General features: G+C 32.7%; 3 protein-coding genes across 3 annotated transcripts; 1 reads left to right on the top strand and 2 right to left on the bottom strand.

Moving 5' to 3' along the window:
• Nucleotides 1-28,878: 28,878 nt before the first annotated feature.
• Nucleotides 28,879-30,581, top strand: LOC133797138 (leucine-rich repeat extensin-like protein 4). Its single transcript, XM_062234947.1, has one exon. The coding sequence runs from the start codon at nucleotides 28,950-28,952 to the stop codon at nucleotides 30,279-30,281; it is 1,332 nt and encodes a 443-aa protein (XP_062090931.1). The 5' UTR covers nucleotides 28,879-28,949; the 3' UTR covers nucleotides 30,282-30,581.
• Nucleotides 30,582-30,866: 285 nt separating this feature from the next.
• On the bottom strand, nucleotides 30,867-32,919 carry LOC133797139 (acid phosphatase 1-like). The gene is made up of 3 exons (XM_062234948.1): nucleotides 32,384-32,919; nucleotides 31,327-31,536; nucleotides 30,867-31,206 (listed from the first exon to the last, which is right to left on the bottom strand). The coding sequence occupies exons 1-3, from the start codon at nucleotides 32,770-32,772 to the stop codon at nucleotides 31,029-31,031; spliced, it is 777 nt and encodes a 258-aa protein (XP_062090932.1). The 5' UTR covers nucleotides 32,773-32,919; the 3' UTR covers nucleotides 30,867-31,028.
• Nucleotides 32,920-51,418: 18,499 nt separating this feature from the next.
• On the bottom strand, nucleotides 51,419-54,415 carry LOC133797137 (uncharacterized). The gene is made up of 2 exons (XM_062234946.1): nucleotides 53,611-54,415; nucleotides 51,419-52,677 (listed from the first exon to the last, which is right to left on the bottom strand). The coding sequence occupies exons 1-2, from the start codon at nucleotides 54,222-54,224 to the stop codon at nucleotides 52,002-52,004; spliced, it is 1,290 nt and encodes a 429-aa protein (XP_062090930.1). The 5' UTR covers nucleotides 54,225-54,415; the 3' UTR covers nucleotides 51,419-52,001.
• Nucleotides 54,416-72,089: the final 17,674 nt, after the last annotated feature.

Genomic DNA, 72,089 nt, shown 5'->3' with positions numbered 1-72,089 from the left:
TTTCTTAACATTCCCCTGATATTTAGGGATCCGTGTGTTAGAAATGTCGGGTCACTACTTTCCTCTGTAAAGCGGTTTAGTGCAAAACTGCCTAAGGAATCGTAACCCTTAAGCTACCTGGTATTTAACCTAGAGATGTTACGATTTCTATGCCCCAAACATGTATTCTCTAAACCTAGTTGTCATTAGAACTATCCCAAATTAACCCAGAAATTTACCTAGTTTTATGGATACATTTTTTTTTTTATAAAAACATATTCAGTTTCACTTATGGAGCCTAAAGCCTAAAGCCGAAACCTATTCCCTATTGGCATTCATAAAAAGTCTAACAATACCGAATGATGAACATTGCTAAAAAGAAGTTTCTTTGGGTCATGAAGAATAAAGAAATTCGTTCAAAGCGAAGGATGAGATACTTACAGGAAATGTGTTCGATGATCAGAGAATGTAGATTCGGATCACGAAAAGCTCTTGGAAAGCTTCTGAATGACTGGGAATGATGAACAATTTTGGGGATTTTGAGGAAGAAGAAGGGAAGCTTGAAAGTTTAGAAATGGAAAATTTTCAAATGCAAAGGTGGTGAGGTTTGAAATCTAATCACCTTATTTATATGTAAACTACGGAAATTAATCTGGGCCATCCAATTAGGGTATCTCGAGATCCAAGGGCCAAGATTAAATAGACTAGATGGCGGCAAAAAGTTGACAAGACAATAATGGCAGTCCTCGAAACCCGAACATACGCCAATTACAGTAGACCACGTGTCCAGTACTCGAGTAGTAGGCAGGCATGGTTTTATGTAGCAGAATTCTAAAGGCCCCTACTATATAGGTTAGAAAATGACGACATCATAAACGAGCAGGAGCTTGGGGGGCAAATGTTGTATCCTATTTTTAGCATGAGTTCATTTACTCGGGTCGGGTACAACTGGCAGATAAATACATGGTAAAATAACCAAGTAGAATATGTGCTTATGATCCAAGTGGACAGCTTGGGATTCATAAATATCAAACATGGTGTTAGGCGTCCTGAGTTTATCGCGAACTAAGAACACGATGGTTGTTAAGCACGAGCTCGGAATCAGATAACTGTCGAAGCACAAGTTTGGAGGAGATATCCAGCTCGTGACAATTCAACTATAATGCATATTCTGGGATCTCCAGAGACTTAGGATATGTTTATACGTTTATTTATGACCAGACTGTCATATTTATTATCCGAGATAGCAAGAATATATTTATTTTGATTATCAAATCATATCCCTATATAAGTGGGAATTATTTGTATTGAATATAGACATTATGTAAATGCGTGATTGACTTACGCAGTTACCCAAACATGTCCATGGAATTCCCTATAAATACTGGGAATGTTGGATAGGAAAGGGGGAATTATCCTGTAATACCGAAACTCTACAAAAATAATGGGAGAAACAATAACAATAGTGACTCGTGGACTAGGTGGATCTTAACCATTGAACCACGTAAAAGTTCTATGTTCTTGAGTGAATTCTTGATAATTTCATTACGGTTTACCATTAAGCACTAATTTGCCCTTATTATTTCTTAATAAACTGTTGGCGAAAAACCGCATCAACAGGAATAATACAAACATTTATAAAATTCTGAACTTATAAATAATTACAATTATAGTGACTAGGTCACAGTGGATTATAATTTTAATTATATGCTCAAAAGAACAAGTCCTTAGATTAAGTGAGTGCATTGGATTTTCACTGATTTGGTAATCTACGATATGGTCTACTTACACATTCGGGGTGTGATGTCTAATCCAAGGCATTGACCAAGTAGATAAGATCAGATATATTTTGTTACAGTGAACGGGACCGATATTGATTATTGATAAGATAAGTAAGTATCGTTATTATCTAATCTAATCATATCACAACGTTGACCATGGGTTAATTCAATCTTAATTCTGAGTGATTAATATTCTGCTAATTGTATTATTCAAATCTTTTGATTTGTTCGTTACCATATTTTTAATGCCCTGCTAATTAGGGTCTGTTACCACGTGTGTTTAAAATTAGTGTTGGACTCGCTAAACGAATCCTTTGGACTAAAACATGTGATTAAGCCACTAAGGGTTCATGTATTAAAAATCTTAGTCAACGAATAAACATTTCCATTAAAAGAAAACCTCAGTCTTTACATGGATCCCAAAATAAAAGTTTAAGAATTTGTTAACAACTCAGGGATTACAAAATAAGCCGACCTAAGCGGCAAAACAGGGTCCAACCCTAGTTCCCCTGAGATACATCGGTCGTGGCGGTCGAGCAAACAACATATGTACACATCTCCCCTAGCGCTCTTCAACTCATGGATGACCAAGTTTCTCCTTACCCATACTTGTACCACAAAGCACCCGTAAGCCAAAAGGATCAGCAAGAAAACATATTAATATTCTCAGATAGTCAACAAAATATTACAGCATGCTTAACAGTAATAACTGAAACCAAGTATACGCACTATACAAGTAAGTGACCATAGGGTCACACAAGTGCGTGTCGCACGCCCACTTGTTCAAGTGGCATCCAAGTCAGTCAAGTGCATGATGCACTCCAAGAGTAGCATAGCCATAACGGTCTGCGCTTAGTGCACACAATGTCAATCACAACTGATAAGACAAGCCTTGCAAACCCTCAACTCATAAGTCGAGCCATGTGTACCCTTGACTTATAAGCCGGCCTGGTACATCCTCGACTTATAAGTCAGGCTTGTAAATCCTCGACTTATAAGCCGGGCCTTGTAATCCCTCAACCTATAAGTCGAGCCCTTTTGTCCCTCGACTTATAAGTCAAGCCCTTTTAATTCATCGACTTATAAGCCGAGCCCCTCTTTGTCCCCCAGCTTATAAGTCGAGCCCCTCTTTAATCAAGTATACCCTCGACTAGCTGGCTGAGATTTTGGTTAGGTGCAATAGACAGAATTCCAACTTATAAGCCGAGCCTCCCAGTCGGGGACAGACATACATATAATGCATTCATCATACTCCCGACTTGTAAGCTGAGCCTCCCAGTAAGGACCAAACATACATATAATACATTCATCATACTCCTGACTTATAAGTCGAGACTCACAGTTGGGAATAGACATACATATAATACATTCATCATCCACAGATACAACGCATTACAATGTACTTACATAGGTATACGCATACATAATTATAATCATGTTCATTAGCTGGGCCTGAGCCCTAATCATATCTACATTTAATAGTTGGGTCGAGCCCCAATCATATTACATTTAATAGTTGGGCTGAGCCCCAATCGTATTACATTTAACAGTCGGGTCGAGCCCTAATCATATTACCTTTATCAGTTAGGGCCGAGCCCTAATCATAATACATTCAACTACGGGGCCAAACCCTAATCACGTATCTCTGTAGTGTCCCAGAATAGTTACTTAGCTAGCTAGATAGTAGTAGTAGTTAGTATTAGTTTGTAGTATGTTAGATTCCGTGGATTTTGGTTCAAGCCGGGACTTAGTTGGACACTCATAGCAACAGTTATGAATTTTATAAGTTTAACCTATAGTTTAAAAATATTAATTATAACATAAGGTTTGATTAATATAGCTGATTATAGAGATGTCATTTATTATAACCTAAAGTTTAGATAGAACTAATAAGATGGTGACACTTGTCATATGCATGTTTATTAAGGATTTAAGTATTTTGATGAATAGTTTAATTAAAAGAAAGATCTAGAAGCTCTAGAACCTTCAAGCAGCTGTTAGGGTCCTATTATGACTCAGAAAAAGCTGTTTACTCAATTCAAAATATGCTGAAAAAGTGCAAATACGTGTTTGATATATTAACGTATGACTTAGACAAAGCTCTTACTCAATTCAAAATATGTTGAAAAAGTGCAAATACTAGAACTCACATTTCTTGAATTTTGCAAACAGTCTGTGCTCCCTCAGTCTCTGTAGAACCAACCTTAGATGCTGCTCATGCTCTGACCCAGACTCAGAATAAACCAGGATATCATCAATGAAGACAATCACAAACTGGTTCAGATAATCCTTGAACACTTTGTTCATCATATCCATAAAAGCAGCAAGGCATTAGTCAATCCAAAAGACATGACTAAGAACTCATAATTCCCATACCTGGTATGAAAAGCAATCTTCGGTATATCTCCCTCCTTGACCCTCAACTGATGATAACCAGAACGAAGGTCGATCTTTGAGAATACCAGGTATAAGGTCCTTAGGAATAAGACGATACCTTTGGTTAAGGTATTGTGGAGGAACAGCAAGGGCGAGGAAGCGACCTGGTAGCTGGAGTCAGATATGCAGAGACAGTATCCCGAGCTATTCAGGTAAATTTCGAGGACGAAATTTCTGTAAGGAGGGGATAGTTGTAATGCCCCGAAATCTCTAATGCGGTTTAATGGCTGGATTAGAAGGCCGGGAGGGCCATAATTGTTTAATTGTGTCATTAAATGATAATATACATGTTTATGAGAATTATATTATAATATGATGATAAATGCATGCATGTGGGTCCACATTTCATTACAGGGGTGTTTTGGTAATTTGGCCCGTTGAGGGCGTAATTGTATATTTGTATGCGTGTCGGTGACTTATTGTTGAGACCACATTATAATGTGGATTTGTTCGAGCTATTCGGCATGAAGCGATCTTTGAATATTAATTAGCGGTCTAGTCATAACAGGTATAAGTTCGAGGCTCGGGGTGAGTCTCGGGGTGATTTTAATGATTAGAGTGTTGCCGGGAACTAAAGGGTCACAGGATATGAATTATTGGTGTTTGATATTATCGAGAATAGCGGGAATTGGAGAGCGTTAATTATGATTAACGAGATAAATGAGAAATACAAATTTTTCCCTTGGGAGCCTTTAGAAACCCTTATTAGACCTACGAGTATTTTGGTCTTTTCACCCCTAGGATAGATATAAGCCATTGAAGGCTGTAGAAAGAAGAGAAAACTGAGTATAGACTGAATCTTCTCCCGTACCTTTTCTCCTTCTGTTTTCTTTGTGATTTTTGAGCCATTCTTGAGGATTCAAGCTTGGGAAGTAAGCCTTGGGAGTTTGGGATTGTGTTCCACCATTGAAGAGCATCATAATGTGAGCTTGAGGTAAGTTTCTAGCCATTAAATTCCCTGATTTTCCCTGTTTTAGTTATGGTTTTCAGTTGGGATTTCTAGGTTGGATGATTGGTTTTGTTGGGAGTTTTGGCTAAGGTTGGGATGCTTAGGGTATGTGAGGATGGTTTATGGGTTCATTTGGCATCAAAAATGAGGTTTGGAAGCATTGGAATTGAGTTATAATTGAAGGAGTCGAAGAAGAAGGTTTCAGGGGAGAGCTGTTCTGGGGGTAGCGCTACAGCGCCCATCAGAGGGAGCTATAGCGCTACACATGACTTTTGTTGGGCAGTTGGGGGTTCTGAGTATAGCGCTGGGGCACTATTGAGCAGCGCTGTAGCACTACTCTGTTCCTCCATAACCCCGTTTTGAGTGTTTTTAAGGATTTTTGGCTCGGGGTTTCAATCCTTAAAGCCCGGGATCGAATCTACTCACCGTGTGGGCATGTTTCGAGGTCCTGAGAGTGGGGTTTAGGTTAAGACCCTTTCATTGTTGATTTTCATTAATGGAGGTTATAATTGGTTGTGATTAGGTAACCGCTAAGGAATCAAAAGGTTGATCATTCTCAAGAGTCGTTCTTATTATATTTATCGCTCGAACCTGAGGTAAGAAAACTCCACCCTGTGTTTATGACATGCGTGATTGTTATTTTGGCATGTTGGTTGATAAATGTGGACATTGATTGCATATTAAATGCTAGTGAATGTTGTTTACTTGTGTATGACACTGATTAGTCAGGGACGACACTGGTCGCATATTACGTACCTGAGAGTCAGAAACAGCATGAGCTTCCTGAACGCAGGGCCGATTAAATATTAGATCTAATCGATATCAGCGTTGAATGACTCTAAGGCATTAACGCTGGACCGACCCTAAGGTCGATGAAACTTATAAGCGCTTGACTAGTCTAAGCTAGTTACTCAGAGCCAGGGCCTAAGGCCTAGGTGACTGCTTGTCACATGGCTAGGGAACAGTATTCCATGGTTATGACTCTATAGTCATGGGGAAGGTTATGTTTGTGAATAGTCATCATGCACCTATCTTGTTTAAGCTAGTGAAAGGTTTACTTATTTGTTAAGCCCCGGTGACCCTATCGTCACATGACTGATGGGAACGAAACCCACTTTAGTGACTTTTCCAATTGTCACTCCTCTATTTGGACTGAAAGTCCTGAATGATTATTATTATCATTGTTGATATTATATTCATGCTATATTGTGTTTTCTTGCTAGGCCTTTGGTCATGGGTGCTATGTGGTGCAGTAAAGGGAAAGAAAAGCTCACCCAGCCTTGAGTGGAGAGCTTAGGTGGTGATGTGTACATATGCGGCCGCTTGACCACCACGGCCAAGGAGTTCTCAGAGGAACTAGGGGGTTTACCCTATTTTTGCCGCTTAGGTCGGCGGGTTTGTAAATTTGAAACAGTAATGACCATTTTTAGTTGTAAATAACTTGTAAATGTTTTTGATGGGCCCATAAACAGTTTTATGTATTTAATAAAATATATCATTTCCTTTTGATTGGTTTTCCACCTTAGCCTCTTAATAACACTTAAATGCACATTTTTAACCAAAGGACTAGGGTAGCGAGTCAAATTTCTGGTTCACCGTAACTGTTCTGGAGTAACCAGGGCGTTACAACTTGGTATCAGAGCATGCCAAGGTTAGGGTTCCTGTAGACTGGCTGGGCATGTACACACATCACTGAAGTCAAGCTCAACTCATGGTTTGGTAACTATTTATGTAGTTATATGTATAATTGCTTAAATATAGTATATATGCTTTACCTGTATGCATGAGACACCATGTTAAACCTGTGCCCTGAAATATTGCATTCTCAGTAATTGTGTGCCGTAAGTGGGGTTTCCTTTGTGACTCTACTCATGTGGGCCCAGCCAATTGCTCTCAATTATATGAATTTTTTGCCAATTTCTCATATCAAGATGCCGAACAGAACAATTTTATCAGGGGTAAACTGGTGCCTACAACCTCTTATGCATTTAACCAATTACTGGGTCTTCCCTCATTGTCTGCACAAGAGGATGAACATTGGCAATTGGCCCACTTTGAGGAGCCAGACTATGATGATGTGGCTGCCGTTTTGAGTATGGAAGGGGCACGTTTCAATTATCATAATGGGAGGCCCAAAGAGTTGTACAGGTGGCAGCTAAACCCAATTGTGAAGGCGTGGGTTTATTTTGTCAGTGCACGTTTACTGCCGACTTCTCATTTGTCTTCTATTGATAGAGAGCGTTGTTTGTTGGTGTATGCTATCATGACTCAAATGAAAGTTGATGTGGGTCGCATTATTCGCTATAGCATACGCAACATCAGCAGGTTCAATACCACAGCTGGTGTCGCCCATGGTACCTTCCTTTCGACCCTCTGTAACACTTATGAGGTACCAGTCTTCAACAGCGATCTAGTCCGAAGGCCAATGGGGGCAATTAATCAGACTTTGTTTACGGCATTTCCTTCAGCCTCTCTTACGCCGCCTGCCCCTACCCAACAAATTAAGGGCAGTCGGGCTGATGACACAGTGGACATCGATCAAGCTGAGGAGGAGGAAGCAGATGAACCAGGCCCCAGTAACCCACATTCGCATTTGGCAATTGGTGGCCCGATTGATGACCACACGCAGCGTACGCATGAAAGGTTGGATTACCTTATTCAGCAGAATCAATATTTAATCCAATCAAGTCATGCGCAGAATCAGCACTACAATGATTTTATGGTGCAACAAAATGAGTATGGGCGAGTACACATTGAGGAGTTGAATGTGTCAAAAAAAACAAAAAAAACAAAAAACAAAACAAAATAAGCTCTCCCCCAAACTTAAAATGCACATTTTCCCCAATGTGAGAAAAAAAAAAAAAACAAGGAAAGAGAACTTACCTGATGCCACATCAGTATGGCGGAGGAGTTGAATGCGTTAGTGACGAGGTGGACTATGAGCTCCGCTGATGAGAATTATTTCACTCCTCCGCCCCAGTACACTCCATACCAGTGGCCACCCCCACCACCTCCTCCGCCATACTGATGTGGCATCAGGTAAGTTCTCTTTCCTTGTTTTTTTTTCTTTCTCACATTGGGGACAATGTGCATTTTAAGTTTGGGGGAGAGCTTATTTTGTTTTGTTTTGTTTTGTGCGTTGTTTAGTTTAGTGTTTAGTTTGTTGTGTTATTTTTAGTGTAGATGGTAATGATGGTTTAGCTTGTTAGTTTGTGTTTGTTTCTTTTTGTTAGTTTAACTTGGTCTTTACTCGAGGGCGAGTAAAGGTTAAGTTTGGGGGAGTTTGTTGAGTCTAGTTTTTATTATGTTTTGGTGATGTTTTTAGTAGTCTTTTATTTCGTTTTTCCTTCATTTAGCGCGGGTTTATGCTTTGTTTGTTTGTCTATTGTGAATGTCAGGAAGAATTGAGCATGTGGAAGAAAATGCCAAAGAAAGGGAAGAAATAACTGAGTTTTCCATCATATTTTGATCAAGAATGGTTCTCAACACAATTTGGAAGTGTTGGTAAAATTTTGGGATGAAAACTTGAAGAATTGAGAATTCCCTTAAGAGCCACGGCATGAGCAAAGTGGAGCCGCGGCTAGGTGGGAAACAGAAGCATTGTTTTTCAGGAAGTCTTCGGGCCGCGGCATGGCTAGATAGAGCTGCGGCATAGATGGGCACTCTGCCCAGAAAGCGACGATGCGGGCCGCGGCATGGCTTCAGAGGGCCGCGGCATTGAGAGGATATTCTGCCCAGAAATTGTGATACGGGCCGCGGCATAGTGTATGTAGAGCCGCGGCCCGCCTCTTTAAAAATCTGAAATCCTAGGTTTTAAATGACGAAAAGGAGAAGAAAAACGTATGTACGGACGAGGGAGAAGTTCTGGTTTTGGAGGCTGAAGCTTAGAGTATTTTTACATATTTTTCTTCTCTTCCTGATGTTATCTTTAATTTTTGTTGTGATTAGCATTATGACTATGAACTAATTTTCTGTTTAGGATGTTCAATTGAATCACTCGAATCTTTGTTATGACCTAATGCAATTTTAATTTTCTTCTTCTTCAATCTTCTTCAATTCCATATAATATGTTCTTTTAAATTGATTATTGATTGGCCATCTTTAGTCATTTACATATGTTTTTAAGTCAAAATCTGAGAAGTGAGATTTAATTATGCTGTGGTTATATTGGACATAATTCTAATTTTGAACGAAAGTATCTGAATTAATTGTGTAACTGTTATTAAGTTGATTGAGATTAATGCTACCTGCATGGTTCAATTTACCATAGAAATATAGGAAATTGTCATCTAGGTTGAGTTTATAATTCATAGTATGATTATAGGCTGCTTTATCAACTTGTTAATTGAATTAGGTCAAAAGAAGAAGAATTCACACTTTGCATTAGGGAATAATAGGGAGGATAGTTGATGAGATTGAATATCCTAATTGTTTCTCAGTGATTAAATTAAGAGTTTTTCCATTAGTTGTTATTTTATTTAATTTTCAATTATTATTTCTGCAATTTGTAGTTTCTTTTGCTGTATTTATAAAAAAATCAAAAATTTCAATTCATCAAATAGAACACGAAATTAATTGACTGGTAATTGGTAAATCAGTCCTTGAGGACGATACTTGGTTTTACCATTTTATTACGAGTTTGCGACTGTGTGCACTTGCATAGCTATAAATCTCGCAACAGTGGGTTCCATTCCTTATAGCCATATGACGATAGGGTCACCTGGGCTTTACAAATAAGTGATCATTTCACTAGCTTATCAAGATAGGTGCTCGATGAACAAGTCACTAATATAACCTACCACATGACCATAGAGTCACAACCATGGGATTCCATTCCCTAGTCATGTGACAAGCAGTCACCTAGGCCTTTGGCCCTAGCTCTGAGTAACTAGTCCTAGACAAGTCAAGCGCTTATAATTTTCATTGACCTTAGGGTCGGTCTGGCATTAATGCTCCTAGAGTCATTCAACACTGATATCGATTAGATCTAATCTTTTATCGACCCTGCGTTCAGGACGCTTATGTCGTTCCTGACTCATAGGTCAACGATACGCGACCAATGCCGATTCTGAATAGTCACTACCATACACAAGTAAACAACCTCTGCTAGCATTTAATATGCAATCCATGTCCACATTTATCAACCAACATGCCTCTATAACAATCACGCATGTCATATACACAGGGTGCAGTTTTCTTACCTCTGGTTTGAGCTAGAATGAATAAAGGAACGACCCTTGAGAACGATCTGACTTTAAGCCCTTTAGTGGTCACCTAATCATAACCAATTATAACCTTCATTAATGAAAATCAACATAAAAGGTTCTTGACCTAAACCCCACTCTCGGGACCTCGAAACGTACCCACACGGTGAGTAGATTCGACCCCGGGCCTTAAGGATTGAAACCCCGAGCCAAAAACCCTTAAAAACACTTAAAACGGGATTCTGAAGGAACAGAGTAGCGCTACAGCGCTACTCACTAGCGCCCCAACACTATTCTCAGAACCCCAAACTGCCCAAGCCTCCCCTGGGTAGCGCTATAGCGCCCCCTTGTGGGCGCTGGAGCGCTACACCCAGCCAGATCCACCCCTGAAACCTCTTCCTTCGACTCCTTCAATTCCAACTCAATTCCAATGCATCCAAACCTCATTTTTGGTGCCAAGTGAACCCAAAAACCATCCCCACAAGCCCTAAGCATCACAACCACAAGAACCCTAGCCAAAAACTCCCTACAAAACCAATCATCCAACCTAGAAATCTCAACTGAAAACCAAAGCTAAAACAGAGTAAACCAGGAATTTCAATGGCTAGAAACTCACCTCAAGTTCAAATTATGATGCTCTTCAATGGTGGAACACACTCCCAAGCTCTCAAGACTTATTTCCCAAGCTTGAATCCTCAAATTAGGCTCAAAAATCCAAAGAGAAAATGAGAGAAAACAGGTACGGGAGAAGGCTTTTCAATGCTCTATTTCCTTCAGGTTTCTACAGCCTTCAATGGCTTAAATCTATCCTAGGGGTGAAAAGACCAAAATACCCCTAGGTCAAATAAGGATTCCTAAAGGCTCCCAAGGGCAAAATTGACACGTTCCACCTATTTCGTTAATCATAATTAATGCTCTCCAATTCCCGTTATTCTCGATATTCTCAAACACCAATAATTCATATCCTGTTACCCTTCAATTCCTGGCAACACTCTAATCATTAAAATCACCCCAAGACTCACCCCGAGTCCCGAGCTTAAACCTGTTATGACTAAACTGCTAATTTATATTCAATGATCGTCTCATGCCGAATAGCTCGAACAAATCCACATTATAATGTGGTCTCAACAATAGGTCACCGACATGCATACAAATATACATTTACGCCCTCAACAAGCCAAATTACCAAAACACCCCTGTAATGAAATGTGGACCCACATGCATGCATTTAACATTATATCATAATATAATTCACGTAAACATGCATATAATCATTTAATGCCATAATTAAACAATTATGGCCCTCCCGGCCTTCTAATCCAGCCATTAAACCGCATTAGGGATTTTGGGGCATTACACTCACCATTCTTACTGTTGGTTTTTAGGAGTGTTCTAACCCCGTTCTTGTTCTCAAATATCCCAGTTTTTTGTAAGGAAAATAGGATAGGTTATATGTGCTTATATGTTTATGTTATGATATGCTTTATGCTATGATATGTATATGTATAAATATGTTTTGTAGTAAATTGGGGCTTATAGTTGCTTAAATAACAAACCCCAATATTTTTTATGTCGCTTGGGGCTTATAGTTTCTTAGATAGCAAACCCCAAGAATTTTATCATTTTCATGGTTTAGAGTTATGATTTACCCTACCTCGATTAGTAGACAGAGGACCTAGATGGGTTATCATATACTACCATGTGATCTAACCTAACTCGATTAGTAGACAGAGGACCTAGATGGTTTTATCATATGCCATGTTAATGAGTTAATGGCCATTAATATCGTAGTCCTATATGATATATATTTTTATAGTCATATATTTTATAGTATATGTTTATAATAAAGTCTTATGTTTATGATTTATGTGTTAGTAGAGTTTCCTTGTTGGGCATTAGGCTCATTCCTTTATTTTTAGCTTGATGTAGAAAAATGATTATGGAAGGCAGAAAGATTCATGGCAGCTTGGCTTGTGTGTTAAGGATGAATAGATTGAATGGAATGTGTGTCGATCGAGGATGACGTTATATTTAGTCTTTTAAATTATGTTTTGATGTAATTTCGCAATTAGTATTTCAAACAATTAAAGTTTATGTTTTATAACAATGGGTACCCAACCGTATTTTATATTTCATATGTTACTTTGTATTTTGCACAATATTTATTTTGGGGTTTTAAATAAAGTTATGTTATTCCTTATGTATGTTTCCCAAAATAGAAGCTATGTCTAGTAGTTTTAATGATCTAAGGTCTTAAAAATAGTTGGGTCATTACAATCTCACGCACCGGGTATAGTTTTTTTACCTCTATCCTCGTGCGAATAATGAAATGACCCTGAGCGCTAAACCTGACTCGAGCCTGGCGGAAACCCTAATCACAACACGAATATATGTTCATCAGGACTTAACCCTAGAACCCGAGTTCCAAACTGAACTCTAACTCTTAAAACCATGGTTTCTAGTTAACGAGGCGCTAAAATGTCCCTCGATCCCCCAAGCGAGCTCCCAAGTCAGATTCCCAGACCCCCGGACCTAGCCCTGAAAATTAGCATTTCATCATTTCGAAGCCCCTGGCGTGGTCGCGCCCACAGAAAATTTGGGGCTTTCAGCCCACTGGCGCGGCTGTGCCTACCCTGGGTGCGATCGCACACCACAACTTAAGTCCCCAAAGCAAACTCAATTTATCCCTTTCTGTGACACTAGCGCGGTCACCCAACTACCTAATGCGGTTGCGCTAGGTCACTAGAAACTCGAAAATGGCCCAGAACACAAGTGTTCTTCCCCAAATCTGCACCCTTGCGATTCCCAGCAATTTCAGACCTTGAATTCAACCCAACCAAGCTTTTCTAACAGAATTTCAGCCACAAAAACTATATACTAAGTCTAGGCAATAAAACCCACCATTAAAACCATCACAACACCCTTTAGAACCTTCAACTAAGAATAAAAAATCATAAAAAAACTCAAAACACCATTGAATGCCAAAACAGGGGAAGCCTCACCTCTGATTTCAAATTTCTTGAGGTATATGATGGCCCTAGCAATCCTTAAACCCAGTCTTCAATTGCTACTCCACAAAGCTTGGCTCCAATATTCACCAAGACTTGGCTTCCACACTTGGTCTCTAAGCTCACTCTTCTCAAGCTTCCAAAAGCTCCCAAAACTCAGTAGCAAGTCTTGAACGTGAATGAGCTAAACTCAGCTGTAGGCTTAGTCAATTGACTCATGTGGTCAAATGACCACAATGCCCCTTGCCCAATTTTACCTCAATAGTTACTCTAAGGGTAAAGTTGTCATTTATCATAATTCCCGCTAACCTCAAATCATCTCATATAATCTATCAAACCAATATTTCACCAATTAATTCCCGATACTCTATAATTCCCGGTAATTTACCAAAATACCCCTAAGCTCACACGCCGGGTATTTCACCCCGTTGTGACTTTTCCACTAACTAGCTCCCTAAGATCGCCTCGTGCCGAGTAATTTAAATATATCCACATAATAATGTGGTCCCAGTCATATATCACACATATTTACAATTACACCCTCAACAGGTAAAAATTACAAAAATACATTTCTAATAAGAAACGGGCCCACATGCATATTTAATGCACTTAAACATGCAAGCATAATCATATCATAATAAAATTCACATAATAACATGCTCATAACACATAAGCATCTAATTAATTCAATTATTTCCTCCCGGTCCCCTAATCCAAGCACTAAGTCATATTAGGGAAATTGAGATGTTACAATCTTACCCTACGGACTAGCTCATCCTTACATATTGGAGATTTTGTAGTATAATTGAGTGGGAGTATTTATCATAGACATGAAATCTATAGCTTATGTTTAATAAGTGAAACAATGATTTCCTTATAGCTTGGTTCGAGTTTTAAATGATTGTTGACGCCGTTTTTCGTCAACTTAGATATGAAGAGCACTAAACACAGATACAGAAAAAATAGAAGGATTCAAAGGCTTTTTACCTGGTTCAGCAGTTAAAATATGCCTAGTCCACGAGTCACTATTATTACTTACACTACTCTCTCAAAGCTTTTTCAGAAAGCAATTTGGCAGAGTATTCTCTAGTACAATTTGTGCATGTCTACAAATGAATCAGGCCAGGCTATTTATAGACCTTGTCATGAGAATATCTTCCTCTAATTCATAGAAGTTACAATCAATCTTATTAATTTGAAATAAATATAACAAATACATTGATTATATAATATCCCACAACAATAAGGATTTAAAATCTGATAATAACAAATCCCTACGAAATAGGGATTTCCTAACAACATTCCCACATGCAAAACGCATCACTGAGCTCGATCGTATTGCTAACGCGCTTTCGAGACTGGTCTAGGCTTCAAGCTCATCGTTCCAGTTATAAGCTCCTCCTCATCTAGCGATTTCGTCGAGTACGTTCCTTAGAGAAGGTTGGTGCCTTCGAGCCTGCAACTCAGGCTCAAACGATGCAACTCATGCTCAAGTGCTGGTAATAGATCTGTAGGTAGACTAGAGTGCTGATAGCAGATTTGGAACCAGTTAATAATTCCCACAAGTGTTTGCTAATATCCGTATACACGAGCTTAACTATTTTAAGCTAACATTTCGAGGCTATTCCTTTTATTCTCGAAACTTGGGTGTAACAATGATAGAGTACTCATTTATGTAATTAAGTTTACGGAAGTATTATTTACAAGGAATTTAGTGGGAGTTAAGGATAAAATACCAATGAGGGGTAAAACAGTAATTTGCACCCGTCTCATTAGTAGATCAACTATAGAGGATTGAATGACGACTACGGTTATAACAATGGATAACATATTTACATTTGGTGTAAAGCATTCTATGAATTCAAGAGTGCAATTCTGAGTCTATAATGGAGTCATGAGGAATTAATAAGGTAGTGAGTTTATTTGTTATAAATAAACTCATGGTAACTTATTGGAGCTCGCGTTCATGTATCCATGATCCCCGTGTCATCTCTTATCAAAATGAACATAATAGTCTTGAATAATTAATTTAATTATTAATTATAAAAATATCATATTGACTAATTCAATGGAAATAAATAATGATAAATTATTTATTGATATTTTGTGAAAAAAGAAATAGAAGAAACTTTGAGAATTTTATTGCAAAGTCTCAAAAGGAGAGTATTATAGCCAATTGAGATAATTTTGTTAATATTGATAGATTGGTATTAATATTATTTAAATGAATTAAATAAAAGTCAAAATTATAATTGGTTAATTTTGACAAGTATTTAATTAATTATAATTATTGAATAATTAATTAAAATGGGCTGAAAACTAAAGCTTATTTTATGTCCTAGCTAATTGCATATATATACTAATGTTATAGAATGCTTTAAAAAAAGTTGAATTTGACAAGGTAAAAATTCACTACTAATATTCTATACCTAGTCGCTCACTCTCTCTTAGTTTTCTCTCTAGGAATTTTCTTCTCATGTGTTAGGACTTGCTCACACAAACACTAGGTTGTTTTAAAGAAAGACTTGGAAGATTGTGGTCTTATTTTAAAGCAGTTTGAATTTCTTGCAATACCTAGCATTCAACAAGGACAAAATGTTAGGAAATCCAAATAGTGTAGTTATTGCTCCGCTACGCATCTCGTAAGTACTCTAATGATTTTATTATTGTATTTACAAATCTCTGTATGAAAATCATTTTTATGCATGTATTTATGTTTTATATTGTATCTTATTTTGTGCAATAGGGAGCATGATAATATAGACTTATATAAATGAGATCATACACAATGTTGGTCAAAGCTTTTTAAAATAAAATCACAAATAATTCACCAAATTAACTGTTCAAAATAAAATCATAACTATACTGCCTATGAACTATGTTCTCTCCTATTCAATTTTTTATTTATTAAAATTAAGTTTTAGTTTCTATTTGAAACATTTTACTAAATATAAAGTTTAATAAGATGATGAGACAACACATGATTTTGACAAAAAAAAAAAAAACAAATGCTTATTAATAAAAATTGTTAATTACATCACTCAAAATACAAAACAAGTATAAAGACTTTTTTTAATTAGAATGATCGCTCATAAAAATGAAACTTAATTAAGAAGCCAAGAAATGACCCATATTCTATTATATATATTTAGTAGGGGTGAGCACGGTGTGGGTTGGGCGGTTTGAACACTTTTTAATACACCACGCCACAAGTGCGGTTTAGTAACTAGAACACACCATGCGGTGTGATTTGGTTGCACCAAACCATTTTTTGCGGTGTGGTTTGGGCGGTTTTCCACGGTTTGTGTAAAAAAATATGTCATAACAAAATTTAATTTTTTTAAAAAATACTAAATCCTTAGTTCATTACAAATCCTTAATAAGTTCTAAACAACATCACAAGTTATCAATTAAGTTCAGTGAAACACAAAAAAAAAATACAAGTCTCTCATATTGGGTAACTATAAAAAATGGTATATATGTAAAGTTTATTTTTTAATATATTTGTAAGTATGCGGTGCAGTGCGGTGCAAACCAAAATTTCACACCGCCAAACCGCGCACCGCACCGCGCGGTTTAGCAAAAATACAAACCATACCGAACCATTACACTTTTGACACCGCGGTTTGCGGTGTAGTATGGTGCGGTGCGGTCGGTCACCGCGGTTTGTCGGTTTAGATGCTCACCTCTAATATTTAGGTTACACCTAAAAAGTCTATCAATTTTGAAACAAAAAAAAAAAAAATTTCCCCACACCACATTTAAAATAATAATAATTGTGCTCGTCAAAAAAGCATTATTCTTTTCTTGAAGTGAAAGGACAAAGGAATAAAGAAAATCATGCCTTTACAAAAATGTGAAGACAATCTTACAACTTACCATAAGAAATGAATAATCAGATTGTAAATCAAAGCAACATCAAAAGCGAAAATTACATTGCTTTAGATTGTTATGGATTCTTGAGGCTAAAAATATAGATAGTAAAAAACAATCATTATAGCTAATCACTAATAATACTTTCGATATAAGATACCCACAAAAAATAAAATATGCAACAATTGATATAATTTTCGCTGCAGTTAATATGGATTTCTTTAACTTTACTTCTATTGTGTGAATCTTGCCCCACAAAATTGTACTTTTTATTATTATTATTATTATTATTATTATTATTATTATTATTATTATTATTATTATTATTACTGTGGAGGTGGGAGATTCAATTTTAAGACCTACTCTTTACTATGAGAGATGTAGTACATACCACTAGATTATTATGAATAGGACATAATAGCACTCTTATATAAATTAAGAACTAGGCAATTATATTGCAATCTGGAAAAAAAATAATAGGATGGTAATTTTACCTGTTTACCCATAGCTATTAGATTTTAGGGTAGGGTAAGGTTACGAAAATATGTACCTGACTTGGGTATAAAGTAGAGTACGAGTATATGTTATGTTATATTCTAATTAATTTAACAAAAATAAATTATATATCATATTAGTATTTACAATCTCTAATACATTTTATTATATTCTTTTTAATTTTAGAAGTAGTATTAATAATTTATACTTTATTATTATTGTTTTTTTTAATACTTAATATATACTATATTTCATTTAATTTTATAAGTATATTTTATTGATTTTTGTTTTAAATTTCATTAGAGTGATATTTGTATCCTATCCACAAAAAATTATAAGATAATAGAATAGGGTATGTGTAAAAAAAAATTCACGGGATATGATCATAAAATAGGCATACCCTTGATACCCTATCCTTTGTCCACCCTAAAAAATAGACTGCATATATAATAATGATAATACTTAATATTTTTTCTAGAAATAACAAAATATTTATGATGTTAATGTAAGGTAACTGACCTTATATTACTCTAGTATGATATTAGTACCATAAGATGGGAACAAAAATACAATTTAACGAAAACTTTTCTTAATTAAACTCCATTTCTTACAATGTGACAGTGGGTCTACAAAATATAGTCAATATATAACAGTACACAACTTGCTGGTTCAACCACATTAATTAATTAATGTAGACACAGACATATTTTATACAGCTAATAAAATAGAAAATTAATTTAACAAAGAGTATTTTACATAATAGAAACATAACTTATATCCTGATAATAAACAACGTATTGGAATACACCAAATGCATTGATGCAATTCGATTTGTTCAAATTTACATAATAAACATCTCATTCTCATATGAGATATCATATAAAATATCTGTATATAATGCAAATTAAGTAAAGTGTGCCCACGTGGAATTGTTCTTCGTCGAGGTTGAAGAGATTTCTAACCACTGCATATAATCACAACTTTAAAGGTAATACCGTCTTATACCTTAAAATGTCATATACCTTAAAATGTATGCACTGGTGTATACTTTATGTGTTTTTGACTCGTGAATAGTTTTTGGCACGATTTTTTTTATGATCATGTTTATTATAGTTATTCAGAATATCTAGCAAATTTTTAGAAAATTTTGAATAATTTACAGTGTCGGAAACTATATTCAAATAAATTGTTGCACTCATACTACTTTTTTTATACGCGTAAAAAAGAATATGTTTGAACTTAGTTTTCAGCACTATAAATTTACAAGATGCTATAAATAACTACAATATATTCGGTTATAAAAAAAAATCGTACCGAAAACATTCTCAACCCAAAAAACACAAAAAGTATGAACCTGTGCATACCATTTTAGATATGCATTATAAAATTATCCTATAATTATATGTTATATACGCATGTCTGCCATTGCCAAGTATATCATGCTTTTTTGCTGTTTAGTAATTAAAAGCAATTGTATCAAATCTTCAAAGCATTACCGATAACCGTGGCAATAGAATGGAATCAATATTTATTCATTCTTACTATAATATAATTCTGAACAAATTTAACAAAAAAAACATTGATTTTTTATTAAATAATTTCTTTAAATAGTTTTCTAAAGTAGTAATATTTTATATAAATAAATAAAAAGGGTGCTTAAAATCATTTATTTTTTTCAAAATTAAGCTTGATATATTTTGTCCTAATTGGTGATATTATTGAAATGAAAGACATAAAGTGAATATCTAATCAAAATATCCTATATTCCCTTGCTTTAGTATTACTAGTGTATGTTTTTTTATGTCAATTTTACTGGTAATATATTCCTAAGCAGTACTATATAAATATGTATGAAGTATATCATATTTTGTTGTGAGTATATTTCCATTTTATTAAATATATTTTGTTTCAATTGAGAAGGGATGTTGGGTACCTTAGCAATACTCTTTTAGTTAAAGATCCAGGAACGACCCAAAGGCCCACAACCTGGCCTTGCTGGCTGCTGCTAAAGTAAACCATTATCCCAGCATCCTTTACTAATCATCAGTCCACAATCCTAATATTTCTCATTCTTCTTGCATCCAAAGTTCAAACTATTCCACTTGTTGAATTGAACATAAAAAAAGATATTAAACTCATATGGTTGGCTCCGCAAATTCATGCAATCCTAGATGGTATGATTAGACTTCTTATCCAAAGAGTTTAAATCAAACCTTTTCTAACAGAAAATTGAACCCACAAAGATAATTGTTGTCTTCTTATGGTTTCAATCCATAAAAGTAGGAAGAAAAAAAAAAGCAGATGACGAAAAATGAGTGACAAAGATGGGAAGATTAAATTAATTAAGACTGAATTAATGATGCTTGTGTTGTTTGAGATTCAACGCAGTTCATTTAATTATGACCTTATATTACCAGTACTAGTACAGGCTCATCAGCCTAGCTATATGCTCACTAGCCAAGTCCCATTTTGCCAGTGTAGAGCCATGACAACAAAGAAAAAAATCACAAAATATGATAAGTTGTGAGTACATTCTTTCCACTAGACCTATATAGTCTTCACAATAAAACTAATAAATTGACAAAATATAACAAAATAAAGTTCAAGAATATTCTATATATATATATATCCTACATCAAGTTAAATGCTACCTAACCACTGACATTGTCTCCAATGAAATTAATATCCAAGATAAGTCTGCATTAAAAATTTCCAATGAACTAAAGGAGGCCTCAATAGAACTGGCTGTGTTTCAATCCATTTTTTTAAGAGGATTAAAGAAGTGGGAAGCAGCTTTAAAGGCAACCCTGATGCAGTCAGCTGGTCATGGACCATATATATTTAAGAGATGGTGCCTGAAACTATATATATATATATATATATCATAGAAGAAGGAAAACTACACCACATGCACTAACCAATTACCTTACCTACTTAAACCATCATGCTGATCTCTCAGTGCGCAATAAAGCTTAGAATCCCATCATTAAGAAGAAATTTTCTTTCTCCGTGTTTTAATTTTCAAATCTATCTTATATTGTTCCTTACCAAAACAAAAAAAATATATATCAGCCGCAAATCTTCTATAAGCATTCACATTTACCCGATTCTTTTGTTTGAGTTGATTCTAATTATTATTAATAGTAATTTTGTGGAACACACTTTCTTCATTTGTACATAAATCCAAAACAGTATATACTTACATGTATATATGTACATATGACTACCTTGAAAAGGGTATAATTTTATTTTTGCTGTTGGTGAAGGTCGTCATGATGATATTAATTTATTGTGGGCGAGCATAAAAAGTGCATTTACATTGAGTTGAGGGAGGCTATATATGAAATTATGAATGGCCATGGGAGATGGAATAATAATAATAATAATAATAATAATAATAATATGCTGCTATAGCTGCCACCCATTAGAGATCGATCGGTTTCAGTGGTCTCAAAAGAGGCATGCGCTTGCTTTGCTTTGTCCTTAAGATCATCTCTCCATATGAAACTTTCCTTTTCTAATTATGAGTTGTCTAGTGTTTTCGATCCCCTCATTTGGGATTGGGAACATGGCTTGTCACTGCTACTTGGCCTGGTCAAAGCAAATGGGAAGTTAATAGAGATAATAAAAATCAAGATTTTATTTTTTAATCTTCTTTGTTTGTTCATAAAAAAGAACAAAAATCAATGCAACTTTATTTTACTATTACATATCTCATCACTTTTCTAAAATTTTCTCCAAAGTTTAAGTGATCTCCAACTCGTGGCAAAAATGGTGATGGAGTGCTTGTTTTGTTTCCAACCGAGCAGCATTTGATCGACATATATATGCAGTGGCGCTGTTTTGCATATTGTATTATTATTATTATATTATATTTTATAATGTTTAAATATATTTATATATTATTATTTATGTTAATAAAGTTTAAAAATTGGTTTATTTTGTGTGGGTTAAATTGTGAATAAAAGTACTATTAATTTTTTCTTAATTAAATTTATGTATAATATTTTATCTTTTTAGTTAATATTTATACTTATAAGAAAATGAAAATCTGAATTAAATTGAAGAAACTTCTATCAAAATACAATAAAACATTGCAAACTTAAAACATTGCAATAAAATATGAGAAACTTAAACATCCATTAAAAGTTAAAATCAAATACATAAACTAAAAGAAGTAAGGATAAACTAAGACAATAGTTTAATAATTTGTAAAATTATTTCCAGTTCCGCCGAAATAATCATAATATTGACTATAATATTGTGGGACATTTTCAAATCTTTGCCCTTGATCTTGAGATGGTTGGTCTTCAACTTGAGCTCTTTCTCCTTGATAATGAGATGATATTGAGATCTCTAATATTGAGATCCTTCTCCTTATTCACCATGTTCGGATGTTTGTGCTCTTTCTCTGTAAATTCTTCTTTTTCATTTTGAATGTACTGATGAAACTCTAGACCGGATATAGAATCCAAATCTGTAAATAAAATTTTATCATCAGCATTTCTTCTATGACGTTCATTTCTATCTGTATTACCCTTTTCAATAACTTGAACAAGATTTTGACTTTGTTCCATTAGTTTTTAAAATTGTTCATCACCTAGTTGTTTTGCTTTTGCTTTTTTCACACTCATAGGTCTTTCAATTCAATTAGTAGTGATCTCCTCATCATTAGATTAATTTCTCAGATTTCTTATATTCAGAATTTGAAAAAGTAAAGATAAGATCTGATTTGAAAACACAATGCAACAATAGAGATTGTGCTCAAATTTATCCAGCAGCATAGATTAATTTCTTAGATTTCTTATCTCAGAATTTCAAAAAAGTCAGATAAGATAAGGATATTTACACTATAAAACATGAATATCATATGTAACATCTCAATTTCCCTAATAAGGCTTAGTGTCTTGATTAGGGGGTCAGGATGGCAATAATTAATTTAATTATGTATTACGTGATTATATGCATGATTATATAAATTATGTGAGTTATATTATGATATAACTATATTTGTATGTTTAGGTGTATTAAGCATACATGTGGGCTCGTTTCTTATTAAAAGAGCATTTTCGTAATTTTGGCCCGTTGATGACATATTTGAATTTATATGTGTTTTCTGATTGAGACCACATTATTATGTGGATATATTTGGGTTATTCAGCACGAGACGATCCTGAGGAGCAAGTTAGTGGTTTAGTCATAACGGGGTCAAATACTCAGCTCAGGGTGAGTCTAGGGGTATTTTGGAGATTTAGCACATTACCAGGATTTATCATGTAATGGAAAATTATTTGAGGATATTGGAGATAACGGGAAAATTATGAGGCGTTCAATGAGATTAGTGGGAAATGTGGCAAATGCCGATATTGCCCTTAAGGGCATTAGAAAGCAAGAACATAAGCAAGGGGCATTTTAGTCTTTGAGCCAAGGAAGTGACTTAGTCACTAGATTGCTTCATGGGTAGGAAACCAAAGAGAAACAGAACACTCAGCTCTCTCTCTCAGCTCACTCTTTATCTCTCTCAGTTTTCTCTTTCTCTCCCACTTGGTTTATTTAAAATCATTGAATTTTGGAGGAGTTGATTTGAATTGAAGGAGTTTGGAGCTAAGGTTGGATTAGGTTCAACTCAAGGGTCGTAATTGTCAATTGGGGTAAGCTTTAAACCATGCTTTTGCTGAAATTTTGGTTTGGTTTTAGAGTATTCTTGAGTTTTGGAACTCAAGGCTTGAATTTTGTACTTGGTGGATAGTTTGTTAAGTTTAAGGTTGGCTTTTGATGTTTATAATGTATTGATGATGTTTTGAGACTCAATTATGGGTTTGGTACTGCTTTGGGGTGAATTTTGAGGGAATTGGCTCGGAGAAATGTTTGAAAAACTGGGTTCGCAGGGTCGCGCTGCGACCCTCATGAACTCAGAGGCCAGCGCAGTTCTCTAAACTGCCATGGCACTGTGATGCTTGGTGGGGTGCCCCGTAGCGCGTGTTCAGTGAAATAGGGTCAGGGCTCTCTGACTTGTGGAGAATCACGACGCTTAGTGAGGGGCGCTGCGACTCAAATTAGGGATATTGTCCAAATAAGGCTTCAGGTGGTGGGAACTCGAACCTAAGGGCTCGAAAAGGGTTCTACTATCCAGTTTAGTATAATTCGAGGTCCCGGAGGCTAGGACTCGGTCCAGAAGCCTTCATTTTCTCAATATTGATGGATATTACTTATTATGGTTGTGACTAGGGTACCGCTAGGGCTCGAAACGGGATCATGCTCGGGGGTCATTGTTAATTAGCCAGTGCTTAGACAAGGGGAAAGAATACTGCACCCAATACGTGATATATGTGATTAGGGCTTAACCCGGTTGTTAAATATGGATATGATTAGGGTTCGGGCCCCTGTGAATGAGCATGGTTATGATTAGGCCTGTGATTGTTTGATTAAGCATGCTTGGATGCTTTGTATATGGATAATTGTTAAATGATGTATGTTCATCTGCATTATATCATTGAAAATGCTTGACTTATAAGTCAAGGACGACAATAGCGTGTTGAGCGCTGGTCGAAAGCATTGACTTATAAGTCAAGGGTGGCAATAGCATGTTGAGCGCTGGTTGAAAGCATTGACTTATAAGTCAAGGGCGGAAATAGCGTGCGGAGCGCAAACCGATATGGTTAGGCCTAATCAAGAGCATGATATACGCTTGACTAACCCTATGGTCATTGGAAATTAAAATGCCAGGTACGCTGGGCCAGCTCTAAAGCTGGTTATACATTGGATAGGGCAATGGGCCCCAAGGTGACTCTATAGTCTCATATCCTAGGGCAACGGGCCCCAGTGTGACTCTATGGTCATGTTTCTAGGGCAATGGGCCCTGATATGACACTGTAGTTACTTATCTGAATAAAATGCATACATGAGTAGGGTTATTACTGCTAGGCATGCTTATTATGATTCTGTAATATGTCATTAACTTTTTATGAGAATGTTTAAGTTTTCTTTCTAAGCCTCGGCTCATGGGTGTTTTGTGGTGCAGGTACGGGAAAAGGAAGCTGGATCGGCCATGAGTTGGAGAGCTTCGGTGGCGACGTGTACATATGAGGCTACTCGACCATCACGACCGAGGTTTCTAAGAGGAACTAAGGTTAAATCCTATTTTTTCGCTTAGGTCGGCTTATTGTAACTTTTGAGTTGTAAATAACCTTTAAAATGTTTATTTTGGGATCTCATGTACGAACGTAAACATTTTAATGAAATAGTTATTCCTTTTGACCAAAAAATTTAACCATAAATCATTAATCACGTTTAGATGCATGTTTATGGCCAAGAGACTCGTTTAGAGAGTCTAGCATTATTTAAAATACTCAGTGTGACGGTCTTGGCTATCCAAGGCGTTACATCATACATGAATATCAAGTAGACCAAAAAAAATATACAGTTTAACTTTGATAAAGATGAATTCTTATTGTGGTAGTTCATCTTATTTGTCATCGTCTTCTTCTTCGGATGATGACTATTATAATGATATAGAAACGCAGGTGGTAGGTCAAATTACCGCAAATAACAATTTCCCCTTTGCTCAACACCAAAACAACCAAGGCTCACGTCGAGGCTCAATTCCTGGTCATATAGTTATCATCCATGACCGTGAAAATGTTGATCGTAACCTCTTCAACAACAATTTTGCAGAGAATCCTCGGTTTAATGAGTCAATGTTTCGTCGAAGATTTTGAATGGGTCATGCTTTATTCCTTCGTATTTTTGATGCCATACAAGGCCATGACAACTACTTCGTCCAACAAAGGGATGGAATCGATAAACTTGGGCTATTGGGTTTGCAAAAAGTAAGAGTTGTATTTCGAATGTTGGCATACGGTGTACCGGCAGATGCTACCGATGAATACATCAAAATAGGATAATCTACTGTTTTAGAAAGTTTGAAGCAATTTTGTCGTGCTGCTGTCGAGGTGTTTGGAGCCCGCTTTCTTCGATCACCTAACGATGATGATGTTGCAAGACTACTCCACATTGGTGAATGTCGAGGTTTTCCAAGAATGTTGGGTAGTTTAGATTGTATGCATTGGAAATGGAAAAATTGCCCAATGACTTGGGGAGGACAATATGCCGGTTGTACTGGATCCCCAACTATTATTCTTGAAGTTGTAGCTGACTATGATCTCTGAATATGGCATGCATATTTTGGTCTACTGGGATCTAATAATGATATTAATGTGCTGGAGGCATCCCATCTTTTTGCTAATCTTACTGAAGATAAAGCTCCACCCGCTAATTATGTGATTAAAGGAAAAGAATATCATATGAGTTATTATTTAGCCGACGGTATATATCCAAAATGGTGTACTCTTGTTCAAAGTACTCATGTTCCACGCACTCCAAAAAAGAAATTGTTTGCAATGAAACAAGAAGCATGTAGAACATGCATTTGGAGTATTGCAGTCTAGATTTGCAATTGTGGCAAGACCAGCACACATTTAGAATAAGAAAGTATTACATGATATAATAGCTTCGTGTATTATTATACATGATATGATAATAGAAGATGAACATGATGTTAATGCATCAATTGAAGAGTGAGTCGAAGTGCCAAGTCCAGAAGTTGAGATGGTGGGCGATGATAATACTCGGTTTCAAGAATTCATTGCTAGACATAGAAAAATCAAGGATAAGCAAGCTCACATTGAACTTCGAAATGCATTAATTGAACACATGTGGAACGAATATACTAACTAGGGGAATTAGTATAATTTCATTAATCTTTTCAAGTGTGTGTTATGTTTTCGATTTAATTTACTGTAATATTTGTTCTCTAGTAATGTAATATTTATTTAAGCATATGTAATATAATATTTTAATTTATTGAGTTTTAATAATCTATAGCATTATTGTCGTGTAATTAATTAATAATTTTATTTTTATTGAAATAATTAATTGTATATAATAATTGTGATGATTTTAGTAAAATAATATAATAATAAAAAATATTATATATTATTAAAAAATAATATAATAATAAATAATATTTTTTTGATGGAACTTTTGGTGTTATGGTTAGAATAGAAAAAATATATAACTACAAATTTTGTAATAGTTGGAGATGTTCTTATATCTTATTCATTATTTCTCCAAAGTTTTCTCACAAGACAACGGTAATTACTATAAACAGATAATGAAATAATTCACTAGTAATACCTTCCTCACAATTAACGCAATTAATATAATAATATAAACATGAAACTTATGTATGAATTAAATATAATAGATCAACTTGAATAAATTAATAATTAGATGATGAGAAAATTTCTTGTTTGTTACTTAAAAAGTCAACTATATAAAGTTACATTAAATTGTCGAAATTAAATATATATTTTAAAGTTTAAAATCAAACAAAAATAATTTAGCATTTATAAATATATTTATATAAACAATTGAGCATATTCTTTTTTTATGAGTAACTTTAAATTATATATATAACTAACTCAACTCAATGCAGAAATATAAATTTCATGAATGATCCTTATAAAAGATACGCAGAGATCTTGTCAAGATATTTTCTTATGCAATCTTTTTTTTTCCTTTCACAAATATTTGTACGATTTGTATTAAACTAATATAAATTAGCACTTATATAGAATTTTAGAATATTTCATGTTTTGTAATATTTGTCCTTATAATCTTATAATGAATGTAATCCATATATTCTCAACTCTTTTATACAGTTCAAGTTATTAAATCAAATTAAACAAAAAATCAATCAACATCCACAGTCTTTCTTTCTTGTAATTAATATATTCTAATGAATGTGAACTTCGATCGCAAAACTTTAATTCATTTGAAGAAATTGAATCAAATGAACCAATAACATCTTCCATTTCCATTGGTCACACACATATAACAAAATGCAAGGCTTAGAGTAATATTAATTGTAGCACTAATTGTAATTTGTTTTTTTTTTAAAAATCTCTGAGAGAAAAGATGTCCCACTTTCGGCTCGAAACAATTATTAATGAGGTTTATATATAGCAAAGAAAAAAAGGGTTCTCTTCTTCTCCATTGGTTAATTCAAATGACAATGAAGTCAGGTTTGTTGAAGTTCATATAAAGGCCAAAGCCAGCTGGTGCATAGTGTAGCTATCTACTTCTCATTAATGGAAAATAAGTGAAAAGGCTTTGTCTGATATAGGCTGCTTCCTCAAACCTGTGTGCACTTTTTGCAATTATAACTTGAGCTAAAAATTAAGAGAAAGCTAAAACACTTGTTTTTATTGGTATGAGAAATTATAATTAGGACAGCTTGACAGTTGGCACTTGAAAACATATTAAACTACATTAATTACCAGTGGGAAAAGACAATAGTAATTGAAAGAAAAAGTACTATTGTTTTGTTAGGTATTGCTATTGGGGCTCTCTGCCTTCTTCACCTTTAGAACAAAAGAAAGTGAAACAAACATTTAAGGAAGTGAATTGAATAACCCACCAAGCTCAAATTATGCACCACTTTTTTTCTTTCTTTTTTACTCTTGAAAGCAACATAACTGCTTTTTACATTAAGAACCATACACTATACTTCTACAGTTTGTGGTAAAAAAAAAAGTAAAAGTAATGAAAGCCCTTTTTTGAACAGTGTTGGATTATGAAATTTGATATTAATCATTGGATGGGTCGAAAATTCTAAATATAGCTTATTAGGCAAAATACTCATTGTGAAATATCAAGAACTAGTTCAAAATATCCTTATTTTTCAAGAAGTTGTTTTCAAAGCAGTCAAAGTAGTTCGATTCAAAGGCTTTGCTGCCACAGATTCACTGAACACCCCCTTGATTATTGGAATAGTTGGGTTAAAATATTCAAGTTTCTTAAGTGTAATTATAACCAAAAAATTAAAGAAACAATAGACAAGCTTGGAAGTCTGAACTCAAACTTCGTATCACTAAGGATTCCGTATACTTTCTGCCTTTTTTTCATTACATTGATACTTAAGTCACAAACCTGATCAGTCCATTCACCCCACAAGTCAACAAATGTACAGTACAAAAAAATAAAAATAAAAAAAGGGGCTTTAAAAAAAACAGAGCACTGGTCACCACTCACCACCAGCCAAAGGCCCAAAGCCAATAAACCCCACCATTTTCCATCATTAATGCTACAACCTTATTTGGACAACCTTACAAGTAAATCCGTCAAAAGAAAGGGAAACATCTCCGCTATTCTGAACCTGAAAATGGAGAAGAGCTGCCTTCTGGCTTTTCTTCTCTTTCACATAACAATTTTCACAGAAGCTGCATTTGGTGTGAGCGGTGGAGTTGGTGTCGGTGTTGGTGTCAACATCGGCTCTGGTAACGGCGGCGTTGGTGTTGGCATTGGCAGCGGAGGCGGCGGCGGCGGAGGCGGTGGCGGTGGTGGTGGAGGTGGAGGTGGAGGTGGAGGTTTTTGGGTTGGAGGAGGTGGAACCTATGGCGAAACGCCATATGATTCTTCTTCGGCAGCGAAGCTAGAGAGAGCTTACACTGCTCTACAGGCATGGAAGTCTGCGATCACAGATGATCCATCTGGGGTTTTAAAGACTTGGGTGGGAACCGATGTGTGTTCTTACAAAGGAGTGTTTTGTGCAGATCCCCAACCTCAAATGGGAGCAACGCCTAACCCAGTGGTCGCCGGAATAGATCTCAACCATGCAAATCTCCAAGGGACTCTAGTCAAGGAGCTCTCTTTACTCAGTGATATCTCTCTTCTTCACCTAAACACCAACAGGTTTTCGGGCTCTGTTCCTGAAACTTTCAAGGACCTTACGTCCCTCCTAGAGTTGGACCTCAGTAACAACCAGTTTTCAGGTCCTTTTCCTAGTGTCACACTCGATATCCCAAATCTCATGTACTTAGACCTCAGATTCAATAAGTTCTCAGGTCCCATTCCTGAAAATCTCTTCATTGGAAGACTTGATGCCATCTTTCTAAACAACAACGAATTTGGAGGTGAGCTTCCACAAAGTTTGGGGAGCTCCCAAGCTTCAGTGATAAACTTAGCTAATAACAAGTTCAGTGGAGATATTCCCTTTAGCTTCGGATTCATGAGTGGTTCTAAACTGAAAGAGATTTTGTTTCTGAACAATCAGTTGACGGGTTGCATTCCTGAGGGAGTAGGGATATTCACAGACATTCAAGTTTTGGATGTGAGCTTCAATGCTCTGATGGGTCATTTGCCAGACACCATGTCTTGCCTTCAAGACATGGAAGTTCTCAACTTGGGCCATAACAAGCTCTCTGGGGTTCTTCCAGACCTGGTCTGTTCACTAAAAAGTCTCATGAATCTAACCGTTGCTTACAACTTCTTTTCTGGGTTCAGCCAGGAATGCAGCAAGCTGTTCTACAGGAATGTCGGGTTCGATTTCTCTTTGAATTGCATTCCAGGGAAATACATGCAGAGACCTCAACCGGAATGCTCTGTCATTCCCGGCGGCGGATTAAATTGCCTGAGGATTCCGGCTGCCGAGTCCCTTGTTTGTGGGGCAGCGTCTATAGGTACGGAGAACGTTACAAGCTCAGAGTCACCATGAGTGAGGGTGGAAAAAGAAAAGAAAAAAAAAGTGGTTGGATGGTTGTATTATTAATTATTAGCAATTATGATTTAGATCTTCCCCATTTATTTCTTTTCTCGAATAGGATATAGTACAGCTAAAAGCTCTGGTATCTGTCTTGAACAGATGAGATAGATCATACCCAGAAAGCTAAGCCAATTTTACTTTTTTTTTTATTATTTGTGTAGTGTTCAGATAAAATACTTTTAATCACATATTAACCAATAAAAAACTTGTAACTTTATTATTAAAAAAAAGTGAATTTATATGCTTATGTCACGTGATTTTCCATGTTATACCAATCTGATAATGTTGGTTAATATGGGTTCATATGTTTCCTGCTGGAAATATCATAAGCGTTTGTCGGCTTAGAATCACGGGAATGCATTGAATATTGTTCTTTTTTTTCCAAAGATTTTATAAAGCACAGAATCTTCCTTCACATGAGACCCAACAACGTCAATTTTTTCTGTCGTATTGTTTAAAGACCAATTTAGACTCTGCTGTTTTATCTTTTTCCAAGGTCTGCATGCTCAATTATAGCTATCTACGACAGAATAATCCTTGATCAAATTCTTATTTTCAATGTTGAGACCTTGATGTTACTTATTAAAGAATAATACTAACACAACTCACCAAATGACTACGCCATCATCACAGTTGTCAAGAGAATTATAACAAGCAATCAAATTACCCAATAGTCTTAAATTTGGTGATCTATTTTGTTCAGGCGATATAGTACATTGGATTCGGAAGTTTAAAGGATCTCTGGGCTATTGCAAAACCCAACAAGTCGCTCCATTGATCACCTGAACTCCCATGAATAGTGTAACCTTCATTTATTAAATCCGATCTCTTTTCAGATTTGTAGACAATGGCCGGTTTGCCTTGATCTGAAGGTCCCCTGTAGACAATGTTACTCAAAGAAATCAGCCAAACTGCCAAATATATATATATATATATTAAATTCTGTTGTACCATATTGTATTGATCCTTTAATAATCAACTATCTAGTGTTGTGTACCTTAAAAGCAACTTCTCCCAATTTTCGTAGCCTGCGGAAAGAAGGTTTTCGACCGTAGCATTCCTTTGATATTCACTCCGCCCAGTTAGAAGAAAAATTTTAATCCCCAACTGTTGTAGATCCTTGTACAAGCTCAAACTTTCTGGAATAGCAGGCGCCTCAGCCAAATTCACCCATTCATCAAAAGATTTCTCGTCAAAGGCCTCTGATCTGTTCAAGAAACAAAGTTTTGAGACCACAACGTTCTCAAATACTCATAAACAGCTTAAAGAAAGACATCGTGTGAAAAGAAATCTGCTTTAGGAAGAATAAATCAAACCCGAAACTTGCATTGTATATATTATTCACAATTACAGGACAAAGAAATCAACATACTTGAATTTTTTGGACAAGGAATAAATTTATCTTAAAATGAATTTCATGTATTGTATCATTATTGCAGTTTCATCATGATTTCGGGTCAAGCTAAAAGTCTACAATGGTCGATTGATAATCATGAAACCCGTTAGAAAGACTGATAACTATCAAGCATAGTGGATAAAAATTTGAATTCGCCGCCCTATAACAGAATAACCATCAAAGTCTAGAAATAAGACAAAGACCAAACGTACCCAATGTTTGAAAATTTCATATAAAACCAAATAGAAATTTAAAATCTAATTCTATTATTGTTGTATTCTAAGAAAGTTTCTAAAGTAGGAAAGCAAATACGTTACTTTGAATGGTTTATGCTCCTTCTATGTTGTTTTCCTTATTAGCATTAATGTTAAATGCACTCCTATTACAGAACTAGTGTATTAGCATTTCTTAGCAGTAAAAACAAAAGTTAGATCCAATAATCACTTAATCAATCATACTACTTCGGCCTCCTATGCGATATTTCATCGCGTCAAACTTCAAATGGTCCATTCAATCCACCAATGGCGTTTCAACCACATGCCTAACCTTCCTTGACCACAAATCACAAAAGCAACATTTTTCTTTTTTTTTTTTTAAGAATAATAATAAAATACTGTATTCAAGGAAAACTAAAAGCTGGAGATCGTTTCAGGCTTACCCAAACCCGTGTGCCTCGTAGTAGGGCAAATTCGTGAGAAGAGTCTCATCAATGTCGAAGACCCAAGCGTCCTTCCCATCTCCGGCGATCTCCAGAGACTTAGCAAACGTCAAGGAGTTACCAGCAACGACCTCCGAGTCGGACCTATACCGGTCACCAATCATGTAATCCTTCACGAAGCTCTGGCATCTCGTCGGAATCTTCGTCCAATAACCGGCGTCGTTCGTCTCGACGGAGAACCTCCAACTGTCGCAGTACAAAGCATTTTCGTCGGAGACTCGATTCTTCTTCGGCAAGATTTGGATAATACTTTGGGGAAAAGCGCTAGGGATTTGACCGATGAACAAGAGAAGGATTGTGAATACAACTCGACCGGATCCGGAGGCCATTGCCGGAAAACCGAGAAAAGTCTTCCCCGGAGAGCTTCCCGGCTTTCTCTCAGGTATGGAAAAGACCAAATGGAATGAGGAAAGGGAGGCAGAGACACAAACAGAAGACCTTTTCGGGTCCTTTTGTACAGAACAGTAATTTCATTCTATAAATGTCTTTTGTCATGATGAGTGGCCAAAAAATGCACGTTTTGTACAATTTCTAACGTGTATTTATAATCGAGGCCGTTGTTTTCTTAGCCTATCATCTCATCGGACGGCTAATCATTTTTTAAAAAGAAAAAAATGTTTTCTTTAATTTTATATTTTTATTTAAAAAAATTAGATAAAGCTGATCCATCAACCGGTCTATTCATTCATATATAAATACAGGTTCATGTTGAATATACGTATTTGTATCAGTCTATAAATACACAACAAGGAAATTACAAAAGGAATAAGCGGAATGGGAGAGTTGTACCGTTAGGAGACCATCCTATTCCTATTCATAGGTAAAGAATATACGTGTAGATACATAAGACAATCACAGTACGAAGATTTTGTAAATATTAACATAAAACATAATTATTTGTACATCATTCCAAATCGAATTAGAAATCAATTTATATTCATGTCAGACATTTCGCTCATATTAGAAGATAAATTTCATTTGGTTCAAAATTGTTCGAGGTTGTCAATATTTTAAAAAAATATGTAAAAAAAAATACGTTGGATTAAAAACTAAATACAAACTAGTTCAAACTTATACCACAAAATAATAGATTCAGCTAAGCTAGTTGCTGACAATATCACTAAACATCGAATGAATTTTCAATTTAGGTTGGGGAAATATAACACCGAAACTCATTTGAAACTCATTTGAATATCGGTTTCCATTACGCAGGTTTGAATTTCGAGTTTAGGTGGTGTTTGATAAAAATTTCAAATTTAAAAGATTAAGGTTAATGCACAACACAATTTTATTTATGCTAAATTTATAGCATAAAGGTTTATAAATTTGAACTCATCTAAGATTATAATAATAGTCTCTTAATTACATTCTTTTTATTTAAAGAAATGTTTTTTTTATTACAATTACGATGAGACTAATTACTTCAGTAAGCACTCAGTAAATTTGACTAACTGAGCTGCCTACGTATATTCTTTGTTGAATGATCAAGTCACTTGTAATTTTGAATGTGCTATTTTAGAAAGTAACTAGAAGAATTCTGGTGAATGATTATTTAGGAATCATGATAATTTTAGAAATTTACGAAATTACGGTAGATGACCATATCATGGAATTATTTGATGTTTTGAAAGTTATGAAAAATTCCAAGATGAATGAACTTTTATAGAATTTTGATAGTTGTGTTTGATATTCGAGGACTTTGGGAATTTGTGGTATTTGTGAGTGCATTTAACTTTAGCGACAAAGTTGACTTCGCATCCTTTCAAGGAATCAAGTCAAACGTATTTCATGAATTTTTATATCTTTAAGAATTTTATAAAGAAGTAAGTTGCTTAGAGATTTTAACCATTTAAGGTAGGGTTATGAGGTGAATGACCTTACTTAGAACTTGTGTTGAGGTGAATGACCTCTTTTAGAATTTTTGTTGAGGTGAATGATCTCGTCTAGAAAGTTTGAGGTGAATGATCTCATTGAGAAATTTTGGAAGTTTGTGACTATATCTAACATTAGAGTTTAGGTTGCCTACTTGTCATTTGAATGAATCAAGTTTCTCAGTTCAAAGATTTTGTATCATAGAGAACTTTGTAAAGAATTAACTTGCTTTGATATTTTGAGGTGAATGACCTCACTTTGGATTTTTGTTGAGGTGAATGATCTCGTTTGGATAGTTTGAGTTGAATGACGTCATTGAGAAATTTTGATTTTGTGATTGAATCTAACTTTAGCCATTAGGTTGCCTACTTATCCTTTGGAGGAATCAATAGTCAAAAGTAGTTCAAATTTTTTTTTTAGTGAATTTGTATTATTTTGAGACTTTGAGTTTGTTTTGAATTGAAACTCATTTTTAATCTCACTTGAATAAGTTTGGAGATTACAATTCTATTTTGATAAGAATTGTGAAATAAAATTCAAATTTACTTTAGACTTTGTGTCTTTATGAAAGTAATTTGAATCTTGTAATTTGGAACTTGACTCAATAATATTTAGGCCCTAATATTTAAGAGACATAATTTTGGTAAAAATATAATGATTTCTATTTTTAGTTTTTTTATTTTATTTTGTCACACTTAACTTTAATTGGAATATTTTCTTAATGTTTTACATTCTAATTCACTCTCATGTGCCATCTTTTTATAAACGAACATATATCATTAGTCTTGAGCCTAATTTTTGCTAAAATTGTTAATCTTATTAAAGAATGATGAGTAGAAAATAATAACAATCATATTCTACAACATCAATCACAATATATACATTCTCATAGAATATTGAGGCATGTCTTTAATGAAATTTGAGTTAGAAAATTACCTCCAACATCATCATTAATGGCTGCGCACTACCTGCCAAGAGAAGTCGAAAATAACAAGAGGAGCAAGGGGTGTCTATGAACATTACTCTCTTGAATTTCTCTCTAAACCATCCAACATATGCTAGGGTGTATCTCTCTTTTGTATGAACATAAATGGGCCTAGTGGGCCTTGATACATAAAGAGAGGGATAGTTAGATGTCTTGGCCCAATGGGCTGGCCGAAAGACGTTGAGAGTGTGTCCATGGGCCCTGAGCATATTAGTGTGTTATGTTCATCCCATTATGGCCCGATCATAATACCATGCATATAAATATACAGTTATCGTAATATGATAATGACACTGAGTAAGCAATGCTTAATTATGTCAATCTAGATAAAGTATTCTAACATTCTCCCACTTGGACTACATAATTACACAAAAAAGTGCTCACTGAAAATAGTGTCTATATGCAAGAATCTCAATGAACACAAAAGATTAAAAATTAGTAATGCATCATATTACATTGATAGGATATAAATATAACACATAACTAGATGTTGGAGATTCGTAAAGCATGGCGATAACTTTCAACGTGGATCCACTCGAAACACGATAGTGAGACTAAGCCATAAGCTCGCATCAACAAATGTGCATACACAATATCAAAGAGTGATCCAAAGTGTGCATATATTCAACAACAAATAACAATCATTAACATGTCCATCATTAGACGAAAAGTAACTCCCACTGACAAAATACATCTCGAGAACATAACAATCCAACTAAGAAATGTCTTCTTAGTACACACATTTAGGTAAGTCTTGTCAGTGTAGTCGTTGACATGTAATCTATAAGTGCGTGTCATAATGCTAATAGAGGACTCTACTACTTTCTCATCACAAATGGAACGTCATCAATACTATCTGAGTAACAAGACTTCTCAAGTTCCGAGAGAAAGATATTATGCGACATTTATCACATACGTTCAGTAAATTCATAATAGAGTCAGCAACTCTTAATCCTAAATCGAAATATCGCAGTTACACTATATAATCAATGTTCTCGTAACACGCCACTCTAACTTCCTCTACGAATGAGGATGATGTAAGTGTCCATACAACACATGATCACAAAATTACTTCTCTTACCAAGATACATCTATGTATGATAGATGAATTTGTAGTTATTCATTTGATTTGACACTTAATCACAAAATAGCTCCTCCTACCATCATGAATGCTTACTAATGGACTTTACTATCCATGCAGCCTGTCTAATCGGTATCACAAAAGAAAAATCAATTATTGTATGTCAATACATCCTTGGTACCATAAGGATGGTAACTTAAGTACTAATCTAGCACATCCGCAACAAAATATCACAAGGGGTGCGTGTACTTGAGTAAACACGAGGCTGTCTTTAATAAGCATATATGGGAAAATCTCAAATTTGATCTCTCGTCATCATCAATACGCGTGAGCTTTAGGCCTTTTATAATGCAACACATTTTAGACTATTCCAAGATTTTCAATGAAATTGAAACATTAATCTCAACAAAAAGTTAGTCGACGCAAACTATGAGACAATTCAGTCTACTGTTGATATCATCATGAAGAATCTAAATACTTAGATCATGAGAGGCTTCTCAAGGATTCTTCATTTGGTAGAGATTATCTAATAAGGATTTATTTGTCTCTTGAATAGAATAGTATCATTACTCCCACTGATCTATCACATAATATTGACTAACGTTAATGTTTCGAATTTACCCTATTCAGAATTTAATCGTCACTGTCTTGATGCATTTCCATACAATGGATTCAATCCATCGAACTCGGGTGTCTTATTTGTCCGTCACCATCTCAAGGCTTAATTGAGTCATGTGATATTCTTAAATAAGAAATTGGTTCTTACATCCTTGAGCATTGATTTCCAAGTCATCCTTAAATAATAGTACAAAATGAACAAGTTTCTTCTATTAGAATAGTGACTAGCCATAGACTTTAATTCACCTTAATTTGATTATCAAATAGTATGTTCTTAACATGAACTTCCATCAGAATAAAAATCTCAATTACCATGTAATTAAGCCTAAACTTTCATGCTTGAACATAGCTTGGAAATCGTGATATTATTATATCATCTGACTAATAAGGATTAAGAACTACTAATGACTCTCGATTAACAATTTAGAGGTATATGACATCAATCTTATTTCATGCTTAGAATTGCAATTCTGTAAAACTGTTTTGATCCTTTATATGAAGTTTCTTATCATATTCTGGCTAAGGATCAATAATAGTAACAGCGGAAGCTAAATTAAATAACAACTATAGAATATTTTGAACCCTCACTAACACCAGTATAAAACTCCAACTTGGACGGGTTTATTTAATTGTTATCAATGGTGGCTAGAAAAGACAGATGTATAAAACTTAACACTCTCAAAAGTAATCTTTGAAGTAATCACTTTCTCTTACACGATTAAACTTTGAGATTTCCAAACACAAGGTCCTATGTTGTCTCATAATTCTAAAACTTCCGAAAAATTCATAAAAACGAAACCATATTCAATCATAACCTATATGAGACTATTAGGAATGAATGACTTAATCTAAATCCCTTTTGAGAGCTTGACCCATATTTTCTCTTCAATACACCTAACATGGTTGTGAATATAGAATTATGTTTGTGATTATATTGGTCCGTACAAAATTCCAATGTCTCTCCCACTTGGACCAATATAATTAACAAACACCATACTAATCTCCGCTATCCAATAGGCAGTCATATAAAACATGTATAACATCATACCGATAGGATGCATATATTACACATGATTTGGCCCAGGAGATATTCAAATATAATAACAACCATTAACATGCATGTACTACAACAATTGAGACTATATATATATATATCTCGTTTTGTACTTGTCACTTCGTCAAACAATACATATAAGAAGTGATTGCATATCATTATGCATGTTTGGATTAATCGCTTTGGGTGTTTTCTATTTTGAAGCTTTCTAAAACACAAAAGCCTTTTTAAGCCTTAATGAGTCAAAACTTTGAGAAGACTGTGCCCAAGATAGCCATGCTAGAGAGATCTCATCAAAAAGTAATAATCATATTTTGCATCTCTCTCAAAACTTCTACATGGTATTATAGATCAATCATTATGGACAAACGAGTACCGAATCCATTATCACTAACTTTGACAGCCATTGGTGGTCATCTCACAATGAACATGTGTACTAATCTTGAATAAGTCAATGCCTAATTCTCTCTAATCTTTTTCACCTTTCCTCCAAAGTTGTGACTAAAACGACAATGTCACAATGTGGAAACTTTCTATCCCTTTAGACTTTAATAAATCAATATATCCCAAAGGGCATAGCTTAACTATCCTCAAAAGTCAGTAGCAGCAATGATATGATATTGAGTACACATGCATTATCCCATTAAATACAAATTCATCATGTTTACAGACATCCACAATTAACATGATTGTTACCTTAAAAATAGATAATGACCATCACACATCTATTGTCATATTCATAAAAAATTTGTCCACTTATGATCCATGTCATATCTTGAGCCTCAATTATAAGGAAGATCATAACAAATGATTCACTAGTTCCACCAAAACTATTTCAAAGAATAAAACCAAAATACTAGTCTTATGAACTCATCATTATTGTAAAATATAAGAATTTAACTTCAAATACCTCAGGAACTGCCTAAGCAATCTCATCTTCATAAAATCAATCATAGTAGGATCAATCGACACATATACACCTCACTATAGTCAATTGACACCCATCTCAATACTCCCACTGATTAAGGAGTATCTTGGCATCTTTTAAAAATCAACTATGACATCAAGGTTAATCAATTCTAAGGCCTAGTCCATTTTTCTAATGAGAGATCGATATGTCAAAAACATATGAATTATTGTCCCGTCCGAAAATCAAAATGGTAGAGAATTTAGGATTGCTTGAAGCTAAAAGAAATATCTAAGAGTAATAGCAATAAGCGTGTAAGAACAAAGATTATGCTATGTGCTCATTTCCTTAGCTTTCTCAATGATCTATTAGTAGAAATGATCATATCATGCTAGAGTCATTCTAACAAACCATATGACTCCTATGCAGGTAAAGACAACCACACCAAAAGGTCAAGTGTCACAACCAATTGCATCAATCTACTACTGACATGATAGAAAAATTGTGCATTTTTTTACATCTAATGTGCTTCTTTCACCATCTAAGCATCCTACCCAACAATAAAATCATCGACAGAATGAATAAATTGTTTGTATGGATCTTAGTATTTTGTGATTGACACGATAGAAAATAATAATAATAAATCACAATGTTCAATAATTGACATGCAAAATCTTACGATAGGTAAGCATAACACATTCAATGTATAATTTTAATCTCATAATCATCAAATGAGGTCAAATACGCATATTATCAAGGGTTTATACATTTTTGGACCCTGTGTTTTTTCCCATTACATGTTTGGACCCTGTGTTTTGACAAATTACTTTTTGGACCCTATGTTTTGTAAAATGGTTAAAATAGAACCCTAAACCCGATTTTGGTCAATGTTTTCTCAACTAAAATCACAAATAATTTACCAAACTAACAATTCAGAACAAAAATAAAATCATTCTGCTTAAAAACTGTGTTGTTATATTCAATTTTTTCTTCATTAAAATTGAGTTTAGGGTTCTATTTTAACCATTTTACAAAACATAGGGTCCAAAAAGTAATTTGTCAAAACACAGGGTCCAAACAGGTAATGGGAAAAAACACAGGGTCCAAAAAGGTATAAACCCTATTATCAATCTAACAAAATTTATTACCAAAATAAATTTAAAGCATTTAATAATAATCAACATAATTAATGCTTCAACAACAATCAATAATTTGTCACAAATTATCCATACTATGTGCCCAAAAAATAATGATTCACAAAATCACAAATGGCACATATAGCAAAATTATGGAAAGTAAATCAAGATTGACCTTGTATGATATTAAAATAATCAGTAAGATTCCAAAATTTGCTAGCTTAGACTCACGATAGGTGAGTACATAAGCTTTCAAATTTGTTACAACCTCACAATTTTCAATATCTACGAATATGAAATATTATTTTTACAAAAGTTATAATATTAAAATTATGAATATTTCATATACACAAGTAGAAATTTAATTAATAATTGTGAGAACATGCATGCTTGTAAGATTATGAAAATAATTATGTGAATTAATAATAAAAAAAAATTAAATTAAACTTTAGACCATAGTATATTCACACGATTAATCATAAACAAACATATTATAAGCCATGCATTTAATAAAATATTGTGATAACAATGCCAAAATTGAGAAATTAATTTTGGAGTAAAAAAATTGTCCCAAAAAATTTGAAATAATAATCATAACCCCAAAAACGTAATAAAATGACATGTAGTTTGGGATAAAACGACATGTAGTTTGACAGAAAACTACATGTCGTTTTGTCGCTAGGAAAACGACACATCGTTTTCTCACCCAGAAGTCGCACAAGTCGAGTTTTGACCCCCTAAAACTCTATTTTTGACGTCGTTTTGGGGGTTTTGCTCCAAATTTCATTTTCTATTGAACCATAACAATTATTTGGCTAAAACAAGCTTAAAAAACCATATCATCTCAAACTATTTTGAACTCAAAAAAGTTTGAAAAAACTCATTGAAATGGCCAAATATGTGTCCAATAATCATAAAAAATATCACCCACAAGTCACATTCATGATGTACAAACTCAATGTAACATTTATTTGAAAAAAAAACTATGCATTTCGAAATTTGGATTGATAGAATCAACAAAAAACCCAAAAATCCGAAAAAATAGTCAAAATATTAAAAAAAAAAACTATTTTGACAACCCCAAATTCTTATGAATTGGCTCTATACCAATTGTTAAACTTATTAAAGAAGGATGAGTAGAAAACAATAACAATCATATTCTACAACATCAATCACAATATATACATTCTCATAGAATATTGAGGCATGCCTTTAATGAAATTTGAGTTAGAAAATGACCTCCAACATCATCATTCATGGGGCGGTTAATGACTGCGTACTACCTGCCAAGAGAAGCCAAAAATAACAAGAGGAGCAAGGGGTGTCTATGAACACTACTCTCTTGAATTTATCTCTAAACCATACACACCACACCAACATATGCTAGGGTATATCTCTCTTTTGTATGAACATAAATGGGCCTAGTGGGCCTTGATACATAAAGAGAGGGAGAGTTAGATGTCTTGGCCCAATGAGCTGGCCGAAAGACGTTAAGAGTGTGTCCATGGGCTCCGAGCATATTAGTATGTTATGTCCATCCCATTATGGCTCGATCATAATACTATGCATATAAATATACAGTTATCGTAATATGATAATGACACTGAGTAAGCAAAGTATTCTAACAAAAATAAGTTCACGCTCTTCCCAATTTCTTTTGTTTGAGGCTTTGTAATTGGGGCTTTTCACTTTTGCCGTGTCCTTCCACATTTTTTTATCTTATCTTTCATATGCATATATATTTTTTTTTCATTTTCATATATAAAAAAGTATTTAGATAACATCATTCTTTTGTTTTAACGGTTTCTTTTGCTAATTTTAGCGGAATATCTAAATATTTAATGTAATATACTTTTTAAAAAATTAAAAATATATATTTATTAATTATATATTAATATAAATTTAGATATTATAAAATATCATTATTATAACTAGATATTTATTAATTATATTAATATAAATTCAAATGTTATAAAATATTATTATTATAATAATATATAATACATAACTAGATATTTAATAATTAAAAAATATGTATTTATTAATTATATTAATATAAATTTAAATATTATAAAATATTATTATTGTAACTAGATATTTATTAATTGTATTGATATATATAAATTCAAATGTTATAAAATATTATTATTATAATAATATATAATATAAAATTAGATATTTAATAATTATATTAATATAAAATCATATGTTATAAATTTATTATCATAATAATAATATATAATATATAATTCTAATTTTTATAAAATTTTGCTAGAATAAATTATATTTAGTAGTAATTATATTAATATAAATTTAAATATTATAAATATTATTATTATAATAATAATATTTAATGCAAAATAATATATTTAATAATTATATTAATATAAATTCACATGTTATAAAATATTATTAATAATAATATATAATACATAATAAATACATTATATATAAGTGTCACATGTATACAAATAGTATGATTGTGTAACTAAATAAGAAATTAGAATAACATTTATCTTCTATAAAAAATAAACAAGTTTTTTCTCCCATCATTGAGGTGTGATTTGAATAATATTATGAATATTTTTTTTTACTTTAAATAAGGCCATTGGTGATCTAAACAACTATAGTATTATTTAAAAAAAAACATAAACAATTTATGTCATTCTTTTATATATAATATTTTTTATTTATTTAAAATGTATATTATAATCATAAAAACTTAATAAAAATAATTAGTAAATTTTCTAAATAAAATTAAGCAAATGTGTATTGTATTTACTTTCACCTAATATGTATATAAACTTGTGGTTAGTGATCTTTTCAATATCTTAACTTTATTATTACATTTTTTTTTATTCCGAATCACTCTCAATATCTTAACTTTATTATTAATTTTTTTTATTCTTAATCACTTAGAACACTTTCAATGGAGGAGGTAAAATGTCTAATTCTTTATAATATAGAGAAAAAATTATTAAATAGTCTTCCAATGGATGATGTAAAATTATATTTTTTTACCTAAATGAATAGTATTTCTCTATATACAGTGTGTTATCCCCATTTCCTGCATGGGCTCGGGGCCTTCGTCTTGGCCCACTGTCAGAGGGCCAGCTCAGCACGTGGGCCCGGCCCAAGGTCTCTTAGTATGGAGAATGCCCAAGACGAGGGGTATGGACCGAGGACTCAAGGCTGGGCCCATCAGAGGGGTCTGGGACGTCCCTCCGGGTCCGTCCTCAGCGAGGATAGTCCGGGCGATGTCCAGAGCGCTCGGACCATCGCAGCCTACGCGTCCTGGTCCCAGACCCTGATACGGCCCGGGCCTGTGGTAAATGAAGCGGGACAACGGTAAACGGACCTAGATCACCTCACCCCCAGTTGAAGGGGCCAAGCGTCCGGGACCCTGAAGCTGCCTCATTCCACGTGGGCGTTGTCCCCACTTTTCGCCTGCAGAAAAGGTCACCTCGGGATTGCACGTCGATGTGTCAGGATTGCGCAGCCAAGTACTCTGACTGGTCTTGTCTCATGAATCTGCCTCGTGACTCGAAGTGATCAGACCCAAAGCGTTGTTTTGTCGGGCGAGACGTAGTTCTAAGGTCAACCTATTGGGCCTTAGCTGGTTTGGATTTCGTGTATTTTGTATCTTTTTGTATTGGGCCTCCACTAGAAAGGCCGCTTGTATCCGTTTCCCCGACGGGCCTAGGTCGGATCTGGCCCAGACCCGGTATTCCCATCAGCTTATAAAATGTAAGCTACAGAGCACTGTAAACAGGGTCTCCTATTCACGAAAAAGACAGAAACTCTGTCAAGATATAGAGAGAAAACTCCATTGTAAAAGCTTCTTCAAGCTCTAATAATATAGACTCATGGACTAAGGCTAGTTAACGCCCCAACTACGTAAAAACCCCGTGTCAATCTGCTGTTTTTCATTATTATTATCAGTAAATATTACCCATTAATAGAGTTGCCGAAAATCTCGGTTAACACAGTGAAACACTATTCATCAAGCTATAAATATTTTTTTATTTTTTTATAAACTTTTGTATATATATGAGTGTGATACTATTATATTTAATTATTTTATTTCTTAAAATGAATAAAATATTTAAAAAAAATATAATATTTAAATGATGTAGAGAAAAAAATAGAGAAGCTGATGTATGGTATAATGTAAAAATTTGAGGTAAATTATAAAAAAATATATGTTTTTGTGGTGTATTTTGTAATACACTTTCTCTATAATATTTAGCTAAAGCTATGCACAAACTCCAATTAATCCATATCTAAATTTACATAATATTTACATATCATTTATATAATATTTTAATAATATTAATTTTTTTTATAAGCTTTCTCTCTCCCATTTAGTATATATATTTATTATTTCTTTTTTCTTTTTCAATTATTTTATTTTACTTTAATTAATAAAATATGTTTAAAGATATAATATTGAAATGATATAATGTAAAACTTAAATGTAAAATAGAAAAATGTGTGTTTTGGAGATGTATTTTAAAAGATAGAGTAGAGCATCATTAAAAGTGCTCTTATATGAATATATATATATAATAAGTGTGTAGATAACGGAAATTCTTGGTTTTAACGGTTTTTTATTTTTTTAATGTTAACTTTAACGGAATATTCTTATATTTAACAGAATATTCTTATATTTAACGGTAGTTTGTAAACACTTAAACTTAAATAAAATATAATAAGTAATTAAAAAAATAAAAATGATATTTTTGAGATATTTTACAATGATAATTATTTAAAAATAATAAATGATTAAAAAAAATTAAAATAAGTTATTTTTTTAGATTTTTTATATGATAATTATTTAAAAATAATAGATATTTAAACAAATTAAAGTAGGATATTTTTGAGATATTTTATAATAATAATTATTTAAAAATAATAAAATCATTTTATAACTTAAATAAAATTTAATTAAACTTAAACACCATATTGGAATAATATCATATTAAACATATAATATAATCTACTGTCAATTAATAACAAATTATTTTTAAAAAAAACTAGCAAGAAAAGTAAATTTAAAATCCACCTATAATGTTTAATATTACATTAAACATATAATATATAATTTCTTATTGTTACTCCCAAATTCAAAAACTAGAACAAACATAAACAAAAATACATAAATTATTTAATTAAAATATAATATTTATTTTAAATTTATATGACATTAATATAAATTTAATAAAAATAGTTAATAAATTCTATAAATAAAACTAAACAAACGGGCATATTGAATATTGTTTGTATCTAGTATATATATATGTATAAATAATCTTTTGTAGGCCTCACGGTTGGGTTTTACAAAATCTTTGAAACTCCTCTTTGTTTGACGCGTTAAAAGAACGAAGAAATATAATTTTGCATTCTAGACATTCACGTATGTAGAATTATATATATATACTAGTTAAAAGCAAAATGCAATACACATTTAGTTTTAAAGTTATAAAATTGTTTATAATTTTAATAAAAATTGATTTACTATTTAAAATATATATAATAGAATGAATTATAGTTGTATAATATATATAAATATGTATATCAATAATATCTACATATATGACATCTAAACACAATATTGACATAGATATATATTTACATGGCTACATTACATATATATAAAATACAATAATATTTAAAAATAATAATAGAAATAAAACAAGAATAAAACAAATCATAGTGTAGATAGTAGTATACATGCATAAATTATTTTTAGTTTCAAATGTATCTCGCAATGTCATTTGGTGAATTTGATGAAGAAAAAAAACTTCAATCACTTGATAAAAAACAAACTATCACATAAATTTATAAGATAAAAAAATAATATATATGTATTTATTATTTTTAAGTAAATATGATTTAATTATTTAAATTATCATAAAATATCTTAAAATATCATATTTTAATTAATAAATTTATTTTTGTTTAAGTTTATATTTATTCTGATTTTTTAATTTGGTAGTGATAACAAAATATTATATATTATATGATTAATATAATATTAAGTTTAAGTTTAATTAAATTTTATTTAAGTTATAAAATGTATGATTTTATTATTTTTAAATAATTATTGTAAAATATCTCAAAAATATCATATTTTAATTTATTTAAGTTTAAGTCATGTTTACAATCTAATGTTAAATATAAGAATATTCCGTTAAAATTAACAAAAAAAAATAAAAAAAACCGTTAAAATTAACAGAAAAAAATAAAAAAAAAACCGTTAAAAACTAATAAATTTCGTTATCTACACACTTTTTTACATAGAAGAGATATTGTATTCTTTCCTTTATTTGGTCAACCATATGGCTAAGTATGCACATGAAAGAACTTGGTCGACAATGGGCATTTTGAGTGAATTTTTATTGAGTTTATTTCATAGTAATTTGGGGATGCATGTCAAATTTTTGAGTTTTGATTTTTGCCATCATTTTATTATTAATAATCAAATTTAAGTTTCTTCTTTTAGCCATCTCATCTGGATTTGAACAGCATAACATCATATGAGATTTTTAAGATTTATCATATTCTCCCTAATTATATTTTATTTTTTAAGATCTTTTGTTGGCTTATAAAGTCTAGATCATAATGGACTATGAACAATATGAAAATTTTATTTTAATTTTAGGAGAATTTGAGCAGCATAATAACATGAGAAATCATATTTTCTTCTCCTTTAGCTATATCTTACTTTTGAAGACATTTTGTGGCTTACAAAACCTAAGTCAAAGTGAACCAAAAACAAAAAAAGAGAATCTATTAAAAAAGAAAAGAGGTTTAGAGAGATGAGAAAAAAATAGGGCAAATCATAATACTTACTTTGTAGTAATCTCTAAATATGACAATCTTTTAACTCTATTTGTTTGTTTCTTTACTTTTTCTCTTGTGCATTTTTTATGGTAAAGTTTCTCTCATACTTTTGAGAGAGTTTTCTCCTCTCTTTTTTTTTCTACTCCTTGTCTATTTTTTTTTTGGTCCTTTTATAGACTCTATTTTTATGATATATTGATGAGAGAGTGGAGGAGAGGTGAAGGATGAGAGGTTATTGGTTAGTGAAGAAAAACGTAGGTATATTATTTTTTCTTTTTCAATTTTTTTCTCTCATGATTCTTTTTCTTTCTCTTTATTTTTTATAAGAAAAAAAAAAAGGAAAAATTACACAACTCACGGTAATCTTTCAAAAAATTCAATATATACGGTGTATATTAAAAATATAATTTCTAATATTATATTTACGGATATTTATATCATTTATATGGTGAAAAGTAAAATCTTATTTCTTTCCTCCATTGTTGTGACCTGGACTTGTCTCTCCATTTTCTCACATTTTTTAAGATTTCAACTCTCTCCATTCTCACTATTTTCACCACCATTGTAAACCAATTTTCTCTACTCATTCCCGCCACCCATTCTCACTGTTCTTCTCTCTAGCTTTTGTAGTGGTCTCACTATCTCTCTCTATTTCTTCCCATTTATATTTGTGGCTTGATGAGTAAACCCATTAATCTCTATTGCGTTGTTATTTACTGGGTTTTAATGCAACGTGTTCAAGAGTATAATGATTGGGGTCTGGTTCCTCTTTTATGAAGGATGTGGTCATTAGAGCTCTTTCTAACTCTGATATATATTAAGTTGAAGAGGAAAACTTTTCCTCTTCAATTGAAAATGCTTAATTTTTTTTTTTTTTGTTTTAATTTTTATTCATGTGAGATTTAGATATTTACACTATTTACCTTTTTTATTAGAAAAATAAAGCATGTATTGTTGTACATATATAAATTAAAAAAGACTCCTATTTTTATGTTTTAAAAATATAATTAGGTTTCACACTTTTGTATTGATGGTTACAAAATTAGTAATTATGAGTTACAAACATGTAACATATCTTCATATATTTGTAAATATATTTTTATTTATAAAATGAATTTTATATATATATTTAAATATTGTTTACAAACATGTAACACATGTTCACAAATTTGTAAGAAGATAGTCTGTAAATATATTTACAAAAATGATTTTCTGTAATTGTTTTTTATAAATGTTATTTACAAACATATAACAGATGTTTACAAATCTGTAACAGATGTTTACAAAACAAATTTGTAACACATATATACAAATGTTTGCAAAAAAGTTCTATTTTACTAATTCGTATTTACAGTTATACCACTACATATTTATATTTTTGCTCATTTGTGTTTTTCATAAAAAAAAAACCGTATTTTTGTAATCCACCGTATATTTCATATATTTTTTTAATGTTTATGTATTTTTGTAACTTTCCCGGGGAAAATTACACCCATCACCCTATATCTCAAAAAAATTTGAAATATACGGTATATGTCATATATACGGTTTAACTTTTGATATAGGTGTTTGAAGACGTATATCCATATAAATATGCATACGACATGCCTTTATAGTACAACTAATCATATATATCATTATAATATTATCTATTTATGTATATTATTCTGGTCATATATAATGAATGAAGCATATATACGTATATATAATATAGTTGAACGAATTAAAGAATATTTTATTTGATCGTCGCATTGATATTTTTTTTACAAATATACTTATAGGGGATTAAAATTAATCTCTTTAAATAATATTAAAAGATGAGTAATTATTGAAATAATAACAAGTTGTTACAAATTAGTAACATTGTGTTACGAATAATATTGGGAGGATAAATAACTATTAAAATTATAAAACTAGTAAATTTTTATTACAATTATGTTAAGTAAATATATACATTATTTATGCAAATATTAGTTGAAAAATATAATTTTATTTGTGAATTAGTATTGTAAAATTTTGTTACAAAAATTAAAAAAAAATTGTTATAAATTAATCTGTAATTGTTGTTTTCAAATTTGTAAAAATTATTTACTTATTATAATAGTTTTGTTACTACTTGTTACAATCTTGTAACTGAAATTTATATTTTTTAATGAGTTTTAGTTATTGCATGTAACAACTTTATTATTAATTATAATAGTTTTGTTACTACTTGTTATAATATTAATATTAGTTGTTCTAACATCTAACATTTTTGTAAATTATAGTTACAAAAATTGAATATTTTTACTTATAAAATTAATTTTGTAAATCATTGTTACAAACATGTTAACAAAAGAAAAGAGTATGTTACGGTGATAATGGATTTTCAAAATAGTAAATTAATGATGACCAAATTTTAAGTATTAAAATCTTTATTTATTAGTTTATCCAAGAAAAACTTGTATTTTTATTTGGATTGGTTTTCACGAGTAATATTTTATTTTCTGAATATTTTTTTATTCTAATTAATTTAGTTAAAAGAGTGCGTTAAAAAAAGTCAAACCAACAATCAAATTTATAGTGATAGATTTGGTCATATTATAATATTATTAAATAAATAATATTCAAACTATTAGATTCGTTTTTATAATACTAATAATTAATAATTATATTATTAGTTTCTAAAAACATTAATAATTTATTATGATGAAAAATTACATGTATTATTGAATTGGATTGATTGCCGTATTTACCAATAAATCATTTATATATTTAGATTTTTTTTATTAACTTACGGTATATATGCAAATTTCCAAAAAAAAAAAGTTCGAAAGATAGATTTCTCAGTCAGATCCAGAATAAGTATTTAACAAACTTTTTGAAAAATATCATTTTTTAAAATAAAATATGAATTATGCTATTTTAAAGTATAAAATGTAGTTGTATAAGGTGTTCGACCTCTTATTAGTTTTTTTTTTCAATCTACACATAATATAATAATAAAAAAAATTCTAACTTAATTCATAATTCATCCTTATTCATTTTTGTTGTATATTATATAAATATATATAATATTATGTGTGTATGCTGTACTCGAGTTGGTTTCTACATTTGTATTATGAGTATGAATTGTTGGATTTCCTCAAATATGTGTCAAGAGAATTTCTAAGAGCATTATTGGTACTCAACACTGTAAGAAAGTGACATATTATTATTGATGTAATTTAATATTGAGTCTCACACATTTAAATTTAATAAATATTATGTAAGGTATCGCTAACCAACTATATAGTAACACCTAATTTAATATTTGACACCTTAAATTATCAAATAGCAACAATCATGTGTCAAAGAATATACTATCAACATTGAGGACCAAAATCAAATTTATAGTGATCTAAAGTGTGTCTACTAGTAAGCGATGTTCCATTTGGGGATCAATATTTGTGAAAAACGGTTTGATATACTAAATTGTAATATCTCTAAAAATATAATATATAATATTAAGATTGTTTTATGTCTAACCTATATATAAAAATATAATTAGTTGTGGAGGTTTTAGTTGTGCCTTCTTCTCTCTATGTAACATGTAATGTAAAGGTATCTTAAAGTATATGTATATATATAGTACCCGACCCGGCTTACGTTCGGATCCGGCATGTGATGCCTGAAATATCTTGAATCAGGCAAGTTTATATCGGGTCAAGTTCGAATCCAGCTAGAGTACTCAACATCACTATCTTCACACACAAAAGTGTAATAATATCTTTCTTTTTTTATTTGCTGTTTCTTTTTTGTTTTCCTTTTTCCCGTCCCTAGCAAGAAGAGTCAGCTCCGATGGGCACATGAGTCAGCATATAGTATTTCCTACGCAGCATTAATTCCTCACGTGCCTAGTAGATGGGACTCGTCTTGACACCCAGATATCTCTCCATTTTATAAGGTTTTTAAATTAGCAATCAAATTTTTTAGTTCTATAAATAGTGGTAATTGAGTTATTGTTGTTTTTTTTTTTTTTACAAAATTCTAACTTTTTGAATTTTTTTTATACAATATAATGTGTAAAAATATTAGGAGGTGTACTATATTTAAAAAATGTAAAAATTATCTATAAAAGAGCTTAAAATTTTGTGAAAAATTAACTAAATTGACTTAATTACTACTGTTTTTTGAAACTTAAAGAACTTGATTGCTAAAAAGTATAAAACAGCTGCAATTTATTTCCAAATTCTTTCTTGTTAAAGCCGTGACAAATGTGAAGAATACAGAACCAGTCCCATGTAGAAGAATTATATATAGTCTAAATTCAAATGTGTCTGATTAATTCTATCTTATGAAAAGTGAAAAAGAAAAAGAGCAAATAGTAGAGAAAACATACTCGAAAGAATCATACGTAGGACGTACATGTGTTGAATTAAGATTAAGTTCATGTAGCTGCAATATTTAAACATTTACTTACTACTAAATCTCTACTAATTAAACCAGCCAAGAAGATTAGAAAAAATAGGAGGCCAAAGATGTCAAAAGAATGGTAGCAATATTTGTTACAGATTTACACTTGGAATTTGTAAAAAGATTTGAAATGTACATTACATATGTACAGATCAAATATTAATTATAAGAAAAATCTCCAATAAGTATAGAATGTATAATAAAACTCTAAAATAGCCATTGCAGAATTAAGACGAGGAAACCCACTCTATCACTCTAGAATACCGAAACCATGCATGTATGGATGGTCTGGTCAGTCTTCAATGCCAAGACCCCCCACAAAAACCAGAACAAAAGCCACCAGGCTTGACCTGTTGTTGAGCTTGAAAGACACTCGCAAAAACAGGGGAAAAAAAAGGAACACTTAATTTCTGTGAGAAAAAAATTGGAGGAAAATTAAAAAATGATGGATCAAAAAGAATTAAAAGAATAACACTACTTAAAATATATATATATATATATCACATATATTTTGAAGCTCAAACCAAACAATTTTCTTGAGCAAAGAAAAAAACTTGATTATCACAGCCATCAGGTGACCTTTTTGGGGGGAGGAGGGGGGAGATTTTTTGGGGTATTATGACTATTAAGAGAAGAATTCTTGTTCGTCATGGGAAAACTCCTTCCTCAGCTTATGCGAGAATAAACGGCAAGCGTCCATGCTGAGATCAATGGCGGCGGATAGAGCGATGAAGAGAGCAGCGTCCGCCATGCAAGTCACGTGCTGAGCTCCGACTTGGACGACGGGTTTGCTGACTTTTCCCTCGCCCTCCACCGTTGACACCATGACGAAGCCTTTGACCGGAGACCTCTGAGTCAACGCTGCCACGGGCAGCCTACTGTCGATGCAGAATTGGCCACCCTTTTTCACGTTCATCGTGGCTTCGGCGATAGGAATGCCGGTTGTGGGACCATTGGCGTTCTCAGAGAGGACCTCGAACTTGTAGCCCAAACCATCGACGGGGCCTCTCTCCCGCCACGCCTCTAGGCGACCCCAAGGCTTCCAGCTACTGACGGAGACGCCGTGCGGTCGGAGAATGAGCCAGGCGCCAGGGTTCGACCGCCAAACCCGGTCCGAACCAGGGGACGGAACGAACGGAGTTATCATTGAAGCCGCCGCCACCGGCGAGCCAGAGAGATCGTGAATGGTCACCATCCATCCTTTTCTTTCTCTTCCCGGCCTCTCTCTTTCGCCGGAAAATGTTCTCATCCATCCCCTGTTTCTGCTACTGCTGTTGATGGTGAAATCTGAGGGTAGTGATCTGTTTTTTCATGTTACAAAGAAAATGTCCAACATCAGAATCTTGAATTTTTCTTTCTTTTATATTCTATATGAATGAGAAAGAATCAACTAAGAGAAATAATAATGTTTATACATATGTCAACAGCAGAATTTATAAAGATAAAACAGAACATAAGATCTTTGCACATGGGAAAGGATCGTATATATTGAAGTTGTTTGTTTTTTTGTTTTATTTTATAAAATAAATTAAAAAAGAACAATTGAGTTTGTTATGATTATTGGCATTTGCAGATTTTGAGAAGTCGACAAGAGCTGGAAGTGTTTTTCTAGGAGATAAATGAGAATGACAGATACGAATAATGTATATCAGATACTGAAAATCGTTTTGAACTGTAAAAAAATATCAATTTGCATTTGAGAAATCTATAACTAATGAAAAGAGCTGACCAACTTAGCCAAAGACAGGCTATCATAATTTTTTTTTTTTAAAAATACAGCAAACAAATTAAAGATAGTCTTTTATAAGTTATTTTCTTAACTGATTTGCCATTTTGATTCCTCGTTTTCTTTTTCATGATTATAATGAAAAGGGGAAAACAATGAATGCTTTAACTGGCCTTGAAAATGGTAAAGGAACACATGAATAAGTATGCAAATATATGTATATTTTTTTGCATGAAATTAGAAACGTAAAGTGGATCAAGATGAGTTGCAGCTAGCCCAACTGGACATGTGATTACTAGACACCAGCTAAGTAAATTGACAACCAAATTACTTGATTCACACCCAATTGCTTATATCGCCCCCATCATCAGTCAAATTTCATATATATATATATATAGATATATATTTAATCATTAAATCCACCAACCAAGGCTCACGTTAGCAACATTTAATAATTAACCACTAAAATGCTCCGTAACTTAAGCAACAAAACAAAATAAGTACTCACCGGGATCTTGCATTCCGGTCGGCGCTGAACTTGCAACTAAAAACGGGCTGTCGTATATTCCCTTGAATCTGAAAAACGACGGGGCTACACTCCGGTTCGCCTCCGAACTGAAACACGTAGCGGGGTTCCGGTTCGGACCGGACCACCGCGTGAAGTCTAGCAGAGGAGGACGGCTTGTTCTCCTCCTTCTCGCTCCCGAGCTTCAACCACCCACTCTGGAAAACCCCCGGGCGAAACTCGGCCCCACTCAGGTCCACATTCACGTTGACCCGGCCAAGAAGCTTCCCGTTGGTGACCCCGCACGTGCGTCCCATGCGCCCCGTGTAGACCGAGACGCGAAGGGTAACGGGCTTTCCAGCGGCCTTGATGCGGCGGAGAGCGATGGAGTCGAGGTGAAATCCAGCGGAGGAGGTGGCGGAATCAGGTGGAGAGTCGCCGGGGGATGAGCAGAGAGGGAGCAGAGCCGTCTGTGAGGGGAAGTTCTTGATGCTGAGCTTGCAGAAGCAAGGAGTGGTGGAAGGGTGGACGCCTGGGCCAGCCGGTTTGGTGGCTTGGTGGGGCAGTTTGAGAGCGAGCGACTCCACTATTAGGCGGGCGAATGGGCAAGGATCCATGGTCGTTTTGTGACCTTCTGATGTCGTTTTGTGGATTTGATTGAAGTTTTTCTCTGCGTTTTATGTGTTTACAGGAGGGAGCTTTGGGAACATATGTATGTATGTTTTGGTAGAGAGAGCTAGCCAAGCTAGCTACTGCTGCTTCATGCGATTACTAAAATGTATGTCGGCTGCTTACCTGTTTTATCCTATTGGTTTCACTTTCTCTCTCCTCTCCATCATTTTTTTTTATATACAGATATTATTATAAATAAATAAAATAAAAATTGTTATCGAATGTGATTTTGATCCGATCAAACCAGTATACTGTATACATACCATATCATTATCGAGATACAAACTGTGGAAGAGAGCTGTGAGCATAATTAATTTCTTACGTAATTATATATAGAAATTAAATGTTTTTTTTTTTTATAAATTGTTACTAAATTTTCACTTCGATTATTTTATCCAACACTACTAACAGACAGTTTAAATAAATTTCGAAATTTGGAAAACTAATTGTCCTTCCGAACTATTGTATAATTAAAAGTACATTATTTTACGGATGAAATAGTTTTAGAATAATTGGTATATGTTTTATTTTATTTTCTAGAAAAAGAAATAGTGAAAAAGACGAGAAAATAATATTAGAAGAAAATGGAAAGAATATTATATGGTAAAAAAATAGGGTGCGGAAGTGGGGTCATGACAACTGGATTAAGGCTGTCACCACGTTGTCATGAAGGGTATTGGTGGATTTGATTGGGTCAGTGCTCAAAAGAAATCAATTTTAAAAAATAAAAAACTAATCGGCGAAAGAAGAAGAAGGTATAGTGACGTGGCATTCTTTGGCGTCTTCTGACGGCCGGTTAACACCCCTAAATTTTGACGGCGCTAAACGGTTTTTATTTTGTTATGTATATATTTTTTTTTTATTTAAAATCCCAATCACCATTGTTAAACGTGGCAGTGAGTAACAAACAATATCCACTACTGTCCAAATTTCCACCTGTTATAATTTCCCTCATATTTCACCTAGGTAGACTTGTTGTTATGTAGAAAATTCAAAATCACAAAAACATAAAAATTTGGGGTTTTCTTAAGAAGTTTTGGTCACGGAAATTTTAGAAAATAAAATAAAGGGAAACCTGTAAGGTTCACGCATGTTCCTCAAACAATTAAAAATGCTCATCTGTCACCAAATTTTTCAATCTAATATTTTCATTTACATACTCTTAATTTCTAATAATCAATAACATATACTAATTAATGATATTAAAGTCTTAAAATTTCGAGTACTTTTTATTAAATCATCTCACTAATACCACCCAACCTACCGATCAATCATATTTCCATCCTACCTGCTATAGCTTTTAGATTTAATATTTTTTTTTTCCTTTAACAATAGATGAGAAAAGACAGCTGACTTAATCTAGTTCGTCATTGGTTGGAATGTAATTGACCCCAAATTATAAAACTATTCGTATAAATATTTATACAAGACATATGATTAAAAAAAAAATTCCAGCATAACCTCTTAGGGAGTGTTTGGCACCTTAACTAAAAAACTGTTTTTTGTTTTTAAAAGCTAAAAATTGTTTTCTGAAAACAAGTGGGGGTGTTTGGCATTGTTTTCAGAAAACAATTTTTAAAAACAAAGTTACAAAAAACAGAAAATTTTGAGAACAACAAAAAGTTGTTTTCTGTTGTTCTCAAAAAAAATTTCATAACTTTACTTCTTATTTTTCATCATTTTTTCTTTTAAATTATTTTATCTCATTATTTATTACAAACTTTTAAAATATTTTTCTCTTTGTAAATATATTTGTTAATTTTTTTATTTAAGATTTAAAAAAAAATAAAACTAAAAAATTGTTTTTAGAAAACATTAACCAAACACCTCTTATTTTTTGAAAACTACAAAAATAGTTTTCTGTTCTCATTTCTGAGAACAAAATTTTGAAAACAAAAAACAGAAAACAATGCCAAACAGGCCCTTACTTTTTTTCCAAAGTATAATTAAGCGTATGGATATTGTACAATATGATTTACATATAGTTTTTTTTTTAAAAGTCTAACCATTGAATACAATAACATGCCAACGTTAATTGGTCCCATAAACTTACTATAATTAGTAATCACATATTTCATTTTCAATATTGAAATCTAAGGCTCAACTTTCCACCCTTTATATGTATAAATAATCTAAATATTTTGCCCTAATAACTTTCAATTTATAAACATTTGTCAGCATAACTCTATACCTACTAATTAAACTATTTTGCATCTTTAATATAAATTATTATCCGCATATATACATAATTTTAACCTCACAGACCTTACATAAATAGATCCATCACTCACTACATATGATCATCCCCAATTCAATTATTTTATCAAAATTTCTACTCTCATATATGATGCATGCATGTATGAATGCCACCAAAATTTGTATCTACTTCACACTAATTTAATATATACATCTATCGTTTTGTTTTGTGTGTTTTCAGATGAAATGACAATAATAACACATGAAAAAAAATCTAAAAATTCCAAACACAGTAAATTAATAAGTTAGCTCAAGATGACATAGAGCTGTCGTAGTAATAACCGGTCAACAAATGAAAATTAATGAAAGAAACAAAAGTTATAAATCACCTTAATTATACTTTTTTACCTTTAATTTTCACTCCCCTATAATTGTGTGAAATGACTTGTACTCTTTAAAATCATAATCATCATTAGTCTAAGCTTATCCATTCTTTATTATAAAAGTATTTTATGAAAGGAAGAGATATATATAGAAGGAATATGGTAATTGAATGAGGGTGGCCCATATTTATATAGTTATATAGAGTGTGATCGGAGAGTGGGGGGCAGGCGTGTTGGGGCGCCATATCGAAATGTTGGCCAATTTGATTCGGAGCCCAATCGGCCATTATGTTCGTTTGTTGCCTTGCTACGTTAACTTCTCATCTCACCTCTCCTCTCCTACATTACATATTCATTATTATTATTATTATTATTCCTCAGGGACAATATCTCTATTCACTCTCTACGTCTTTTTCTTCATGCTGCAAGATTGGTGGTCCTTTTTCACAATGCTATGATATAGATACTTACTTACTCAGATTTTTATTATTATTATAAATTATATAACACTCGAATTTTGTTTCGTCGTTATACATATATGGGATTCTTCAAATCATATTCTTTTAGGTGTACGCTTCTACTTAAAGAAAAGAAATACAGACAAAAAAATAATACAGAAATAGTGCTTAAAATGAATGAATAAAAAATGCTGTACAATAACCCCATGAAATAATAATTCCAATTTTAAAATTAGAATCAGAATTCAGAAGTCTTAAAGATAAAAATCATTATTATGACTGTCAGTTTTACAAGCCGATCTCTGGAGGAGGCCAAAGAATGGGGTCTTTGCAGGTTTAATTTATTATGTTATAAATAATTTGATAAATTATATTTATATTTTTCAATGATATAATTTTATTGTAGTATTATTCAATCAAGAAAATGACACAAACTATTTTATAGTGGTCCGGTCCCAAAATTTAGAAATGACTTACTTCTACTTACACTTTTATTTATCAAAGAAGTCTCAAACATAAAATCAAGAAGAAACAAGGTTCAACTGAGTTTCTTAAGCTGAAACAAGAATAAAATTCAAAGTGTTTTGTATATAAAGTGCTTACAAAAGAAATCTCTAGCTTTTCCTTTCGTAATTTTTACTTAGCGTTAATGATTGAATGAACCCCTTATTTATAGAGAGTTTTAGTGGGCAATGGACCCTTATAAGCAAATTTAAACCCTACACGTGTAGGTGTGGGATCAGTACATTCAGTTACATATTCAAATAATTTAAGAATAATACAATTCAAATATCAGTTGCATAAATATCTTGAGATATTTGATGGTGTCTCGTGAAACCTGGATCTTTGGGTTAAAATTGTCGTGCTCATTGAGCAAGTCTTGTACTCCGAGCAGCTTCATGGGATGGTACTAGTCTGCTCCATCTTCGAACAGGTTATTGGATCTTTGCTAAACAATCTTTTATATTATGACGTAACCTTCTCAATCAACTACTCCTTCCGACCAGCTCTTTGAATTTAATGTGGTATAACGCTACGTGTTTCTTTCGTAGAAGTCACGTCATCAAGTAAAAATTAGGTTAACAAGTATAATAATATACATATTTAATGGATATATAGGTTGAGGTCTCCGATTTAGATAGAGATTTCATGTACATGTTTAGTTAGTGATAAGAGAAAATTTTGAGAATAGAGGCAAAGTGCATTATCTTTTAAAAGAGCTCTGCAAACTATGTTGGGAGAGTTATTCTTCATGACTCTTCAGTTCACTTAGTCATTTTTGATGTCTACTTTATAATAACCATACAAAAAAAAAAGAATATAAAGATAAACACACACTAGTTAGAACATCTAAAACTTATACATATTGAGGACCAAGTAGAACCATCATACAGAACAATGTACTCCTACTTGTACTTCTAGTCCAACGCATCTATTTCATTCCATGTCTAGTACAAAGGAAAGAAAATAAGTAAGAAAGATAGTATGTTTTCTTTCTATATATTTTGTATGTATAGGAAGAAAGAAAATTAATTTATTTTAAAATTAATATATTACCGTTACATTATTAGTAAAAACATTTTAGTTTTTTCAATTTTATTTGTTTGTGAAACTTTTCTCTCCGTTTTTCTTACTATAATTTGAAAAGGGAAAAAAATTATGATCCACATTTAATATTTTTCACCTCACTTTTTTCTTTTCCACTTTTATCCTAACCAAACAAATCATAAAGCCTATTTTCTAATTTCTTTTCAATTTTCTCTCCTCTCTTTACGAAAATGGAAAAAAGAAATCACATAAATTTAGATAAATAGTATTAGAAGATAGAATATCTCTAAAAAAAAAATCTAAAAAAAACAATGAAAAAAATGTCACTCGTATTATTATTATAAATTTCATCATCTCATCTCATTTATCTTGTGGCAATAAAAACTATATATACGTATAAAACATCCACGTAAATATAAATATATATAAATGAAACTTCATGGATATGATATTGTTTGTTTTCCCGTTTCTTTCGTAAATTAAATACAAATCAAGATGGTTTCTTAGTAATATATATGAAATGAATTTTATTTTAATAATGCTAAATATATACACTTCTCTAATTTTATTATTTCAATAATAATTTTTAATATTATTAAAATATACACAGGCATTCAAATAAGATAATGTTAAAAAAATACAAAATAAAATATTATTAGCATGCTTTGTAAGAAAAACACAACACATTAATCAATTATTAATTTCACACACTACAAAAAACAGGGCCTATACCGAGAACAAATGTCCTCGGTATAAGCCCAAATGTCCTCGGTATAACCTCTACCGAGACAATGTCGTCGGTAGAAAGTTATCGGTACATCCGCGTCGGTAAAACAAAACTTCTACCGACGACATTAAAAATGTTCTCGGTATAGGTTTTACCGAGGACATTGTCCTCGGTAGAAAGTGACAAAAGTCCTCGGTACAACCATCCCCAATTTGTCATCGTATTGGTATATACCGACATCTTAGTGGTATATACCGAGGACAATGTCCTCGGTATAGACTTTTCCCCAATTTTTTTTTTATATTTGTTATTCCCTTATTTATTTATTTATTTATTTTGAATTAAATATAAAAAAATAGAATAAAATTAAAACACTTATATTAAACATATAAATAAAAACATAAGAGTATGTTCGCTGAATCAAAATAAAGAATTGTCTTAAACATGATAATGTAATAATCAATTGTAATAAAATTCATACATAAGTCCTACTGAGTCGGTGCTCCAACATCGGGATCATCGGGTGGTGGTGGGGCACATTGAGATCCCGGGGTGATACAATGAGTCCGGACATGCTCCTCTAACTGTCGAAGACGCTCTCTCATCTCAAACAACTCTTCATCTCTAGTTTGTGAAGGACGAAAATCAAATGGAGTTCGGCCCCTTATGTTAAGGATACGTCCATATCCTTTCTGGTGGCCCCGTCGTTTTCCGAAGACAGTTTGTATCAAAGATATGTCTTCATCTTCAGGCGCACTCGAAACTGGTGTGGAACTCTCAGTATCAGTTGCCTGTGTCTGCTGTGTGTCGCGGTATGCACGCAATTCCTCCTGTGATACAATGTATAATGTAATTAAAATTTTGAAACAATTAAAAATTTGAAAAATGTTTAAAAACACTTAACGTACCCAAGTATTTTTGGCTGTCTCTGTCACCCACCCTGTGCCTGATTTATGGTGAGTATCCATCCAGCTATCCGGGATGGACTCAAGTTGCCCAGTCTCTAAATTGCACTGTCACGTTCATATATTTTTATAAAATTAATAATTAAACGTAAATAAGAAAAATAAACTAAAAAATAATTAATTAACTAACATTTTTATAGCGTAGGGCTGGGATTGACTGAGAACCTCCATAGCTAAGCTCTTTCAGTTTCCTTCTATTTTCCTTGTTGATCACAGAACGTTTCTGCAAAAAGTTATCGTTAGTAATATATTTAATTAAGATAGTTAATTTTAGCAAGAAATTAATACCGTAATTTCTGGGCGTCGGAAAATACATAAACTACTTACTTCCAAATGTGCAAGTATTCTTTCTTTCGAGGCATTTGGTACTTTTGACCATTGAGGACAATCCGGATCTGTGTACTGTCGAACAAGTAATCCGAGCTCTCTTGAGAAATTTGAGCTGTACTCTTCGATCTCTTTATATGTTCTCCCCCGCACATCCCACTCGAGAGGGAGAGGACGCCCCAACTGTTCCCTCTTCTCCCGCGTGTTCAATCCTTTATGGCGTCCACGTTTATTTGGAGGCGCTATTGTATGCAAATTCAATATTTTAAAATTAATATGGATTAATTGTTAAATTTTAAGGAGTATATCAATGTGTAAAGTATTACCTCGTTCACAATCAGTTGGGATATCTGACGGTCAAATTAATCCACGTGTGTGTCCTAATTCAGAGAGAGGCAAATGTAAGAGTCTTCAATGACTCACCCTCTCTAAACGGGTCTAAGGCTTCTTGTGATGAACACTAAAAAAATATAATATTATCACTAGGTGATAATAACACTATTATATCTTTGGTAATAATTTCTTATTACCAAAGAAAAAAACAAATAAAATTAAATATGTTTTTTTTAATGTCTTATGCTCTTTGAAGTTAATTATGTTGTTTTATGATATCTAACTATAATATATTTCAGTGTAAATATTATTAAAATTATTTAAATTTGACATATTAATTTGGTATTTATTAAATTACATATTTTACTTATGCTTTATTGAATTGTTTTATTAATTAAAACAAAATTTCTAAGATTTGTTTAAAATTTATTTATTTACTTTAGGATTTAATTATTACTTAAATTATTTAATTAATGTTTATTTTTATTAAAATTTAGTTGCATAATGTTAATGTTAATTTTTTTAATCTTAATTTTAAAATATATTATTTATATAAAAAAACATAAATTACTCAAAAATTGAAAAAAAATTAAAAAAAATACAGAAAAATTAAAAACAACTAACAAATATTATTAAAAACATATTTTTTTAATTTTAATTTTAATAATGATTAAAACTAACAAATATTAAATTAAATTTTTTTAATTTTAATAATGGTTTTCTAATAATATATTTGTTAATTTTATTTAATCAGAACTAACAAATATTATTTTTTTACATATTAATTTAGTATTTATTAAATTACATATTTTACTTATGCTTTATTGAATAGTTTTATTAATTTAAACAAAATTTCTAAGATTTGTTTAAAATTTATTTATTTACTTTAGGATTTAATTATTACTTAAATTATTTAATTAATGTTTATTTTTATTAAAATTTAGTTGCATAATGTTAATGTTAATTTTTTTAATGTTAATTTTAAAATATATTATTTTACTTATCAATTCACTATTTATTAAATTAGAAATTTTATTGAGTACTTCTACTAATATTCACAATATTTCTAAATTTTACAATTCTATAAAAAATTCGGCAGCATAACGACTATATTTTCATCTATCCCAACATTTAAAATCCTGCAAATAAGACATAAAAAATATCCAGACCCAGATCATGCAGAGAGCATTACAAATACATTTTAAACGACTATATAATTCATAATTATTAGTCTAAATTTTATTAATTATTCAATTTTCTAACAAAAATATTAAAATTCTACTAAAAATTAACAACAACAAATTAATCATCAATATTCATAAAATTTGAATTTTTACTACTAACATAACCAAAAAAAATTAAAATTGACAACAACAACATACTAACATTACCACCAAAATTTTCAAATTAACACTCAAATATTTAATATATTTACTAATATGTTTAATACACATAAAATTCACCAAAACAACATAGAATTTATTTTAAAAAAAATACTAATTACTCATATAACAATTTTCTAATTCCTAATATCATTTTTACTAATACTTATTTTGAAAACCTAAAAATAAATACATTCTATCTAATATAATAATTTCAGATTTTTATTAAAATTAATATTATATTATTTATATAAAAAAAACATAAATTATTCAAAAATTGAAAAAAAAATTAAAAAAATACAGAAAAATTAAAAAAACTTACCAATGCCTTCAATATCTTGCTAGCAATCTCTTTAGTCCAACAAAAACCGAATACCCAACCTTCAAACAAAAACTACAAAATATCATTATACAATTTCATAAATATATATATATATATATATAAAAAATGAATAAATAAACCATACCTTCAACAAATACACAGAAATCCCTTCACCCTTGGCAATTTTGAGGCTTAAAACCGAGCTTTTTGGGAGGAAAACGGAGGAAAATGGCGGAGGGAGGCGGACGGCTCGGAGAAAACTGAGAGAAACCAGAGAGGAAGGAGAAGGGGCTTCGCGGCTGTGGGGTATATTTATAAACCCTCTACCGAGAACATGTTCTCGGTATAGTTTCTCGGTATAGCAACTAAACCTATTCAAAACTGCGAAAATGTCTCGCGCATATGAAATGTCTATACCGAGGACATGTTGTCGGTATAGTGTTCTCGGTATAGAACCTTTTTTTTGTAGTGACAAGTCTCTCTCATTTTTTTAAAGGATAAATAATATGAAAATGATAAAGTTAAATTGAGGACAATCCATTGTAGACTCTAGACTGTAGTAATTTGGGTCACAAAAAAGAAAATAGTACGATGACGGCCCCAAAAGAAGAGGGAGAAGAAGAAAAAGACACACTGAAATGTTAGCATAAAGCCTTAAATGATTTGCGTCAAGTGGTTGAGTTAGTCTTTTCTTTGCACAGAAGAGTAAAAAGACTATACAGGGAAGCAATATGAGTGCCATTGCCACTGCCAGCATAGCACTTAGGCCTTAGCCAACAAACTAGAGCCCATGAGTTAGTTGGCAGAGACTACAGAGAGACAGCCCAGTGGGGCATGCATATATTTCCCAACTCACAGTGGATTTGGTGGTCCAACTCTGACCTACAATACAAACAAACACACTCCAATATTAAGGTCCCATCTTCTTCTGTATTGAGTTAATGCATTCATAATCACTCGTTATGATCACCATTAATTGCAACTCATTTCATTGCAAGTTTCTTAACTTCACACAAAAACTATGTTAGTTAACGCTTTTGCTATTATGGTTTAGACCCCTCCATGGACACGCCCTTGTAATGATATACATATTTTTTTATTTGTAGATAATGCAAAAGCTCCATCATGGGGAATTTTTTAGAAAAAATTCTCATGGATTTCGATGAGAGTATTGTTATGGAATATTAAGTGGGTGTTTGGTTTTGTGGGAATAGGAATATCAAATGCAACTAAAATTTTATTTATAATGGTTTGGGTGTTTGTGTTTCTAAATGAGTTGCAATTTTGACTTGATTTGAGAGTACTTCAAATCCTTCAAACATTATGACATGTTTACTAATAACTAATGGAAATCACATATATTGTAATCACTCATCATTTGTTTACTTTTATTGATGAAAATAAAAATTGGATCGAACCACCATCAAGCAACCATCGAGCAACGTCGATTTTTTTATGAAAATATTAATTTTGAAGGCCCCATCAAGGTAGCATCAAGCACCATCGAGTTTGGCATGATTTTTGAGTTATTTTTCAGATTTGAAACTCTGAAATATGTGGAAAATTGACTTTGTTCGATTGTTTCTCGATGATGCTCGATACTACCTTGATGGAGCTTTCAAAATCAATATTTTCATGAAAAATCGACATTTCTCGATGGTGGTTCGATGGTTGCTCGATGGTGGTTCGATGCAATTCTTGTAAGAGACATAATTTTTCACTCGGGTGTCTGTTTGGGATTTTTTTTTTATTTTTAGTATTTTTTGAGATCTACGTGTTTTAGATGTTCAGATACACATTTTCAAAGTTTAGAACTTGAAAACATACCAAAACATATCTTGAACATGAGGTATGTTTTGCATTTGTCATTTTTTTTTTCAAGATTTACATTTCCCAAATGTGTATATACATATCTCAAACGTGTAGATCTTGAAAAAATACTAAAAAAAAAAAAATCACCCCAAACGGACATCCGAATGAAAAATTACATACCTTGCAAGAATTGCATCGAACCACCATCGAACCTCCATCGAGCAACATCGATTTTTTCATGAAAATCTTGATTTTGAAGGCCCCATCGAGCTAACATCGAGCACCATTGAACCGCATCGATTTTCTGCAGATTTCAAAGTTTCAGATCTGAAAAAAATCGCAATAAAAACCCAAAAATCATGCCCAGATCTGTTCGAAATGTAATATTTTAGTGTCCTAAGTGAGGAATACTTGCTGTTACATTGAATTCTATGATATTTTACCTTACCCATGAATTTTTTTTCTGGAGAGGGAGTTGAGAGGAATGGATTGAGGGAGAGAGAGTGAAGAGAGAAGGGGAAGGGATGAGAAAAATTATGAGAGGAGTATTTTGGGTATTGTCAAAAGAATTAGCATTTTTTGAAATGATTTAAATGCCTAGCATTTTTTTATTTATTTATAACACCTCTCATTAAGCATAAAAACTCAAATTTCCCTTTACTAATAACTAATGGAAATCATATATATTGTAATCATTCTCATCATTTGTTTACTTTTATTTAGTAATAGTACTAGTTTATGGGTGTACGCCCTAATTATCCACGGGCTATTAGCGAGCTGAGAAATGGCATAATTATATCATCCACGTGGATGCCACGTATCCGGAGCTGCTGTTTCCAGGTCCTACCTCTTTAGCTCGAGGTAACCAAAGGCTTTATAAGATTACTAAGGAGTCGGGTCAGAAGTATGGACACCACGGGCTAAGAATACAACACGCTCGAGGTACGAGCTTGGGTTGGCATCTCTGATCCCTTGTAAAGTCAACCACGCAATGTAAACGTGCATATATCAGACATCACGTGTCTGATATATCCCTGAATTCTCAGACACGCAGCATAACGTGCGTGTTCAGGCACATGAATATGGAAAAAAATAATGGGAATATTTCTCCTCTCATTTTCTTAGGTAATGTCATTCTCAATAATCAATTTATTTTATTTTATTTATTTTGTTTTTTATTATTAAAAATTAAAAGACAAATTTAGCTTAAAAAATCTTCTCTTTGAAAAATATACATTTTCTATAAATGACAATTTAGTCAAATTAAAGCATTCTAATTACCTTTCCTGATTATGGAAACAAAATAAAATATTTATGACTCCCTTTTCGGTCAATTTAGTAAACAACATACTAAAATAATGATTCTAATTCTTCAATATTTTATTTCCATTCATTTCTCTCATTGATTTATTCCGATTACGATTACAGTTTAGTAAATGTGCCATTAAATTCCACATTCCCTTAATCTAAATATTCTCTAACTCTACTCCCACCAAATCCAACCCTTATACCAAATACTCTTGTATGGTGTACAACACCACTTAATGTGACAATAATAATTGATTCAATTTAAAATTAGGTCTCATACATTTTATTTGAAAGTGGAATATATAGGACTCAATATGAATTGTATCAATGATTGTATGTGGCATTAAGTGGTATTGGACGCTCATAGCTAGAGTTGTGAGTACTGGCCGGATTTCTAGCACGGCACGAGCCTGGGAGGCACGAGCACGACACAGCACGAAAAAATATGGGCTTGGGCCAAGCACAACATGAATTGAAAATTGGCACGGCATGACACGACATGACATGAGCCTGAATACAACACGACACGACCAGCCCGAAGGCACGACACGAAAGCTCAAACAAACTAGCTCAAAAGCACGACATGATAAAAAGCCCGACATTTTGACATTAATAATGATGATAATTTTTTATTTGTCAATTATCTATAAATTAAAATGATAATAAAAGTTTATTATTTTTCTCAATGTTTATAATTTTATAATTATATTAATTTATTCAAGATTTATGAGTTAAATTTTTTAGTATTAGTAGGTATTCAAATTCTAATAATTATCTTTGATATAATTTTGTGTAAAGTATTGTTGAAAAGTATATAAAAATATCTTAAACTATAATTTAAACAAAGAAATGTATTTGGATTGATGGTGAGTCTATTGATCTTTAAAAAGGAGGCGGGGGGTTCAATTCCCCATCCTTACATTTTTTGCCAATAATAAAATGGGCCTAAAAGTGGGCCCAAATAAAGAAAGTGGGTCGGCCCGACATGGCACAACATGGATCGTGCCTATGGGCCGTGCTGGGCTTACTCTTTCAAATATGGGTCGGCCCGGCCTGACACGAATTTGAATACGGGCCCGACCCAGCCTGAATTATTCGGAGGCACGAAAATGTGGGCCGTGTCGAACCGGGCCGCTCCACATTTACAGGTCTGCTCATAGCAATATTCAATTAATAATAGAGAAACTACAGTGAGTGTTTCTTTCTTTTTTCTTTTTCCTTTTTTAATGATTCTTTATATAAATATATAGCTCAATAATATTATATAGTTTTAACACTTATTGTAGGATTTAATTTATATAAGTCTATATGCATGCTCCTTATATCACAAAATATTATGCATGCTCCTTATATGCTCCTTATGCATATATGTGATTTTCATACAGAGACATGTAAATACAATAATAGAACCATTAGAGTATCTACGAGATGCGTAGCGGAACAATGACTACACAATTTGGATTTCCTAACCTTTTATCCCTGTTGAATGCTAGGTATTGCAAGGAATTCAAACCGCTTTGAAATAAGACCACAGTCTTCCAAGTCTTTCTCTAAAACAGCCTAGTGTTTGTGTGGGCAAGTCTCCACACATAAGAAGAGAATTTCTAAAGAAAAAACTAAGAGATAGTGAGCAGCTAGGTATAAAATATTAGGAGTAAATTTTTACCTTATCAAATTCAGCTGACCTAATGCATTCTATAACACTAGTATACATAGGCAATTAGCTAGGACATAAAATAAGTTTTAGTTTCCCATTTTAATATAAATATTTAATAATTATAATTAATTAAATACTTGTCAAAATTAAGTAATTATAATTTTGACACGTATTTAATTTATTTTATTAATAGTAATATCAATCTATCAATATTAACAAAATTGTCTCAATTGACTATAATACTCTCTTTTTGAGACTTTGCAATAAAATCCCCAAAGTTTCTTCTATTTCTTTTCTAAAAAAATATCAATAAATAATTTAATATTATTGATTTTCATTGAACTAGTCAATATGATCTTTTTATAATTAATTATTCAAGACTACTAGGTTCATTTTGATCAGAGATGACAAAGGGACCATGGATCCGTGAACTCAAGCTCCAATAAGTTGCCGTGATTTTATTTATAACAAATAATCTCACTACCTTATTAATTCCTCGTGACTCCACTATAAACTTAGAATTGCAATCTTGAATTCATAAAACGCTTTACACCAAATGTAAATATGTTATCCATTGTTATAACCATAAACGTCATTCAATCCTCTATAGATGGTCTACCAATGAGACGGGTGCAAATTATTGTTTTACCCATCATTGGTATTTTATCCCTAACTCCGACTAAGTTCCTTATAAATGATATTTCCGTAAATTTAATTACAAAAATGAGTACTCTATCATTTAAAACTTGAACCAAGCTATAAAGAAATCATCGTTTCACTTCTTGAACAAAAGCAATAGAATTCATGTCTATGATAAATACTCTCACTCAATTATACTACCAAATCTCCAATATGTAAGTAGGAGCAAGTCCGTAGGGTAAGCTGGTAACGAACAAATCCAAAGACTTGTATTATACAATTAGCAGAATATTAATCACTCAGAATTAAGATTGAACTGACTTATGGTCAACGTTGTGATATGATTAGATTAAATAATAATGATACTTACTTATCTTATCAATAATCAATATCGGTCCAGTCCAATGTAACAAAATACATCCGATCTTATCTACTTGGTCAATGTCTTGGATAAAACATCACACCCCGAATGTGTAAGTAATAGATTATATTGTAGATTACCATATCAATGAAAATCCAATGCACCGACTTAATCTTAGGTTTCGTCCTTTTGAACATTTAATTACAATTATAATCCAGAGTGACCTAGTCACTATAATTATAATTATTTATATGTTCGTAATTTTATAAATGTTTGTATTATTCCAATAATCATGTAATAAAACAAGTAAGCAACACGGTTGTCAAGCTAAATGATTTATACTTCTTTTATTGATAATATAAAATTGTGCTACATGTCTGACATTATTTTATAAGGGCATAAAACACAATACTTATATATACTAGATTCAGTTATATATGTATTACATAATTTGCATTAGGCTTAGGACAAGTTTGGTATAGGTGTGTTGTGTGAAAAAGCAGTTACAACTGTGTTGTAGCAAAAAACTACTAAGTGTTTGGTAAATTATAAATTTTAAAGTGCTACGAGTTGAAAAAGTTATGTGAGACTGTTAGGTAAACTATATGATTAAAGTGTTGTTAAATATTAAAAGAACAAAATAGATATCATATTTATTTTATTTGATTAAAACTCACACATACTAATAAAGTGATCATCAATAAAAAAAAAATATTATATTATATAATATACACATATAATTGTATATATACTATAACTAGTCAAGATTCTAATTATAATGATCTTGTCATGATATAATTACAAGTATGTAAAACTTAAGTTACACAAAATTCTTACTTTCTATGTATTTAATTACTTCCTAAAGAATGAAATTAATGTGTTTCATAAATAATAATTTGAAAACATTATGTGATGCAAAAATAATATTATAGTATATAATAAATTATATATTAACGTGGTTTGTTAATATAAAATTACTAAAATTAAAAAATTAAAAATATCTAATAAGTATAAAATTATAAAATATTTTAGAACAAAATAAAAAAATAGTTAAGATTTAAATATTGTTTATGTTATTATTATATTAATTTATTTTAAATATTTTGTTGACTGCCTTTTTCGCTATCAACTTTAAAACAAGAGATTAATGAGACAAGCAATACGAACACAAGGATTTTACGTGGTTGAAGTTATTAAAGAACCCTAGTCCATGAGTCTCTGGTATTAAGAAGATTGGAAGCTTGTGATGGCAAACTCCAATCGTGTATTCTCAGGGTAATGGGATATGATTTATTGGTATTTGATAATTTTGAGAATAACGGGAAATGGAGGGTGTTAATTATAATTAACGAGATAGGCGGGAAAGGACGGTTTTACCCTTGGGAGTGTTTAGAAGCTTTATTTGACCTAGGGGCAAAATGGTCTTTTCACCCCTAAGATATATATATCAGCCCATTTAGTTTAGAAGGCTGTGGAAAAGTGTAAAACAGAGCATCCTCATCTTCAGTCCATTTCTCCTTCCCGTACACCATTTCTCCTCTTCCATCCTTTGGAATTTGTGAAGCCAACTTGAAGAACCAAGCTAGGAGATCAAATGTGGGAGCTTAGGAACTTAGTTCAATCATTGAAGATGACTCAAATCCAACTTGAGGTAAGGTTTCATCCAAGAACTTAAGCTTTACTCTGTTTTTCAAGTTAGTTTTCAGTTGGGAATTTGAGATGTTAGTTATGAGAATTAATGGAAGTTCTTGAGTGTGGTTGCTTGGGTTTTGTTGAGGGTGTGATGTAGATGAGGTTTGGGGGTTGAGTTTGATGTTTTGATGATGTTTGAGGTTGATTTGGAGGTTTGTTTTTCAAGGGAAATCGCAGGGGAGAAGACCAAAAAAAGTTTCTAGTCTGATGATAGCGCCCCAGCGCCATTCCTGGCGCCCCAGTGCTAGGCAGAGCTGTTTCTGGAGCTCTCTGACTTTGGGGCAGCGCCCCAGCGCCCCATCACTAGTGCACTTTCCAGCAAGCATATTTTAGGGCTCGGGAGGACTTTTAAGGCTCGGGGGTTGGTTCCTTTACCCCGTTTGGGTAGATTGAGAGTCCCGAGAGTGTGGGATGGATCCCGGGAGTGAGGTTTTAGATTATAAACCTTTCTATGATTTATTTTATTGATGGGATTCCATATTTGGTTATGACTAGGTGACCGCTAAAGCACCAAAGGATTGATCGTTCTCAAGGGTCGTTCTTTTACTAATTCTTGCTCGAACCCGAGGTAAGAAAACTGCACCCCATGTGTGACATGCATGGCTATGATTGATGCATGTTGGATGTTTAAATGTAAACATTGATAGCATAAGGAATGCTTGGCAATCTTGCCCATTTGTATATGATTATTATTGAGGCATGCTGGATGATTAAGTGTGATGCATGTGATGCACGAGAAACATGAGGTTAGGGCATGCCATGAATGATGAGTATGGGATTGGTCAGAGCTTGAGTCTCTGTGTTTGTGCACAATCATGGTTATGTTGGCAACTGTTAGGTAAGCATGCTAAATGCCCTACTTTGGATAATTGGCATATGATACACATTGATAGCATTGCTTACTTGTGCATGGTACTGACTAATTAGTCATATTTGGCAAAGGTGTTAGTATCAACTGTGAAGCTGTGACTCACTAGTCAGGTTCGGCAGTGGTACTGGGCACTGGTCACATTGTGCTAACTCACTATTCATGACAACCCTAGTGTGTTTAGTGCAAGCTATGTCGATTAGACCTAATCAACCCTCTGCATTGAATGACTCAAAGAGCATTAATGCAGGACCGACCTCAAGTTCGATGAATATAAACAAGCGTTTATCTAGCCAAAGGCTAGTCATTTAAAGCCAGGGCCAGCGAGCCCCGTGACTGTTAGGTCACATGGCTATGGGTACCGACCCCTTAGTGACATGCTTGTCAGTCACTCATTTGATAAGAGCCATTGCAGGAAAGCCTAGGTAACGGTGTTGCTACACGGCTATGGGCACTGGGCCCTTAGTGACTTGGTTGTCAGTCACTCAGTATGGTTTACCAGGACCTCAAAGTGATATTCACTCATCTGATCAGAGCTATGAGCTCTGTATGATCATCTTGATCATCATATGCATGGCTTTGGGAACTGAGGCCCCAGTGACTTGCTTTTTGGTCACTCAGCATGGTTTACCAGAACCTGTTGAAGGATAGAGGCTTACCCAACAGCCAGCCTTCCATTTGAATTAGTGACTTGCTTGTCAGTCACTCAGTATGGTTTACCAGAACCTGTTGAAGGTTAGAGGCTTACCCAACAGCCACCCTTCCACTTGAATTAGTGACTCGCTTGTCGGTCATTCAGCATGGTTTATCGGAACCTCAAGTGTTGCGACAC

Source organism: Humulus lupulus, chromosome 8 (assembly GCF_963169125.1).
Source record: "Humulus lupulus chromosome 8, drHumLupu1.1, whole genome shotgun sequence".
NCBI classification, from domain to species: domain Eukaryota; kingdom Viridiplantae; phylum Streptophyta; class Magnoliopsida; order Rosales; family Cannabaceae; genus Humulus; species Humulus lupulus.
Note: the sequence above shows the minus strand (reverse complement) of the source record. Positions and strands in the feature narration are given on the sequence as shown.

Bases quoted from the DNA above. Each gene is read 5' to 3' on its own strand.
- LOC133797138 (XM_062234947.1), top strand. From the start codon at position 28,950: ATGGAGAAGAGCTGCCTTCTGGCTTTTCTTCTCTTTCACATAACAATT.
- LOC133797139 (XM_062234948.1), bottom strand. From the start codon at position 32,772: ATGGCCTCCGGATCCGGTCGAGTTGTATTCACAATCCTTCTCTTGTTC. The intron at 31,537-32,383 runs GTAAGCCTGAAA...TTTCTTGAACAG, and splicing joins TACGAGGCACACGGGTTTGG to ATCAGAGGCCTTTGACGAGA. The intron at 31,207-31,326 runs GTACACAACACT...CATTGTCTACAG, and splicing joins TGGGAGAAGTTGCTTTTAAG to GGGACCTTCAGATCAAGGCA.
- LOC133797137 (XM_062234946.1), bottom strand. From the start codon at position 54,224: ATGGATCCTTGCCCATTCGCCCGCCTAATAGTGGAGTCGCTCGCTCTC. The intron at 52,678-53,610 runs GTGAGTACTTAT...ATGAAAAAACAG, and splicing joins GACCGGAATGCAAGATCCCG to ATCACTACCCTCAGATTTCA.